Source organism: Pantherophis guttatus, chromosome 4, assembly GCF_059756535.1.
Source record: "Pantherophis guttatus breed Tessera chromosome 4, ASM5975653v1, whole genome shotgun sequence".
NCBI classification, from domain to species: Eukaryota; Metazoa; Chordata; class Lepidosauria; order Squamata; family Colubridae; genus Pantherophis; species Pantherophis guttatus.
The window spans coordinates 23,230,358-23,298,462 of record NC_142066.1 but is presented as its reverse complement, the minus strand read 5'-3'; the positions used below and the strand labels follow the sequence as shown (position 1 = coordinate 23,298,462).

Here is a 68,105-nt window from a genome sequence, read left to right as displayed (position 1 = left end):
CTGAATAATAGACGCTCCATATTAATAACATCCGCGGGAACATTTTCCAGAGAGGGGGAAATTCCCCACATGGGTCATCACTTTTTTCCCCCTCGCCTAAGTTTCCTGGAAAACTTCCCGATTTTTTTTAATGTTTTTTTTTAAGTCGGTTTTATTTTTAGAGTGTTTGGCTGTGCTTATGGGAAGGGGGTGGGGGGGAATCCGGAAAGTGGGGAAATGGAGAAGTGGGGGAAATCCGGAAAGTTTTGCATGCTGTCTGGAGAAAGGCGAGGTTCTTTTTCTATTCTTCCTGGCTTCCCCATTGGCTCTAATACTAGGAGAACAAGATGAGATAAAACAAGAAAAGACAAGGCAACCTGGCACCCGTGATGGGTTGCTACCGGTTCACCCCGATCGGGGAACCGGTAGCCGCTGGAGGCTCTGCTCACCCACCTGGAAATCTCTGCATATGTGCAGAAGTGTCACACCCAAGCACCCACAATGGAACCGGTAGCGACAGGTTTTGAAATCTGCCTCTGATATATGTATGTATGTATGTATACATCAGAGGTGGGTATCAGCAGGTTCTGACCAATTCTGGAGAACCAGTAGTGGAAATTTTGAGTAGTTCAGAGAACCAGTAAATACCACCTCTGACTGGCCCCACCCCCATCTATTCTCTGCCTTCTAAATCCCAGCTGTTGGGGGGTGGGATTGAGGATTTTGCAGTATTCTTCCCTTGCCACACCCACCAAGCCATGCCACGCCCATTAAGTCACGCCCACAGAACCAGTAGTAAAAAATTTTGAATCCCACCACTGGTATACATACATACATACATACATACATACATACATACATACATACATATATATATATATATATATATATATATATATATATATATATAAAACTTAAGAAGATATATATATATATACACACACACACACATACATATATACAAATATATGCATATATGTGTGTGTGTATATATATATATGTGTGTGTGTATGTCAAGGCTATGGTTTTCCCAGTTGCAATGTGTGGCTGTGAAAGTTGCACCATAAGGAAGGCTGAGCGTCAAAGAATTGAGGCCTTTGAACTATGGTGCTGGAGAAGACTCCCGCGAGTCCCTTGGACTGCAAGGCAATCAAACTGGTCAGTCCTAGAGGAGATCAACCCTGGCTGCTCTTTAGAAGGCCAGAGCCTGAAGATGAAACTCAAATCCTTTGGCCACCTAATGAGAAGGAAGGACTCACTGGAGGAGAGTCTAATGCTGGGAAAGATTGAGGGCAAAAAAAGGGGACGGCAGAGAATGAGGTGGCTGGATGGAGTCACTGAAGCAGTTTGTGTGAGCTTAAATGGACTCCAGATGATGGCAGAGGACAGGAAGGCCTGGAGGAACATTGTCCATGGGGTCACGATGGGTCGGACACGACTTCGCAATTAACAACAACAAAATATATGTATATGTGTATGTGTATCAGAGTTAAAAGTGACTTAGGAACGGTTCTTGTGCTCACCACCATTTCATATAATGATTTAAGCATTTGGCAACCAGCATGCATTGTACAATGGTTGCAGCATCCTAAGGTCACATGATCTCCATCCGCAACCTTCCCGGCCAGCTCTTGTTGAGCAAAGTAAATGGGGGAAGCCAGATTTGCTTAATAGCCGCAATGATTGCTTAATTGCTTAGGACAAAAAAAGATTGTAAAATCAGACACAGTGACTCACTTAGCAACCACTTAGTGAATGGAACTTCCTGGTCCCAATTGTGATTGTAAGGTGATGATTACTTGTATGTTGATTTGATTTGATTTATTACATTTGCTTTCTTCATCCAATAGTTCTTTTTTATAAAGCACAGTTATATGTGCTGCTTTGCAAAGAGATCTTTCCAGAGATTATAGCCCACATTCTCCAAGATGTGGTGACTTAAAAGACAAAATGTTAAGAATGCACCTCAAATATCAAAGCTGATTCACACTGACCATATATAAGCAATTGTGGGCCTGACTTTTTCCACGTTGTGGGAAACTCATCCTAGAGGAGAGGATGAGTTGAGTCAGCTGAAGAAAAGTTGAAATTATATAAAGTGACAGGGTTCACATATCACATTAGAAAATTAGAAGAATGGCTGTGGGGTTTGGGTTTGGCTAGTCTAAAGAAAAAAAGAATTGGGGTGACATGATAGCAGTATTCCAGTACTTGAGGGGCTGCCAAAAGAAGAGGGGGTCAAATTATTCTCAAAGCACAGGAAACGATGGCTGGAAACTAATCAAAGAGAGAAGCAACCTGGAATTAAGGAGAAACTTCGTAACAGTGAAGACAATTAACTAGTGGAACAGCTTGCCTCCAGAAATCATGAGCGCTCCAATCACTGGAGGTTTTTTAAAAAAGTCTAGACAGTTATCTGAAATATTATAGGTTCTCCTGCTTGAGCAGAGGGCTGGACTAGAAGACCTTCTAGGTCCCTTCCAGCTCATTCATTTATTCAGCCCTGCTTAAATATTGGTACAGGTAATTACAACAGGTACAATGACCAGTCTTAGAACTGATAATAAAGATGTGGAAATGGCAAAGAGCATCTGCCTTTTAGGATCAACCATCAATAGTAAATGAACAAAGCAGTCAAGAAACTAGTACACTGCAGACTAATACTTGGTAGAGCCTCCATGAAGCCCTTGAAAAAAAGGTATTCATATACAGGTAGTCCTCGACTTATAACTATTCATTTAGTGACCATTGGAAGTTACGATGGCACTGAAAAAAAGTGACCTTACGAACAAAATGTTAAAAAGTTGTGATATTTATGTAGTTACTTATCAAGCACATCTAAATTGTATTAAAGTAACGAAAATATATTTGCAATCCCCAAGGCATGTCACAACTTTTGAGCACGCCTAGTGTTCGGAAATTGAAAGTTGAAAAATTTGACAAGGTATCCCCATGGTCACGTGATCAAAATTCAGATGCTTGGCAACTGACTCATATTTATGACTGTTGCAGTGTCCCGAGATCATGTAATCACTTTTTGGTACCTTCAGTGGGGAAGCCAGATTCACTTAACAACCCTGTTATTAACTTAACAATGGTAGTGATTCATCTAACACCTGTATCAAGTAAGATCATAAAATGGGGCAGAACTCATTTAATAACTGTCTCCCTTAACAACAGAAATCTTGATTGTCAGAAGGTTGCAAAAGGTGGTCGCATGACCCCAGAACACTGCACTGTCATAAATACATGCCAGTTGCCAAGCATCCAAATTTTGAACTCATGACCATGGGGGTGCTGCAATGGTCCTGTGGAAACAGGTATATTACTTTTTTCAGCACCATTGTAACTTTGAACAGTCCCTAAATGAACTGTTGTAAGTCGAGAACTACCTGTATTTTCTTCCAGGATTTTTTGTTTCCCAAAAATACAGAAAGGGGATTTCCTAGTGATCTCCTTGATAATTTCTAACCTGGTCCAACCCTGTTTAGCTTTGCATGGCCAGCTAAAGTTGACTAGATGTCATCACTTAGCTGGGCACTATTTGGAAGAATGGGCCATTAAAACCAACCAGGCCAGGCACCTCTGATGGTGTAGTCCCATGACGTCAAACCTATGGCACACGTGCCAGAAGTGGCGCGCACAGCCATCACTTTGGTCACGCCAGCCGTCGTCTGTTGCTCTTCCAGGGTTGCGCCTGCCAGATGGTCTTTGCATATGTGGGAGCGCTGGAAACCGGAAGAGCAGCTCCCTGGTGTGCATGCGCGCATTGAGAACCTGAGCTTCCGGTTTCCAGTACGCATTGTCTTCACATGCGCATGGACACCAGAAACCGGAAGACCAAGTGACCGGTGCACATGTGCAGACCAGAAATCAGAAGCTTAGCTCAGGAACTGCTCTTCTGGTTTCCAGCACTCCCATGCTTGCGCGCCAGGAAGCTGCTGTTCTGGTTTCCGGTGCTTCACCCTGCCACCCGTATGTGCTCCTATTTTGGCCAACACTGGTGTAGTCCAGGGGTGGGCAACTGTGGCCCTTTTACAACCAGCTTGGCTGTCTCAGGAATTCTGGGAATTGAAGTCCACAGGTTGTAAAAGGGCTACAGTTGCCCACCCCTGATGTAATCCATGCTTAAGATCCCAGCGCACTGGCAGTTGCCTGAAACAAAGTTGAGTTGCAACCCAGGCTCAACAATCAAAGGGAAAAAAATCAAACCGGTGTAAGACATTATAGATGTTGTAAGTTTTTGTTTTATCTCCTGTAGTTACCTGCCTGCAATTAAAGATTTACCTGAGGGCTTCATTTTAGCTGGTTGGATCACTGGTGTCTATCACACACATCCGGGACAGGATCCAAGGCTACCAAATACATCAGAGTTGAATCAGTGGATAATGGGAGTGCGTGGTTTTATCAGCTGCTTAGCAGTCAGACATAGCAGGATATTGGGAGAAGGTGATGGATTTTTTCACATCCTGGAAGCAGCAGCAGGTATCAGAAAGAGGTTGACTATCTGTTGTGTGCCTGACAGTCACCAATGTCCTGATGAATAATATGTGATACTGACTCAGTCCAGCCTCCCAAGGACCCCACCATGATCCTGCATGGTATCTCAAGATACATCGTGAGTTGGAGGACTAGTCTTCTCACATGGGTCAACGAAAGGAGCATCCAGGACAACCCTGCTGTCAGTCACATGGAACTCTCTGATGTGCCTGGACAAGTCAAGGAGGAAACGCCTCTTGAAAATGGTAGGTGGGGCAGGGCAGTAGAGTTCAAGGAAGAGTGGTGTCAGTCCTCCCAGGTTAGGCCAGGTTTGGAAACAGACACTGCAAGGGCTACTTGCAACTCTACAGTTCTAGGACAGTGTTCAACCTCAACAATTTTAGATTGTGTCTATTTCAGCTCCCAGAATTCCCCAATCGGTATGCTGGGGCACACACAAACTTCTAAAGCAAGATTATAATGGAGCAAAATTGGGCTGCACGTCTTTTTCAGGCTTATTATCATTTATTATCATCATCGTTATGGTTTGTCAACCAGATGTTTAGACTGGATTTGGCATTTTTGTTGTTGTTATTATTATTATTTTCTTTTATTCATTAAACGTAAAACTCAGTCAACTGGAAATTTAAAAATGTGTCACAAATACCACTGACTGGTGCTAATGGTTGATATGGGTTGCTGCCAGCGTCCTAGGTATCAACCAACTATCTTCTTAAAATATACAATGTTCCAAGTAGCGCAGTTTTTTGCAGTTCCACTGGTGTTATTGCAGGAAGCTGCAATTTGCTGATGTATCTTATAAAATTCTTGGACATGGTACCAAGTGCCCTGATGACAATGGTTATCACTGTTACACTTTTCATCCATAACCGTGTAGTCTCGATGGCCAGGTCGCGATATTTTGTGATTTTTTCCAGTTCTTTTTCTTCGACTCTGGCATCTCCTGGTACAGCGATATTATTATCTCTTTTATTCATTAAACATGAAACTTAAGTCAACTGGACATTAAAATGTATCACAAATACCATTGACTGGTGCTAATGGTTGATACGGGTTGCTACCAGCATCCGAGGTATCAAATTATTATTATTATTATTATTATTATTATTATTATTATTATTATTATTATTTAATCTTTAGTGAGATTCACAGCCTTTGAGGCTGGTTAATAGCTCAGCAGCTCGAGTCCTAACCAAGGACCTAGGAACTGTTAAGGTATCGTCGGAGGATGTAAGCTGTTCGGAGTAAACTGGGTTTTTGTAGAGTCAAAATGTTCAAGTCCGGCAAATTTAGAATTTCTAAATAGTGGGGTAGCCCTTTGGGTATTGCTCCAAGGGCTCCAATTACTATCTGAACAAGACACGATTTCTTTTTCCACAGTCGCCGAACTTCAATTTGCAAGTCCCGGTACTTTGTGATTTTTTCTTTTCTTATTATTATTATTTACTTTATTCATTAAACATGAAACTCAGTCAACTGAACATTCAAAAATGCATTACAAATACCATTGACTGGTGCTAATGGTTGATACAGGTTGCTGCCAGCATCCTAGGTATCAACTTCTTCTTCTTCTTCTTCTTCTTCTTCTTCTTCTTCTTCTTCTTCTTATTATTATTATTATTATTATTATTATTATTATTAACTTTATTCATTAAACATGAAACTCAGTCAACTGAACATTCAAAAATGCATTACAAATACCATTGACTGGTGCTAATGGTTGATACGGGTTGCTGCCAGCATCCTAGGTATCAACCAATATTATTATTATTATTATTATTATTATTATTATTATTATTATTATTATTATCATCATCATCATCATCATCATCATCATCATCATCATGGTAATGTACAATAGAACAAAGGTGGCTTGCAAGATATTTGAGACAGGAGCCAGCACTAAGTGATGTGGTTGTTAAGCAAGACCACGATGAACTTACAACTTTGCCAGTGGTGGTATTCAGTCAGTTCTATCTGGATTGGGCGAACCTATAGCGGCAGCTGCGGGAGGCCCCGCCCACCTGCAGGGACGTAATCACGTTCCGTTTTTGACGCCCTGCACATGCGCAGAAGGCCCTGCGCATGCGCACTCACATTAGCAAACCAGTAGCGAAGGTAAATGAATACCACACCTGAACCTCGTTCTGACTGTGGTTGTTATGTGAATCATTTGCAGTCAATAAGTGAGACATCGTGTGATTGCAACTTGCGATTTTACTGATGGCTTCTCAATGGGCTTTGCTTTTGATGGACATTGATGCCCACATCTTGGGCAAATATGGTCATTAGTCACTTTTTTCTAATATAATGTCTATTGTTTTACCAATGTATGAAATACAAAGAACAAGAAAAATAGGTAATTAAGGGAAGGAAAAAGAAAGGGAGAAGAAAATATGAGGTACAAGGGAAGAAAAAAAGCCACTGACCGACTCTTTTTAGCACATTACAAGATAACATTACAACCTCAACTTTTTACTTTTACACATTAGTATATAACTAGCCATTTCTATAACAACAAATCTATCTAATCAGCCTAAAGTGCTTCCTTTTTCATTTCATCACAAGCACAAAATGCAGGGGTGATATCCAAATAAAAAACATAAATATATTCTCCTCTTTGGATAGAACAATCCATTTAACAATTTCTGCTTTACCTTCCTTGTTGTTGAAATAATACGTCTTTCTATGTACACTTAATAATCTTTATTTACTAAAGATTATTATAAACTATCACCGTTTGTATTAAGAAAATTCACTGTACTCTTTCAGATTCTTTAAAGGGAAAAATACTTTCCCCCCCCCATCCATTTTAAAGCACTAATCTTTTGTTTAAAAACATTTCTAAAATCACAATATTCTAATACATCTTTTTTTTTTTATTTCCTCTTAACCTAATCACTTTTTTCAGAGCTGTTGTAACATTAGTCACTAAACACATTGTCCTAAATCTAGAACAAAAAGATGGGGCTAGTTAAAAGATAGAGATGGAGGGCAGGATGGAACAGGTAGGGGAACTTCACCAGGAAGAAATCGACTGTAAGTTTGCAATTCAATCAACATTTGATGACCCCGTTATCAGCTGGATCTTAGTCAGCAAGATTGCACCCTGGGGTGCTTTATTCAGTTTGATATCTTATTTATTTTATTACAGTGAGGAAACCTAAGTCAATAAAAGATAGGGGATCGGGGATTGGCGGCGGGGACGGAAAAGAATGGTTTGGGTTGTACACAAGAGGCCCACATGCACAATTGCCCTTCCAAAGAGCAAACAATCTCACATCGCTTGATTGCGTCCAAAGTGTCCCTGGAAAGGCGCATGGAGGGCGTTTCATGCTAACTGGGCTGCCAAGCCAATAACCATGTGCCATGGTGGCAAGAGTTCTCTGACATTTGGGATCAAAGGGAATATTGCTCCCTGAATTGACTCTGGACTGCTTACACAAGCGTTGTTGCAGGCACACGTTGCAAAGAAGCGGCCAGGTTAAGCCTCTTATCTTACTCCGTTTGTACATTTGCAAAAAAAACTTGACATTTCTACTCGTGCAACTCCAGAGGGATCAAGTGAGGTACTAATACCACTCTATAAAGCCTTAGTAAGACCATACCTAGAATACTGCATCCAGTTTTGGTCACCACACTATAAAAAAAGATGTTGAGACTCTAGAAAAAGTGCAGAGAAGAGCAACCAGGAGGATTAGGGGACTGGAGGCATGGCTCCAGTTACAGGAACTGGGCATAGCTAATCTAGTGAAGAGAAGGACCAGGGGAGACATGATAGCAGTGTTCCAATATTTGAGGGGCTGCCACAGGGAGGGGGAGGTCAAGCTATTTTCCAAGCCAAACAAGGAATAATGGATGGAAACCGATCAAGGAGAGATTCAACCTAGAAATAAGGAGAAATTTTCTGACAGTGAGAACAATCAATCAATGGAACAGAAGTTGCCTTCAGAAGTTGTGGGAGCTTCATCACTGGAGGCTTTCAAGAAGAGATTGGACTGCCATTTGTCAGAAATGGTGTAGGATCTCCTGATTGGACTAGATGACCTACAAGATCCCTTCCAACTCTGTTAGTCTGTAAGAGAGGTGATGGAGTTCATCATCCTTCTTTTTAACAAAACTATGAAGGGACCCCAAATCAGGAGTCTGACGGCATTTTCTCTGAATCTTCTTAAAAGGCATGCTTTAGTCAGTAATGGTTCATGAATGAAGGCAAGTATACACGTCCCAGGATAGTGTTGCAGGATCCAATCTGAGTCGGTCATCGGGACTAGAGGTTTACCCAAAGTTGGTAAAACCAGAGTGTCAGGGTTCCAAGTAACATACCCCAAAACCACAGAGCTTTACTCTTTTTCTGGAGGCAACTGGACTTTCTTGGGGTTTTTTGGAAGACATTCTGCTTCTCATCCATGAACCTTCTTCAACTCTGACAGGATAGTGGCAGATAGGAGGAGACTACAGGAACCAGGAGTACTACTCAGGTGACACTGAGGACACAGATAAACCTCCAAGTGCTTCAATGACCCACTAAAATGATGCAAATGACCAGCTGTCTGCAAGTAATAGAAGTCCTTCAGTTGCCCATTATCCTATCAGAGCTGAAGAAGCTTCTTGGATGAGAAGCGAAACGTCTTCAAAGAAAAAACAAGAAAGTCCAGTTGCCTCCAGAAAAAGCACTTTTGGGACAACCATGACTTGGATGACTCAGAATCTCTACAGACCAGAGGTTTAATTCTTCCAAGCCCCTCCACAGTCTCTCATTTTGGGGAGAGAGAAGTTCCTCAAGGATGGGCTCCAGCACGAATCTGAAAGCTTGCAAGAATAAACCTTGGGTCCTGGTGATGGACTCAGATTGGATCCTGGGGTAGTGGTTCAGCTTATCAGATACATAGAGGGGCCGGACCACCATTTCTCAACCTTGGCAGCGGGAAGATGTCTGGACTTAAACTACCGGAATTCCCCAGCCAGCTATGCAGGTTGGGAAATTCTGGGAGTTGAAGTCGAGATATCTTCCAGCTGCCCAAGCTGGGAAACAGTGGGCTAGACTGATGTAAGATTTAAAATCTGGAGAAAGATGGGAGAAAAGGAAGGGGAAGGCAGGCTGGTTATGGAGAAGTGACAGGTCACAAGGATGTTATTGGTCAAGAATTTCAAGGTATTAAAACCTAGTGTGTGTATTGACACTTTCAGAGATAGCCTAAAATATTTTTATGTATGTGAGATCCGCTATTTCTCCCTTAATTGCGCTGGTCAAGTTTCTTTTTTTCCAAGATGGCTACTTTGAGATCCGTACCAGACTATTCTGGGTGGTTGAAACACTGTGATAATATGTTGTCCTTGCTTTGACTTCCGATGTTAAACCTGTCTCCATGGATTTTTTTGGCACAAAATATGCCTTGTTGGTTTGACGTAGAATCCAGAAGAGCAATACTAGCAGATTGTGGCATATATCCCATCAGAGGAAACATATAAAGGAACCTTTAATCTCATGTGTGAGATTGTTGGGTCCTGTGATGATACTGTTGGTGCAAATTTGGCACACGGATCCGATTCCCATGTTAGGGTTATTGTGGTTTTCTTTCATGTTCATTGTGAGAGAATGCGCTTCAATGGCTGTATGAAAGTATGGGCCTGCCATCCATTGCCTGAGGAAGTACAGTAACATTGCCTGCAATGGGCTGTACCTTATTAATCATACGATTGAGTGGTTTGAGCTATGGGTACCATAAAAGATGCTCTGTGGTTCTGCCTTTGTGGTCCATATGTAATAGGAGCTCCCTGGGAATCAAGAAAACAGTACTGATTTGCCTATTGATCTTGTTAGATGGACAAAGGTGATCCTTAATTTACAATCCAAAATTGGGACCAGAATTTCCATGCTAAGCATAGTGGTTCTTTAGTGAGTCGCAACCGATTTTACCGTCTTCTTTTTTTGGCCCACAATTAAGTGAATCACTGGTGTTGTTAATTATGGTCATTAAGCAAAACTTTCCCCTTTGACTTTGTGGTCATTAAGCAAAGCTTTTCCCTTTGACTTTGCTTGTTGGAAGCCAGCTGGAAAGGACTCAAGTGGCAATCCCATGATCCCAGATACTGCAACCTTCATAAATGCATGTATGTTACAACGAGCCCAAATATTGATCATACTGCATGTCTGCAGGAATATCGTGATGGTTATAAGTGGGAGGGATCGGTCCTTTTTTTCCAGCACTTTTATAAGTTTGAGGGGTCCTTGGTGCTCTCTCTGAGCTTGCTTGTTTTCTTACAGATGTTTCATTACCCAAACTAGATAACATCATCAGTGCTAGTAAGGAATGGGATTTACTCTTAGTTTACATTCTAATGTCTTGCCTGGTCAATGTTGTTGGGGTTTGGCTGATGTCTCTTTGGTAGATATTGAAGTATTGTTTACTTGACTGTTGGTCTGATGTTAACCTTGGAGTTAATCTATGCTGATCTGGATGCTGACTGCCCATGGAGAAGTGCTTGGGTCTTTTGGTTCCCTTTTTGGTTGGCTTAGTTATCTCTTTTGCCTAAGAGTTGGAAGGGACCTTGGAGGTCTTCTACTCAACCCCTTGCTCAAGCAGGAAACCCTATATCAGCAGTTCTCAACCTGGGGGTCGCGACCCCTTTGGGGGTCGAACGGCCATTTCACAGGGGTTGCCAAAGCCCTCTCTCGCCCCCCCCCCACATCTTCACTCACCCTCCCCTCTGCCTCTGTTGGATCGCCCGGGTCGCCGTTCGCTTACCCCGCCCACTCCCAATCTATTGCTGCCGCCGCGGGGCTTCAAAGAGCTAGCTGCAAAGAGGTAAATTCCTGGAGCAAGTTTTTTTCCCCCTAGCTATGCTGAAAAGAGAAAGCGAAAGCAGGGTCTTAGCTGCAACGTGACAAAATGAGGCAGAGAGATTTCTTTTTCCTCACCAAAAAAGGTAGGTACAAAACTGCAAACAATGGGAAATTTAGGGCAAGAGGAGGTTCAAGTTTTAAAACACAAAAGAAAAAAAGCTCTATTTAACTAGGGAATTGTAATAATTGAGATACTATTAATTGTATATTGTGTTGAAAGCAGAAACGGTTAAGTTGTGGTTTGGAGGAATATATGGGGGAAATTATTTGGTTTATTATTATTGGTAAATATAATTAATTGATTTGTAAGAAATTGGATTGCATGGAAATAATTGGAATATTCATGTTCATAATGATTAATATACAAAAAAAGATAGTTATATAACTAATTGATTTATATTAAAATGTTGAATTTGTATTAAACAACTGTATTACATAGTTAACCAATGTGAGGATGGATATGAAAATAGATGACAATGCGAAGGGGTATAATATAGAATAGAAGGGAAAAATTGAATTTGATTAAGATTAGAGATGAGGATGAAGGGTAATATTGGTTTTTTTTAAAAATAAATGAGGAATAAATATGGTAAAAAGGAAATAAAGGAATTGTAAATTTAATTGAAATGACTAAATACTGTGTTGGAAGAAATATCCTTCTGGGTTCTGCTCCAAGTGGGGAAAAAGACACTGGAAACATGGAGACTGTTTGGAAAGATGTTTTAATGGTGGACAGGATCACATGGCTTGATGGGGCCCATTGTGTTAGTTTCTGTTGCTATTGTGTTGCAAATGTCCTTTGACAAAGGATTGACTTTCTGCCTCTGGCCCATTAACAAAGGGTGGGGGGCAGGAAGGTGGGAGCTGCTTTGTCTGTAAAATATGCTTCTCCATTTCTCATCCAGGGAAATATAATATTCTGCCTTTTTAATATTTCCCAAAATATTTCATTCTTCTAGGAAAGGGGTGGGTGCTAACCTCCTACAACTGTTTAAATTTGTGGACCGGCCTGTTGCAATATTTTCAGGATCAGACTCAATAAAGATAATAGGAGTTAAAGCTTTAAATATATTTCTTTTTAATTATGATAGGCATTCTATATTCACTGAATATTCAAGGTAGAAGCGACGAGAATGGTGAGGGTGGCTCCTTATATATACAAGGGGTGGAGCTAGGAATGGGAGTGGTAAGTTATGAATACATTAAAGTCCAAAGAATAAGTTAACCTCTGATGTTCCATATATACATTATTTACACATTGGAGAATAAGGCATTTACATCTGACAAATCCCCCTCTAAATGCCGGTTCGTTACACAACACCAATTACATTCTGATTCAGGACAATATAATACATATAATTTAGAAGTTAAATATTTGTGTTGTTTAGAAGGTAAGGGTTTTGTTAATATGTCAGCTAATTGTTCAGAAGTATCGCAATGTATTGCTTTAATGAATCCGTCTTGAGACAGTTGTCTCACATGCTTAAACTTTATATCAATATGCCTGGACCTTTGTCCAATTGCATCGGATCTGGATATTTCAATGGCCGCTTTATTGTCTTCATGCATAATAAATGGTAAGGTGGGTTTCTTCCAAACATCAGTGATCAGATCATTGAACCATACAAGGTTATTTGCAGCTTTGGACAAACAAACATATTCCGCTTCTGTAGTAGAAGTGGCTACTAGTTCTTGTTTACCAGTATACCAGTAAACTGGACAATCATTCAATAGAAAAACATAACCAGAAGTACTCTTTCTGCATGATGTATCACCAGCCCAATCTGCATCAGCATAACAAGTAATTTTTGGTTCTCTGTCATTATTGGGTTCCAACATTAAACAAAAATCTAATGTACCCTTCAGATATCTTAGAATTCTTTTGACAGCTTCCCAATGATACAAGGTTGGTTTACTAACATATCTTGACAATAGATTGAGAGGTAATGCAATATCTGGCCTAGTCCAATTAGATATATAAAGGAGTGAACCTATAACTGATCTGTAAAATGTGTTGTCTTTAAACTCAGGGGAAGATTCATCAGTGTTTCTAAGAAAATCAGTTTGCATAGGGGTGTCACAGGTTTTAGCATTATTTAAGTTACATTTGTTTAGGAGTTCGATGATTTTATCTTTCTGTGTAAGTTTGAATCCCCTTTTAGTTTTGTTAATTTGCACACCAAGGTATTTATTCACTTTACCCAGAGATTTCAGTGAGAAGTGTTCATTTAACTTATTTACAAAGATTTCCCTGCTCTCTTTATGCTTTCCAATGTATAAAATATCGTCCACGTAAATTAATACAAATTCAATATGATCATTACTCTTTTTTACAAAGAAACAGTTATCAGCAGTGGTGGCGTTGAAATCCATGGCCTTAAGTACTTTTACCAAGCAATCGTACCATCTTTTGCCGGATTGCTTTAATCCGTACAGACTCTTATTTAATAACCAAATTTCGTTCTTATTAGTGTATTGACTGTGTGGTGCTCTTACATATATTTCCTTATCTAATTTTGCATGTAAGTATGCGGTCTGTATGTCATATTGGAATACGTCCAGATTGAGTGCAGATGCTACTACAAGGGCTGTTTTGACACTCTCTGTTCTCACTGTGGGTGAATATGTATCAGTATAGTCTTCTGGATATTTTTGTGCATAGCCTTGTGCAACTAGTCTAGCCTTGTATAAGGTATTGCCTCCTTCTAAGTTCTTAATTTTATAAATCCACCTGGTACCTATAATTGTTTTATCCTTAGGTGCGATCGCAGGTGTGAATACATTTAATCCTTGTAAACTTTCCATCTCTTTTTCCATAGCTAGTTCCCATTTTTCTCTTTCTTCATGTGGAAGTTTCAATACTTCTTCATATGTATTAGGTGTTATTTGTTCTCCATTCATATGCATTATGTAATCTTTGTATTTATTTGGTATTTGGTTTCTATTGTTTCTAATAGTTCTTTCAGGCTTGCTATGGTTATCATGCAAATATCTAGCTTCCTTTTTTGTTAATGTGTCTGTCTTTATTTTATGCTGACTATTAGTCCAAGTTTTGGTTTTGTTCTTACTTTTGTTAATATTTTGATTTTCTGTTGTTCCTTCCTCGCAAGATATCGTATCTTTACATTTATTAGGAAATATTTCATTAAGGTGCAATTTTGACCAATTGGCCTGTTCATGGAACACAGCTGTTCTGGATACTATAAATTTGTTATTACTATCAATAAATCTGTACCCTTTGGTTCCAGTTTCGTATCCCATGAATCTTAATCTCCTGGATACGTTTTCTCCCTTTCTCCTCAATTGTTTAGGTATGTGTACGTCTGCAGTGACTCCAAATATGTGCATGTGTGATAATTTGGGTTTTCTATTGTACATCACCTCATATGGTGTCTTATTCACAATACTGGACCAGGTTCTATTTTGAGTGTAATTCGAATAATGTAATGCCTCTGACCAAAATTGTTTGCCTAAACCAGCATCCTCTAATGTGCACCTAATCATGGTTTGTAGTGTGGAATTTTTCCTCTCTGCAACTCCATTTTGAAATGCAGAAAAAGGATTGGACGTGAAATGTAACATTCCTCTATCCTTTAACCATTGGGAGAATTCTTTAGACATGAACTCACATCCCCTATCTGTCATAATTTGCTTTATTCTGATATTATGTTGTGTTTCTATACGTTTGTAGAATTCCTTAAATTTCTGAAATGTTTCATCCTTGTGCTTTAATGTGTAAACAAAACCATATCGGCTGTAGTCATCCACTATTGTTAGGAAGTAACGTTTTCTATAGGTAATTGAGGGACTTAATGGACCAACTAAGTCCATATGTACCAAATCAAAAACATTGTTAGTTGATCTGTTAGATTTTTTTGGTCTGGGACTGGTTTTTAGTTTGGTGGACTTACATACTGAGCATTCCAAATAATTTTCACAATTTTTTATTTTGACACCTTCTGCGTGTTCAGTCATTTTTTGTACTACAGGAAAGCTTGCATGTCCTAACTTCCTGTGTAAGATGTGAGCACACTCATCATGAATTGGTTTACCTATTTTTGGTTTCTTTTCCTTGTATGTATTTTTGTGATCATGAGTTATTCTACACTCATCATTGTCACTGTTACTGACATTTTCATCATCTGCTTCAATACAATCTTCCATATTTGAATCAATGTTATGTAAACATCTTTCTTTAGTTATCAGATAGGGTAGACCTCCTTTTATCATTACAGTACCTACATTTGTTTTGTTCTTTTCTATAGTTGCTTTCCCCTTTGAGAAAACTATATTGATATCAGATTCTCTGCTTAATTTTATGGCACTTAGTATGTTGTGAGGTATTTCTGGGATTAATAATACCCCCTCTATTTTCCCTAGACCAGGCAAGGTCACATTTCCTTTGCCTAGTACTTGAACCTTATCTTGATTAGCTACCTTTATCACAAACTTATCTTCTATAAATGAAGATAATATACTTTTGTTGTTGGTGGTGTGATTTGTTGCACCAGAATCAATAAGCCAATTGTTATTCTCATCCTGCTGTGTTCTGGTGCTGTCTTGTTTATTTAGCCCATTCAGTGACCCAGATTTCCTCTCTTTTGAATTTTCTCTACCCCCTCTACCTTCTTTGTAATTTGGTGGGCTTCTATATTTGTGTCTATCTGTGGAAGATTGTCTGTAATTATATTTGCTCCTATATTCTGGTCTATGTCTCTCTCTTGAGACTTTGGGGCAGTCTCTTCTACTATGTTCCCTGGATCCACAATTGTAGCATCTAAAGGCCTCATTATGTTTATCTTGAAAGACTACTTTCCTAAAAGGTTTGTGGTCTGTTTGGTTACTGGATCGATTTTTTCTTGAATTGTCTTCTGCTATCAATTTGTTAGATAGACTTTCTATGGATAAATATCCCAAATTAATGGTATCTAAGTGTGACATAAAGCTATCCCATGATGGATCAAGTGAATTGATAATAACACTTTTCATTGTTTGATCTGAAATCACTTCCCCCCTCAATTGTAGCTCAGCTCTTATTTTGTTTAGATTTATCAAATGCTCACTTATAGAAACCCCTGGTTTTACTCTAGAGGAAAAGAAATCCTTAGACATTCTTGTGGTTGTAGCTACGCTATCGCTGTGAAATAGATTAAACATGCATTGAATTATTTCTGATACAGTTAGGTTTGGTTTGATGCTATGATACATTGCAGGAGACACGCTAGATATTATTATGAAAAATGCTCTATGATGTAAACAATCTATTTTTAAAGTCCAAGGTCTTCTTGGAGGGCTAGTTATAAAGAATAGTAAATTTTCTTTCATGAAAATAACCTGAAGCTGTTGATACCACTCTTGTAAATTAATGCCATCAATTCTAAGTTTTGGGAAGTCACTGGGTAAGTTACCTACATTATTCTGTCCATTACTTACAACCTGGGGCAGTCCGTGATCTCTCAAGTGCAGGAAATTACAGAACGGCATTGGGATGCTTGCAATGAGTCTGCGCGGTTCTCTGGCCAGTTCAAGTCCTTCTGGGTCGTCTACGTAGTTTCGCACATGCGCGTTGCTCATTTCTTCTTTGGTGGCGTCGTGGAAGGTTCTCTCCCTTTCAGCTCTCTCGATCCGCTCCTCCTCAGATGAGTCGGTCTCTGGCTCGGTTTTTGGGGTTCTGGTGGTGGTGACGGTTCTTTTCTTCTTTTTGTGTGCGTTGGTATTCGATTTTGTCTGTGGTGTAGGGCGAAATCGGCATGGCTCTCTGGGCTCGGGCGTCGTCGCTTTCGAAGTCAGGATGGGAGCGTGCAGGTCTTGAGTCGCCGGTTTGATTTCTTGCTTCTTCGTAGATGTCTTGGTAATTTTCAGTCTTGGCCCAAAAGCAGCAAAAAGCGTTTTCATTGCTGATTTTACTTGAGATTTTGTTAAATCGTCTTCACTTTCTGATTTTGGATCATCTGAAGAGTTTGAGACTTCTTTCTCACTTTCTTCGTCTGATAGTGTTTTTCGCGCCAGAAATTTTGAACTGAGCGTTTTGATTGGCTCTGCTCCATTCTCTTTTGAAGTTCGTTGAAACCAAGATGGCTGCCATTCAAAATTTCGCGCGGGATCACATCTTTTCTTTTTAACAACTATTTTCTCAGTAGTCATCTCACTTACGATTTTTTGATCTTTGGGTTTTTCTTTAATGACGTTTTTCTCTCTCGCTGCTCCACTGTTCTTCAGCATCTCCTGGAGGTCCGCGATGAGACTTTCATCATTCTTTTGGCTTTTTAGTATCTTTAATATCTCTGACCTGAGTTCGTTATTTTCTATTTCGATTTCTTTCTGGTCATTATTTTCACTCATTAGTTCTTCTTCTTCAGTGGTGTATTCTTCGGATTCTCTCGAAATCGCATTGGTGGATTCGTTGATCATCTCTTGATCAGTTTCTATTTCTTTGCTGTAGGCCCTGGTGTTGGGCCTATCTTTCTTGGACATTTTTAATTACTTATTGAGTCAATTAACCATCCTCTGCTACCAGCTTGTTGCAATATTTTCAGGATCAGACTCAATAAAGATAATAGGAGTTAAAGCTTTAAATATATTTCTTTTTAATTATGATAGGCATTCTATATTCACTGAATATTCAAGGTAGAAGCGACGAGAATGGTGAGGGTGGCTCCTTATATATACAAGGGGTGGAGCTAGGAATGGGAGTGGTAAGTTATGAATACATTAAAGTCCAAAGAATAAGTTAACCTCTGATGTTCCATATATACATTATTTACACATTGGAGAATAAGGCATTTACATCTGACACGGCCAAATACTCTGTTCAAAGAAAATACGTTGTATGTTTGTATGTGTGTTTCTAATTATTGCTATTTATTCCTATTTGTTCTCTTTTATTCTTTAAAGTTTAACAATTCATTCTTTATCTTAATATCTTTATATTTGTTTGGGGTTGGCTTTCTTCCCTTTCATCTTTTTTATTGTACAGCAATCTTTCTCCTCAAACCTACCACCTCTGTCTTTTCTTTCCTTCTTACTTTCTCTTCCCCCACCTTCTTCTTCTCCCTACTTCCTCTTCCTTTCTCCTTCTCCTCCTCTCTTCCTCCCTCTCTTCCCCTCACTCCTACTCTAATTTCCCTTCCCTTCCTTCATCCCTCTCTATTGCTGTATCCTTTTATGCATATGGACTACTCAGAGGGCTGAAAAAGTTATTTTTGACTGGTCCTTGCACTTTTGACCAGTCCTCGAACTTACGACTGTCCTACAATTTATGTTTTTGCCCTATGTTGTCACCATGGTGAAGAGAAGCAGTTGTGAAATGAGTGACACGGTTGTTAAGAATGGTACAATGGGCATAAATGATGACCAGTCATAACTGCGAAGACCGATCAAAAGTGCGAGGACCTGTCAGAAATCACATTTTTCAGCCCTCTGGGTAGTCCTTTTGTGCACAGGGACTACTCAGAGGGCTGAAAAAGTTATTTTTGACTGGTCCTCGCATTTTGACCAGTCCTCGAATTTACGACTGTCCTCACATTTTACATTTTTTGCCTTATCTTATACCATGGTGAAGAGAAGCAGTTGTGAAATGAGTGACATGGTTGTTAAGAATGCTGCACAGGCATAAATGTGAGGATGGTCATAAGTGTGAGGACCAGTCAAAAGTGCGAGGACCTGTCAGAAATGACTTTTTTCAGCCCTCTGAGTAGTCCCTATACACATAGCATGGCCACCCGGTCACATGACCAGCTAGCCATGCCCACCCAGTCACATGACCTCCAAGCCACGCCCACAAAATAAGCCACACCCACAGAACCGGTAGTAAAAAAAATTTAGAACCCACCCCTGGTTGGGGGTCACCACAACATGAGGAACTGTATTAAAGGGTCGCGGCATTAGGAAGGTTGAGAACCACTGGCCTAGATTAACATCAGGCCAACAGTCAAGTAAACAATACCCAATCAAGAAACTGTCAAAAAAGCTAACAGTAAAAAGCCCACCGAAGAACCTCTATGACAACCCCAACCAACACTTACAGGACAAGCCACTGGAACTGTGATGGCACACGTGACCAGAGTGGCAAACGGAGCCATGTCACCTGGCATGAGCAACGTTGCCCGTTCCTCTTCCGGGTTTCTGGCATGCATGTGCATGCGACGATCATCTGGCCTTTTTGCATGCAGCAATGCCGGAAACTAGAATGGCTGGTTTTCCGTTTTCCTGCGTGAGCATGTGCACCGGCCAGCTGATCGTCGCGTGCACATGCGTGCCAGAAACCCGGAAGAGTAGCTGGCTAAAACTGGAAGTTCATTTTTGGGCACACGCATGCGCCCAGGGCAGCTCCTCTTCCGGGTTGCAGCCCAGATGTGTACGCAGGGTGCGTGCACACACCCTTTTCGGCACTTGGTGCCAAAAAGGTTCGTCATCGCTGCACTAGAATATAAACAGAGAACAAACCCCACTCCTCACTACACTGATGATGTTACCTAGTTTGGGTAATGAAATGTCTGTAAGAAAACAACCAACTCAGAGAGACCAAGGACCCCCTCGTGTCAACCCTGAACTACAGATATTTTCCTTTGTTGTTACAAAGTTGGTTGCTTATCAAATGGTTGTAGCTTAAGGACTACCTGTACTATAGTCGCCCAAATCCAAAATGTAACTCTTCAATTAAGCATCTTTGTTAGAATAAATGCATTGAGCCTGATTATAGATATTAATGAGGGGGAAGATTCCTTCTTTGAGTTTACGGGTTGGTTTCCAAACATTTCACTACCAGGCTTGGGAACATCTTCAGCAGAGTTTAAGGGATATCGGTGTTCTTCTGTTTATAAGGGTTTCAGGTGTGGGTGTGTCAAATGAGGGTCTTGTGATGGGAAGGTTACATCAGGTCAGGGTCATTGGGAGGTGAAGTGCTGGTTCAGGGGGTAGGTTGCGTGGCTTGGTTGAGGGTCAGTGCTGTCTCTGGTTGGCTGTACAGCTGATTTGGATTCTGAGGGATTTGTAGGCTGGTTGTAGGTCAATGTCAGTGGTAAAATGCTACCAGTTCACACCGGTTAGGGCGAACTGGTAGTGATAAAAGCTACCAGTTCAGACGAACCGTATTTCCGACGATCAGCTGTGCCGCGCGATTTATATTCACTATAAAGCAGGAAATCCTGCTTTCTGGTGAATCTAAATCGCATGGCACAGCTGTTCTTCCCCCTTGCTCTTCTTTTTCCATGCGAAGCATGTGTTTGGCATGCACTGCGCATATGCATGCAGTGCGCACAGTGTGTTTAGCACACACCGTGTATGCACGGGCAGCCGACCGGTGGCAATCCACGGAGGATTTCACCACTAGTCAATGTGTCTGTTGATGGGAGTTGTTTGTGGAGTGCAATGAGTTCAATGAACTCATGAGCATGGCAGATCAGGTGATAGCATAGCCAATGATTTTTCTGTTGCTCCAACTGAACTGGTGCTGCTTGGTGTGGGTAGAGATTAAGGATTTGGGATGATGGCATTTGACCGCCAGTCAGCATTCATGGATCCTATTTTTTAATTGCCGTGATAGATATTAATCTGATATGTTCTAGATGGAAATTGGATGCCTGTAGATTTATATGAGAATTTGTAAGCTTCCGGTAGAACATGAAGTTCTTCCGTCCATTGAGGTAGGTGTGGGATAGGAATACAGGCAATTTTCAGGGTTCTCCCTTTTTTGGCAGGGCCAAAGAGTTTATTTTTCTTTTGAATAATCACAGGTATATGTCCACCCACATGATGATTAATGCTAAATGCTAAAACATTTAGATAGGGCTGGGAAAGTTTTATTCTTTTTCTTGAATTTACTGCTTTTTATAAAGCGCGAAAACTACAGTAATACTGATTAGAATTAAATTCAGTTTATTGATTTGGCCTTCCACACCAGTCCTAGTTTCTGTTGCCCCTTGGGGAAATTAATTGCTTACCCGTGATATAATGGATATAACAAGGAAATTGTTAAGAAGAGAAACAAAATCTACCAGCATCTTCAAAATCTTGCTGAAGGTAGAGAAAGAATATGGGAAAAAGAAAACCTGAATTTTATTTATATAAAATATTTGCCTCATATTTTACATTATTACTCCTAGAATTCCCAGCAAAGAGACCCCAACTTTTTAATTCAATTTAACTAGAGAGCATCAAAGATTTAAATCATTTGGTTCTGTAGCTTCTAAGCACATCATGTCAATTAATAAATCAAGAATGGCTTTTCAGTACACAGTACCAAACAGTATTTCAAAAAAGTAGGTAAGGTCAGACATTTAAAAATAAAATAAAATTCAATTTTCATTAAAATGTAATCTAATTTAATGTAAATTAATTATGTGCGGATGGTACGATTATTCCTGATCCATGTAGTTATTTTATTCTATCATATAAAAAAAAATTAAAAAATACAACTCATGGGCATTTTTTAGATAGGCTCCTTTGTGGGGCCATGTGCTCCCTCTTCTCTCTGGAACATAGTTATATAATTAGTTTCCATAAATCGCAAGGCAAAGAACATTTCAAACTGTTCTCTAAACAAGGGGCCTATTTAAAGATTAGAAGCATTCCTTCTTCATGATTTACAGGAACAATGTACACACATATATATATAGTATGATTTGCATTTCCCCAGTAATGTAATTAATGATCTGCCGGAATAACCCTTCTCCAGTTCCTCTCATGGAGAGCTAATTCAGGGAAATTGATTGAGAAGTACAGGGCCTCACTGTATTTTGCTCACAATCATTACAAACGTGTGACATGAGCAATACAGGTAGTCCTCGACTTACAACCACAATTGAGCCCAACATTTTTGAGGCATTTGTTGAGTGAGTTTTGCCCCATTTTTGTGACTTTTCTTGCCACAGTTGTTAAGTCAATCACTGCGGTTGTCAAGTTAGTAACACAGTTAAGTGAATCTGGATTTCTCATTGACTTTGCTTTTCAGAAGGTCCCAAAAGATGATCACATGACTCTAGGACACTGCAGCCGTCAAAAATATGAGCTAGTTGCCAAGCATCTGATTTTTTTTTTTTTTTTGGTATGCTAAATTTTATTATTTATTTTTTTTAATTTTTATTGAAAATTATTAAAAAATACAGAAAAAAAATATAATAATATGGATAGAATTGCAGAGAGTAATATAATACATATAGAGTTTTAACGTATCAATTTTCGCCTAGAGAAAGTACAAACTTCCATTAAGCTAACTCATCAAAAGAAAGAAAAGTTTAACCAGAAAAAAAAAAATTCTCAATTGTCATGCAATGCTCCTGTAAATATTTACCCACGTTCACATTAAGGTTAATATTTTCATTCTTCTTAAGATTTCTTTTTTTGCAGCCAAGCATACCATCTGTCCCAGCTCCTATATAACCCCGATTCTTGTCTATCTCGCAAAAGTCCAGTAAGCTTGTCTGCTTCTGCACAGTCCATGATCTTTGCAATTAACGTAGCCTCCGATGGGATATTTTTGGATTTCCATTCTTGTGCGAACGAGATCCTGGCTGCAATGATGATGTGGAGAGCGAGATACCAATTAGATTTGTTTAAGTTCTCTGGTTTCATGCCTAGTAAAAACGTTTCCGGGTTCAAATCTATTCTACATCCTATGATTTCTAAAATCCATTTTTGAATTCTAGCCCAATATTCTTTTGCTCGGGGACAGGTCCACCAACTATGAAAGTAAGTTCCCATAGCGGTGTTGCCAAGCATCTGAATTTTGATTGGATGCCACAATGGTCATAAGTGTGAAAAATTGTCATAAGTCACTTTTTTCAGTGCCAGTCTAACTCTAAATCACGGGTGTCAAACTCAAGGCCCGCAGCCAGATCTGGCCCGGATAAGAGTATAAGAAGTATAAGAATTTGTAGCAAAAATGTGTAATGTCTAATGAGTCATGAACATTCTGCATAGAGCCAATGAGAAATAGGGATAGATAATTCTCTGGGATTATCTGATAAACCTCAAATTGATCAGAGATTAGGACTAAGACTAAGGAGTCACACTAGATTTCCTCAGCCTAATTGGGGATGATGGGAGCTGTCATCTTTTATATTAAGAGATCACCACGGTATGGATAGCTGGTCTAGAGTCTCTTTCCCGTGATCATAGAAAACCCTTCTCTAAGTAAAACGTGGGGTTTTCCTTTCCAACTTTTCCTGCATGTTCTGATAAAATGTTTAAGATTAACAATTTTGTTCAGTAACAGAGTTGGAAGGGACTAGGGGTGGGTTCTATTTTTTTTTACTACCAGTTCTGAGGGCGTGACTTATTTTGGGGGTGTGGCTTGATGGTCATGTGACAATTCATTAAGATTTAGCAGAGGTACTGGTCTACCAGGCTTTTAACTGCTTGCAGAGCTGTACCGGTTTACCCATTTGTTCTTGGAGCATTCCAGTCTACTCATTTGTTTTTGGAGGCACCGGTCTACCCATTTGTTTTTCGAGCACACTGGTCTACCACTGCCTTTTAACACTGATCAGCTGTAGGGCGGCCCTTTGAAGCCCCGCGGCAAGAGTTGAAACAGTTTTTTTCCTTCTAGCCAATCAGCTGGGACTTAGAAGGCAGCGAATAGATTAGGGATGGGGCCAAATAAAAGGTAAGAATAACAGGGGGGGTGGCGGGAGGGCCCAGCTCCCGAACAAAGAGAACTGGTTCAGTGACGTCATATCGTCACCGCTACCAGCTCGGCCGAACCGGGCCGAACCGGGAGGAACCCACCACTGCCTTGGACATCTAGTCCAACCCCCTGCTCACACAGGAGACCTGTACTAGGGATTCAAACCGCCAACTTTTCTGATCAGCAAGCTCAGTGTCTTAGCCACTGAGCCACCTAGTCTCTCTTTTTTGTCTCTCTCTCCCTTTTTTTTTTTTGGTCTCTCGAGGACACATGACCCAAATAAACAGGGAAGTCAGAACTGGTGACAGCTTCTCTGCAAATTAGTGTCACACGCTTGTCAATTTATGAATGTTAAAACTAAACATCCCAATTATTTAATACCACAGAAGGGAGTAAAGCCTCTGGTATGTGGACAAAGATTAAGCACTATGTAGCACTAGCTGAAATACAAGATATCATGCTATTTCCAATCAATATTACTATGGTTGGGAAAGAGCTTGGAAAACCCTTTCCACCAGAGATAAGAATACAGTATCATTATCCATTACTACACAGAGTCAATATACTAGCCGTTATGAGGTCAACAGATCCAGGCAAACAACTTACTGTACATTGGGAACACATACCTGGGAAAGCAATCTTCAATTCTTGTTTCTTAGGGAAAAAAATAGAGGCAGCGTCTTTTTAAAAATTCCTTCTGTGTGAGATTTCATAATCCAAAAATAACAAAAAGTAGCAGTCCCCACCCTCCTAGTTTCGTACTCCGCCCAAGTCCACTGGAATTGAGCAGTCCATCAATTTGTTCAGTTAGGGATAAATACAAGATTCTCCATTCAGGAACAAATACAAAACGGGCAATACCTGGCTTAGTTAAGGCACTTGGAAAAAGGAACTGGATGATCTGAAAAACCAGATTAAGCATGAGCCGTATCATAGTAGCCAAAACAGTGGTGGGTTTCAAAATTTTTTACTACCGGTTCTGTGGGTGTGGCTTGGTGGGCGTGGCATGGCTTGGTGGGCGTGGCAGGGGAATGATATTGTAAAATCTCCATTTCCTCCCCACTCCAGGGGAAGGATAATGCAAAATCCCCATTCCCTCCAATCACCTGGGACTTGGGAGGCAAAGGATAGATGGGGGTGGAGCCAGTCAGAATTTTTACTACCGGTTGTCCGAACTACTCAAAATTTCCTCTACCGGTTCTCCAGAATTGGTCAGAACCTGCTGAAACCCACCTCTAAGCGAAAAGCTTTAATGTAATCTTGGCCTACCTCAAGAGAAATGCAGTATCAATATCACAGGAAGTGACAATCCAGCTCTTTGCTGGACTGGTCAGCCCACATCTATAATACAGGCAGTCCTCGATGTACAACAGTTCATTTAGTGACTGTTCAAAGTTACAACAGCACTGAAAAATGTGACTTAACGGCCATTTTTCACAGTTATGACCTTTGCAGCATCCCTATCATCATGTGATCAAAATTCAGATGCTTGTCAACTGGTTCATATTTATGACTGTTGTTGAAGCCTTTTTGCGACCTTCTGACAAGCAAAGTCCATGAGGAAGCCAGATTCACTTCACAACCAGGTTACGAAATTATCAACTGCAGTGATTCACTTAACAACCACAGTAAGAAAAGTCGTAAAATGGGGCAAAACTTACTTAACAACATAAATATTGGGCTACATTGCGGTTGTAAGTTGAGGAATACCTTCATTGTGTCCAGTTCTGGTTGCCCCAGTACCAAAGGACAGATAAGGAACTGGAAAACGTGCAAAGAAGAGCAAGAAGGATGCTAAAGGGCTTGCAGTTAAATCCTACCAATCTAATTAATTAATTGCAATTTAACCAACTGCAGTTAAATCCTATCAAATTAATTGCAATTTAACCAACTGCAGTTAAATCCTATCAAATTAATTGCAATTTAACCAACTGCAGTTAAATCCTACCCATCTAATTAATTAATTGCAATTTAACCAATGACAGTTAAATCCTACCAATCCTCCTTTAGCCCTAGAGTTTTCAATTCCCAGAATTCCCCAGTCATTTTCACCAAAAGTTGGGGGGAATTCAGGGTCCGCACATCTTAAAAGTGGCCACATTTGAAAAGCACTGGGCTAAAGAAGGCTTATCCTGGAAAAGAAAAGACACAACGGGTGGAAGCTTTCCTGGCTTACTTTTTTTTTTCCTGGACTAAGTCCCGCGTGGCTTTCCACGCGCGAAACGGAGCACGTGGCACGAGTGGATTGCCACCACTCTTTTCTCTTTAAATTGAACTTTAGAACTCTAGGGCAGAATCTTCACGGGGACCGTCAATCATGGTTGAGGGGGCGGAGCGTTCTCCAGAAAAGGTGGAGCGATTGGTAGGAGAAGCAATGGGGAACTTCCACCCGTCCAATGGGAGAGCAGACGTTCCCTCACATCAGCTCCAGGGTAGCTCCTAGGATCGTACTATGGAACAGCGGAAGAGCTAAGCCAATCAGCATCCGCGGTTCACTATCACGTGAGTTAGAACTCTTTAAACGCCGGGCCCACCTTGAGCGAGAGGAGAGGGGGGAGTAATAATCAATTAGGCAAGAAACGATGATTCGGGACAAACTGGGAGCAGCCTGCAAGAATCAACCAATAAGGAGGTGTAGAAGAGAGTCACGGGACAAGGGGGTGGGACTGCGAAAGAACGAGCACGACTCGCGTCCAATGGAAGAGAGCGGACGACACGCCGTCACAGCCCCTCCCGACCAATCAGAAGCGCAGCGCCCGCTATCGCCACCGGTTTCTGGTCACGTGACGGGGGACCGAGCCCTTTCCTTGCAGCCGATAGGATGAGGCCGTCGGGTCGTCATGTGAAAAGAGAAATCCGGGAGCGAGGGGGCGGGGACGTGCGCGCTACGGAAGCCGAGAGAGACTCAGGGCGGTTACAGGTGCAGCAGCCGCAGCGGCGATGGCTGCGGATGGTGAACGCTCCCCTCTCCTGCCAGCCGAGCCTGGCGATGGGAGCGGCCTCGGCTCCGGAGGCTTGGTGGGGCCGGCGGGTCTGGGGTCGGGACCCGCCTCAACTGCTCCGGGAAAACCCAACCCACCACAGGGTGAGACGCCTTTTCCTCGTTGATGTTTATGGGAGGGCCGCTGAGAAAGGAGAGGCGGTGGGCGGGGTCGAGGAGGGGGGGGGGAACGATAGACGAGAGTATCCTAGAGAGGAGAGGTCGTCAAGCCAGGAGGCGTGGCTTGTGCGTGGGGGGGGGTGGGCGTGGCTCGGTAGAGACTAGAATTAGAATTGGGTATCCAAATCCTAAAGGCAGCACTTCATCTCAAGCCCTTTTGGTAGGAGGATCCCCTACATTGGGTGGGGGTGGGGGGCTTGATGTCCCCTAATTCAGGGGTCTCCAACCTTGGCAACTTTTAAGACTTGGTGGACTTCAATTCCCAGAATTCCTCCTGGCTGAGGAATTCTGGGAGTTGAAGTCCACAACTCTTAAAAGTTGCCAAGGTTGGAGACCCCTGCCCTAGGCATAGGCAGTAAACATATTTTTTTGATATTACTAGTCTGATTCCAGCCAAATGCTTTTCTCAAGGGAAGAAGGCTCATCAGAATTGCTAAGAGCTATCAGTCCTAAAATGTACATCAAATCAAGAAATCAATTGCAGGCAAAAGCCAAAATTCCCACCCCACCTCCTTTTTAAAAAAAAATAAAAATAAAATAAAGATTCTCTTGTAATAACCAATCCTAACAAAATAGGAATAGGGATGTTCTTTATTAGCCAAGCGTGATTGGATGCACGAGGTATTTGTCTCCGGTGCACAAGCTCTCAATGTACATACGAACAACAAAGTGATAAGTCATAGATCATAAATCATAACATACAACCATTGATCATGAGATACAATGGTAAATCATAAGATACAAACAACAAGTGATAAATCATCAACCAATAGAAGAAGGCGGTAGGAAAGATGAGAAGACGAGAAGGATAATGGCAATACAGCCCTATTAAATGGGTAAATATCCTTAGGCATTAGGCAGTGCTGTGGGAATTAGGTGATTAGCAGAGTGATGGCATGGATGTGGGAAGGGGAACTACCTTTGTGACTAGTTGTTTTGGCGTGCAATGCCCTATAGTGGCATCCTGAGTGGAGAAATTCAAACAGTTTAAGATGTGAGGGGCCTGTAGATATTTGTAGATAAAAGTAGATACTGTAGATTGTAAATAAAAGTAGATGTCTGTATATAAAACTCTTAATTATGGCTCACCTCCTCTCTCTCTTATACTAGCAATAGCACTTAGACTTATATATTGCTTCATAGTGCTTTTACAGCCTTCTCTAAGCGGTTTACAGAGTCAGCATATTGGCCACACAACAATCTGGGTCCTCATTTTTACCGACCTCAGAAGGATGGAAGGCTGAGTCAATCTTGATTCATAATGTGAATCATGAAAGTGGCTTCAAATGTTTTCTCATTCCTCCTTCATTATTTGGACCGAAGCAGTTTTTCCGTCCTCATTGCTTTGGTACAAATCTCCCCTCTCTTCATCAAGGCCACCCTCTTTAGGACTTTGCAGGTAGAAGATGAACAAATTTAGAGGTGGGGATCAAAGGGTGATGGTGCTGGTGAAGAAATTTGAGGACAATGAAATGCAGGTAAGAGATCTGGAACAAGGATCGAGGGGGCAGCCTGTAAACTTAACAGCAGCACCATAGAATGGTAATTGAGTGCTCCCTTTTCACCATGATTCTTTCTGTTCCCTTCCAAGGATTTTCCTCTTTCAGCAGTCTCGATGGGACCCAAGCAGCCGTACTGCCTGCAGAAGATCCCCCACCCTATTCCCCGATGGCGTCGCCGGAGAGCGGCAGTGCCCCTATGATCACTTGCCGAGTCTGCCAGAGCCCCATCAATGTGGAGGGAAAGATGCATCAGCATGTGGTAAAGTGTAGCGTTTGCAATGAGGCCACGGTGAGCACTGTCAGAGGGACACGTGGGACGTGGGAGGCACAATGAAAAGATGTAAAGACAAGAAGCAGCTGGGTGGAATATAAAATGTGGAATATCTGCCTGCCATAGGAGACATATATATTGTGCAGGTCAGAAGGAGGGCTGAGAAGATATTTGCAGACCCCTCTCATCCTGGACATAAATTTTCAATTCCTTCCCTTGGGACGGCACTATAGGGCATTGTATGCCAATGCAACTAGTCACAGGGACAGTTTCTTCCTTCTGCCATCACTTCTGCTGAACACCTAATTCTCACAGCGGACAAAATACAGTGACTAAGGGTTTTGTTTGTTTGTTTTTTGCCTAATATATATCTACATCAATCCATATTATTTATTTATCCCCTTTATTATTTCTTACTTTTCCCTTTTATCGGTTGTACACTTTAGTATTGTTACATTCTGCTCTTTTGCAAGTACACTGAGTGCTTCTGCACCGGAGACAAATTCCTTGTGCACCTAACCACACTTGGCCAAATAAAGCACAAGTACATGTAAAGGAAGATGAGCTGACCCATGAACCAGATAGAAAGTCGGAGACAAGCAGTGCTTCTCAGGGTCATTTCCCCTGCTTGGTTACCTTCAGCTCAATTCCACAACAGCAAAACTCTGGCCTCCTGCCAGATGCTACAATCATACAATAAAGCTAGTCATAAGACAAAGGGAGGCTTATATTCCTATAGTTCTCGCCAGTTGTTACAAATATGTAGTTTTTTTTTTTAACATAGTGTGGATGATTTCCTTAAAAAACCCACCCTGGATTGCAAAAGAGTAAGTCACCACTGCAAATCTGCTGACATGGCTTGCCGATGGAGTACTTGTGTTAGCTTTCAGGCAGTCCCTTGAGAACTGTTGGCGCTCAAGTCAGCATAGTCAATACTGAGCAAGCTAGATCTGTGGCCTGACTGCACAAGGCCATTCATTAAAAGGATTCCTCTTTTTTTCTTTTCTTCATTTATGTTTCCTCCTAAAAGGATTATATTGGTTTTCTCCTTTAGCTGGGATAATACTTTATTGTAGCGTAGTGTTTTGTTGGGTTGATTTGGTTGTGGTGAAGATATTGTTCATCTGAACTCATTTGAACTAGACTCATATGAAAGTTTTTATGGTGCCTTTCTTTACATTAGAAGTTCGATTGGAACAGGGCTTTTTTTTTAATCCCTGAAATTTATCCTGTACATTATCTCAGTGAACAATATGTAGGTTCTTGTTTATTTTGGTTGAGAAAAAACAATTTGGGCCTTTTTTTTTCTTTGCCTTAATTAGAATAGAATTTTTTATTAGAATAGAATTTTTTATTGGCCAAGTGTGATTGGACACACAAGGAATTTGTCTCGGTGCATATTCCTCTCCCCTGTCATTATTAAAAGTTGAAGTCTTTCAGTGAAATCGACATAGGAAATTCGAAATGAATGTAACACATTTTTGCACACAACACAATTAATGTATGCCCCTGGATGGAATGTGCTTGTTACTCCTTTAAATAGTTAAAAACAAATACACCAATTATAGAGGAGGAATTTATCCATGATGAGAGGTTTATTTGAGGAAGAAGTGCTGGGTAGAGCCAACAATAGGAAACTGATGGTATCATTACAGGTAGTCCTTGACTTATGACCATGGTTGGAACTGGAATCTCTGTCACTAAGTGAGAATCTCTGTCACTAAGTGGGTTATGCAAGTCATGCCCAATTTTACAAGCTTTGTTACTGTGGTCATTAAGCAAGTTACCATGGTTAAGTGAATCGCTTAGTTTTTGAGTGAATCCAGCTTTTCCCATTGATTTTGCTTATAAGAAGCCAGCTGGGAAGGTCAGAAATGGCTATTATATGACCTTGGGATGCTGCATCTATTATAAATACATGCTAGTTGCCAACTGTCTAAATTTTGATCATGTGAGTTCTGGGACATTTCAGTGGTCATAAATGCAAGAACTGATCATAAGTCCCTTTGTTTCAGCACCACCGTAACTTGGAACAATCGCTAAATAAGTAATCATAAATCAAGGACCACTTGGGCAAGCTCAGGAGCTAAAACACTGCATCTGCTTGTCAAATTCCTGGACTATTGGATTGGACAAATTTTGAGGAGCTTTTTTATTCTTATGGGTAAAGAAGGATCTCTGGACTCCTTTCCACTATCCATGAAGTTGTTAAGGCATCTAGGAGTTATAACCCCTAAAGGGAACATTTAGGGCTTGAATGCATTTCTGTCTTTAGCCTTGCTGTTCTGTTCTATTCCGCACGCTTTCTAAACAGTTGTTCCTGTTAGATTTCATTGGAAATATTTAGAGATGATTCTTCTGCTGGTTGAAGTTGCAGTATTTTGTCTTAATCCTGCCAGCACTTAAACCTCTAAATAGAAATGATCCTTGGCTCCATTTATTGAGAAAGGTATGATTTTATCAAGTATATTGCAGTAATGCACGGCCAGAACCGAAAATCCCGCCACCAAAATCCCTAGCTTCAACTTTTTCCTCCCTTAATTGCCTCCCATTGCTTCCCCTCCCCCCCTTTCCCAAAATCACATTGAAGCAAGATGTTTTCAAAACAGCCACTTCATGCGTAGGTTGGAATGCAGCTGGGTTCTCCTCCCAGCTGGGTGACCCTGAAGCCGCATCTAAAGGAGATAACAGCAGTCAAAACTTTCATTTTCCCCCTTCAGGCAGCCTTCCTCCCATCCACCCTCCCCAGAGTTCATGGCAAACTGTCCCACTTGGGGAGTTGCTAAAAGTACCCCTGCCTTAAAGGTTACTATCAAGATATGTAGACAACATAGAACGCTTCAGGCACAAAATATTCTGTGGAAGAAAAGGCTTCCTCTAAAACTGGGAACTTGTACTAGAACTCATTTCCTGTTCAGGTTTCTTTTCTGTTACTGGTTTCTCAGTCTTCTGAAAATATAAACCTAAAAATTAGCTTTGTCAATTTGCAACATCTTCAGTTCCTGCAGCTGCAGATAGCACAAAACTTGAAAGTCTAAATAGTTGCTCGGGTCCCCTCAATAATTTAAAATCCAATTCAATAGTTTTGACTTGTTTGAGAAAATATTATCCTGAATTTCACTCTTGATGTTTTCTCTTTCGCCTCCCATATAAGCTTGTTCGGAAGCCTTTTTATCTTAGCTTCTCAGAATAAGGCATCATGGACAGACAGAAGCTTAAAAAAATAAATGAATTTCTTTTAGAGTTCAAGATACGACTTTAGATTTGCTAGGTGTTCAATGTGCAGTTATCAATTGTGCCTTATCTTTGCTCCCCCCCCCCCAGAGTTACCTTTGACATAAGGAACTTACCTGTTAAGATTGCAATGAAAATCAGACATGTTTGAGAAGGGCCCTACCCTTTCCACATTGTCATTCTTCCCTTCTGCTGCTTTTATGTTTTATATTGGAAGCCAATAAACCAATTTCGTTGTATACATGATGTACAATGACAATAAAGGCTTTGAACAAACGAAGCCCTCTGACTGAAAAAATACTTTTTTTTTCCTTGGTGAAAAATAGGTGTCTTCGAATGCCACATTTTTGTTACCCTGTTTCCAGAAATGTACACTTTATCTAAGGTTAGGTATATCTAGCCCAGCTTTTCTTATTTAGATTAGCAGTAGCTCAGCTTCTTGAGCATGATTCTAGCGCAACACTTAATACCTAACTTTTTAAGCTATGAAAAATAAAGATAACACAGAAAAATGTACATTTGTTACTTATTTGCGACTGAATTTTGATAGGATGTCCTATGCTTTCTTCAGGAAAAGAAATCACAAATTATTTTCTAAATTATTTTCCCAATTTTGCCAAAAGATTTAAACCTGTTGTTTTCTCCACCGCACCTGTTGGCTGCCTGTTTATTTTTTAAATACGTATTCAGTTTAAATATTTACAGATACATTGTGATGAAGGAAGGTGTCACTAGTAATCTTGGTTCAATGCCTGACAGATGGATTGGATTCTTTGCCCTCTTGTGACCTTTTCTCTTCTTAAACCAGGAAACATGTTCAACTTGTTTAACTTTCAAAAATGTTTTTTTTTTCCTTCTATAGCCGATTAAAAATGCCCCACCTGGTAAGAAGTATGTCAGATGCCCTTGCAACTGTCTTTTGATCTGCAAAGTGACCTCACAACGCATTGCCTGTCCACGGATATATTGGTAAGGGGTGAGGAAGGGAATTATCTAGTTACATTCTTCAGGTTGTTTTAATATTGAATCAAAAACAGAAGCAAGACGAGGAAAAAATAAAATCACAAAGGAAATAAGAGATATTTATGTGTATTTGTTAATTCAATATATTTGTATGCTTTCATAATCACAAATTACTTGTGGTGGCTCACATAAATATACATAAAGCTAGATAAATTAAGTACAGGTTCTCTGAATAATGAATTGACTTCTACACACTTAAATAACTTATGCCATTTTAAAACTACAGATCATTATTAAAATCAAGTAAATATATTTGTATCAACAACAGTATCAATTAGAATCAACGTTAATATCATCATGACATAAAATATAAGATAAAAGTCTTACCTAATCCCTAAGAAATGTATATCCTTACTTAACAAATCATGACTTAAATGTTAAAAGTTATACGGCCCTAATTTCAGATGTAGAGCAAGACTATAGCTAGAATTATAATCCAAAAATTGTGAGCTGCCCATTGAATTGGAAGGACCCTTGGAGGTCGTCTAGTCTAACCCCGCTGCTCAAGCAGGAGACCCTATACTGTTCTGGACAAATGGCTGCCCTCCAGAGCAGTGTTTTTCAACCTTCCTGGGCAACTTGAGGATGTAAGGACTTCAACTCCCAGAATTCCCTAGCCAGGGCTTCTGGGAGTTGAAGTCCACACATCTTCAAGTTGCCAAGGTTGAACAACATTGCTCCAAGGGCTGTAATTGGGTGCCTTTAGAATACAGAATAACGGAGTTGGAATGAATCTTGGAGGTCTTCCAGTCCAACTCCCTGCTCAGACAGGAAACCACTGAAATGAACATCCTGTAGAAATTGAATAAATAACGAATACTGTATTTTTCGGAGTGTAAGATGCATCCCCCCCCAAAAAAAAGAGGCTGAAAATTGGGTGCGTCTTATACTCTGAATGTAATCCCGCCCACCCTTTGGCCTCCGCATGTCCTCTTCCTGCCTGCAGATTGCCACCGACAATGGCTTGTGTTTTTGGGCTCCGCGCATTGCGTTTTCAGGCTCCAAATGCTCCGTTTGAGAGCCTTCAAGGCTGTGGGAATCACCAAAGCACATCGCCGCCTGAAAATGCGACTCATTTGGAGGTTGAAAACGCGACACACGTAGGCCAAAATGGCTACCCGGAACAGCTGCTGTCTTCTCTTACCCTTCCGTGCTTCACCTGCATTAATCACTGGAGCTCCCTCCGATTAACCGCTGTGCTTTAGAAGCTGTTTTTTAGCCCCAACTAGGCGCATGTGAGCGAATCGAGCGTGCGCGCGCTCAAAATCAGCGAACTAATGTGCTGAAGCTGACCAGGCTAAGGACGCTAGCCAGATGAATACCTGGTAGGCAGAATTTTTTTTTCCTATTTTCTTTCCCAAAAACTAAGATGTGTCTTATACTCCGGTGTCTTATTCTCCGAAAAATACGGTAAATAAAAAAATGGTTGCTGTACAAAATTGCAAGCCAGATTTATTTTCCAAATGCAAGGTAATTATGTACATTCTCCTACTGAAGGAATTGTACGTTACTTTCCAACTGCAAATGCAGACCATCCTAGCAGCTTCGCGCATACTTAAAAGATATTTTGGCAAATATTGTAAAAATACGAGGTTTAACAACATTCAATAGAAACTAGGCAGGTCGGGAAAAGAAGTAGAAGAATGTACACAATTACCTTGTATTTAGAAAAAAAAAATCTGGTTTACAGTTTTGTACGGCAACCATTTTTTATTTATTTGTATTTATTCAATTTCTATAGGCTGCTCATCTCAATAGTCTCCTGTTCGAGCAGGGAGTTGGACTAAAAGACCTCCAAGGTCCCTTTCAACTCTGTTATTCGGTATTAGAAAGGCATCCAGTTCAAAAAATGGGTCTATTTTCACACCGTTATAAATACAGCACTTTCCCAAAACTATTGGGCTTAATGATCTATGCCTCCAAGCGTGGAAGAAGAACACATCAAAGTTTTGCACTCATGAAGGAAGGGCTTATTTCTTCTTGAGTGCAAAACCCTGATGTGTTTGGAGAAAAGTGGTGTGTGTGTGAGAGAGAGATATTTAGAATCCTGAATATTTTGAATCCTGAAATCTTTTTAGAAAGGTGGGAAGGAATAAGCATATTGGGGAGGTGCTGTGATCCAACAATGTGCGTAGGATTCTGTTTTCTGAAGAAAGAACTAGAAAGCAAAGATACAAATTGGAGTAATCAAGCTAACAACGTGGCATTTGTAGAGGAAAAAAGGTGCCCAGAGAGAGAAGGAAAGGGGGATTCTCCCTCTGCCTTCGCAGTTTGGATTTTGTTTTGTTTTGTTTGTTCCTGGAAGAGGGTGTTTATGTTTAGATAATAAAAACAGCAGTTGCCCTGATCAAACCAGAAAGACTAATAGAAAAAACCCAGACGTTGGCATGTTGAAGGGCTTTCTTTGAATGTGGGAGGTTAGCTGTGCATGCCAGGTTTGGACCTGAATTTAAAAAAAAAAAATTACAGGAAAATGTTTAAATGCAAAGTCAACTTTATTCTCCATGATGGCAAAGGGGTGGAGTTTCACTGGCTTGAAAGTAGGTGTTCGGTGGGGCCAGGTGGACTGACAAGAAGAATAATCTAAACCTCTTTTCTCCCTCTGTTTTCTACCCAGTAAAAGGGTCATAAACTTAGGGCCCGTTCACCCTGGCCCTCCGAGTCCCGAGCCTCAGCCCACAGGTGTGCGTGTCAATTGCGGCCACTGCGAAAATAATTTCCTGGTAAGGGTGCTGTGGAGGAAGGGATTGGGGGAAAGAAATGAGGCCTATTTGTTCCAGGCTCAGGTTTGGGTGGTGTTTGGAGACCTGTTATCGGAAGAAAATTATAAACTTAAAAATTCTGATTTGGCTAAGACACTGAGCTTGTCGACGAAAGGTCAGCTGTTCAGCAGTTCGAATCCCTAGTGTTGTGTAACGGGGTGAGCTCCCGTTACTTGTCTCAACTTCTGCCAACCTAGCAGTTCGAAAGCACGTAAAAAATGCAAGTAGAAAAATAGAGACCACCTTTGGTGGGAAGGTAACAGTGCTCCGTGTGCCTTTGGCGTTTAGTCATGCTAACCACATGACCACGGAGACGTCTTTGGACAGCGCTGGCTCTTTGGCTTTGAAACGGAGATGAGCACTGCCCCCTAGAGTCAGGAACAACTAGCACATATGTCTTTACCTTTTACCTTTAAGGCAGTCTTGTTGGGAACTGGCCTTGGAAGTGCAAAGTGGATAGAAAAACACAATTCAATTGGCTGAGGTTGCTTGCATCCTTTGAAATTGACACAAATTGGACTCTCCCCTGCGAATATCTCCACATGAGTGGACTTCAGTAACAAATCAGCTAAAAGTAGTCAGTCCTCCCCTTATGATCGCAATTGAGCCCAAAACCCATATCGCTAAGTGAGAAACTTGCTATGTGAGTTTTGCCCCATTTTACTACTTTTCTTGTCTCGTTTGTTAAATGAATCCCTGCAGTCATTAAGTTAGTTACACGGTTGTTAAGTGAATCTGGCTTCCCCATGGACTTTACTTGTCAGAAGGTCCCAAAAGGGGATCACATGGCCCCGGGAAACTGCAGCCGTCACAAATAGGAACCAATTGTCAACCATCCAAATTTTGATCACTTGACCATGGGGACGGTCATAAGTGTGAAAAACAATCATAAGTCATTTTTTCCCATGGTGGTGTAACTTCCAACAGTCACTAAAGGAACTGTTGTAAATTGAGGATGGCTGCAATGGCGCAGTGGTTAGAATGCAGTACTGCAGTCTGCCGGCTGCCTGCAATTTGGCAGTTCAAATCTCACCAGGCTCAAGGTTGACTCAGCCTTCCGTCCTTCCAAGGTGGGTCAAATGAAGACCCAGATTGTTGGGGGCAATCGGCTGATTCTGTAAACTGCTTAGAGAGGGCTGTAAAGCACTGTGAAGAGGTATATAAGTCTTAAGTGCTATTGCTATTTAGAGGAGCAGCTGAGCGCGACTCCTTAAAAATGAGCCTATTTGCAGCAGCGAAAAATGACTCGGGTCAGGCTTCCCTTCTCTTCCTTCCTAAGCCTTTCTCTCTTTTTTTGTCTCTCCAGTGGACAGAATTCACCGATCGCACTTTAGCCCGATGCCCGCACTGCCGTAAAGTGTGAGTTACTCTGGGGAAGGAATTGAGCGAGGAGGAGAAGCATTCACATAAATGTTCTCCCAAGTTACCATTGAACATACCATGTGGGAGGGAACTTGCTGTTTGTGAGGTTCAGCTTCAAAGAGAGTGAGGAAGCTGAGTCCCCATCCTCCACCCCACCCCCCCTTGCTGGAGAAGAGGTCTTCTGCTTGTCCTTGATAGGCAAGGCCTCTTTCTCTGCCAGAGCTCCAAATTATGGGAGGCGAGAGGAACTTTGTGGGAGAGACTCTCTGGATGCTTGATGTACTTCCCTTGCCACTTTTTGTACTCCCAGCTCTTCCATCGGGCGCCGCTATCCGAGGAAAAGGTGCTTATGCTGTCTTCTGTTGGGCGTGCTGATGGCCGTGACAGCAACTGGGTTGGCGGTGAGTCTAGCGAGAGGCATCTAGCTAGGGTTGGGGGTGGCACGTGTTGGGGGTCTCAAAAGGATGAGATTAGGATGAGACCATTAAAGACGGCCATGTCTGGTTGATAATCTGGAAATCCCAGGGCTTTGGCATGAGAAGGTTAAAAAATTGGAAGAACATAAGAGAGCAAAACTCCATCGATCTTGCTGCCAAAAAGCCTACAGGTACGTGTCCAAAGTTAGTCTTGATTTGAGGCCACTTTCTCCCTTAACAGGGAGACAACTGAACATGGCACTCAGTATCTGAAATGAAAACTATTCAATAGTAGATATCTAGAAGCTTTTAAGCAGCACAGCTCTGCCCCCTTTAGGCTCATGCCTAAATTAGTGTCCGGTTTGAAATGACAGCTATTTATTTATTTAGCACAGGAGTGGGGAACAGTGACTCTTTTATGACAAGTTTTTTGCAATTCCCACATTCCCACTTTAAAACTCAAGGAATATTTCCTTCTCCTGGCCACCCTCCTTTTTCTAAAGGAACCCTTACGTACCAATTCATTATGCAAACATTTATCCAAAATAACAAAAACAATGTTAATATTAAAGAGGAAACCAATCTAAAGGTCCTGAATACAGGTAGTCCTCGACCTGTACGGCCACAACAGTTGAGCCCAAAATTTATGTTGCTACGTGAGAAATTTGTTAGGTGAGTTTCGTCCCATTTTACGACTTTTTTTGCCACGTTTGTTAAGCGGATCACTTCCGTTACAAAATAAGTAAAATGGTTGCTAGGTGAATCTGGCTTCCTCATTGATTTTGTTTGTCAGAAGTTCACACTGCACTGGGGAACACTGCGACCATCATAAAAATGAAGCAGTGCTTCGTGTTTATGACAGTTACAGTGTTCAGGGTCATATGATCCTTTCTGTAAATCACATGGATTTTCATTTGGGGATGCTGCCACGGTCATAAGTGTGAAAAATATAAGTCACTTTTTTCAGTGCAGTTGTAATTTTCAATGGTCACGAAAGGAACTGTTGTAAGTCGAGGACTACCTGAAGTACAGGTGGAGCATCTGTCCAAGGTCTCTCTTGAAAGGAAAAGAAGCAATAAAGTTTAGTAGGAACAGCTTCTCTCCCTATTCAGAATCCAGTTCCAGGAGGCTGAATCTTAAAGACAACTCCTCTCTATATAGGTCCATTCTGATTATTAAACAGAACAGAACAGAATAGAATTTTGTATTGCCTAAGTGCGACTGGACCCACAAGGAATTTGTCTTTGGTGCATACGCTCTCAGTGTACATAAAAGAAAAGATAAGTTCATCAAGAATCATAAGGTACAACACTTAACGATAGTCATAGGGTACAAATAAGGATAAAAAAAAAATAGGGTAAAAAAAAGGAGGGAGGGATTATGCATGTAAGATATCAAATTTACCATCACAACCTTCAGCAGTTGGGAGTCAAAATTGGAGACTTTTCGTGGTTCAGGCGGGAACACAAAAGGTTGCTGAACCCAAAGGTCTATTGAACACACAGATACACCCTTATCTTTCTCTTTCACATTAAATCTATGAAGCCGTTTTATTGTGAAGCTGATTTCTGACTCTTCTTTCATTCTCTAGTTTGGTACCTGGAAACAAGCCCAGCAGTACAGGGGTGTCTATGCTGCCTGGGCTGTGGTGATTTTCCTGTCTTTGGTTTTCCTTGGCCGAGGTATGTACTGGGCTTGTATGAGAGTCAGCCACCCTATCCAGAACTTCTCGTGAGCCACTTCAAGGTCTTCATCATTTCCCACTGCTGCTCCACCACCTCATACCCGGGGACCCAGAGCCCGTCTTTTCCCCTCCGCTTCCATTTGAAGTTGGGTCTGCCGTGCCACCTTCTTGCTGTGCCCGCTCCCGGCGTCGTCATCTGAGTAACTATGGGACAACCCTGATATCTACCAGTCTTCTTCCATCTCTGTTGCTCTGAGCCAGGATTGATGGCAAAAGAAAGTACAATTTGACTCCAAAGGAGCCGAAGATCCAGTTCTGCTGGGTTCTGCTATCCCTGGCAGGCGGGGGTGGGGTAGGCGAAGTTCCTATGGATCCTGCAAGTTAACAGAACACTAATCGTTCCCAAAAGAAAAAAACTTGAACGCAGCTGAGATGGTTTGGCATCAAACCACCGGCGGCTGTTGCGGTGACGTTTGGAGATGACCCAGCCCAAACAGCGGATACCCCTTGAGATTACACTACAATTCTTCAGCGGGGGCACTTCACAAAAATGGGTGTTTTCAGGACTCTGTTCTCAGCTCCCATCGGAGGTTGCTTAAAAAAATTTTTCCTGGTCGAGAGGGGAAGGCAAAAGAAATCGCTGCTGTATTGGTTTTTTTTTTTCCTTGTTTTTTTTTTCTCATCCTGTGGTCTGTAATGTGGGGGGTAGCTAAAAGCTGCAAGGTTTCGAGGGTCGAAGCAGTTTCCACAATCCTCAAAATGTGAATGGGGGCCCCGGGGAATGAGAGAAAGCCCGTTCCATAAAGGCTAGTACCACAGCCCCGGGATTGGTCCAGATGCTTGTTTAATGAATTTCAGCCCTTACCTCCCCCTTTCTGTGATCTACAGTGTGAGATCCAGAGGTCTTCCGCTAAAGAAGTTTAGCTTTGTTAACTGTGGGACTCATCTCTTATCGTTTTCTTAATCTTTGCACATTCCTCGAAGGAGCTACTTCCCCGTTTCTTCTCCAACAATCCAAACTCTGGATGGGGCGAGATGAGAGCAGCCTTGGGAACCATCATGTCTCTCTCTCTCTTTAAAGAGCCCTTTCTAACCATGGCTACGGTATTTGTTGTTTTTGTTCGAAAGGTTGAAGGGAGAACTGCTGGCCAACACCACCCGCAGTTGATTGAGAGCTGGGAGGGGAGATTTATCTCAACCTTGACTTGAGGCGCAGAACTATCTTCTTCCAGAGCCTACTAAATCAGATTTTCTTCTCTTCTTTTGTATTACTAGTTGATGACATAGACCGAAGGGGGAGGAAAATGGTGCATGCACTCTTGTCATAGAGAGGAAAGGACTCCCCGAGTCATGCAAGCAAAGACATTCCGCTTAGGGAAATATCTCAATCCTGGTGCGAACCTGGCTTGATTTTTCTCAGTGCTAGTCCTCTCCCCTCCTTCCTCCTTGGCCTCAAGATTTTAATTCTCCCATCTTCGTGGCATCGAGCTTATAACCTCAAGCCTGTTGCAGCTTGTATATAAGGAGTAAAATGTACATAGAACTATTTAAGATAACTTCTCCGTGTTGGCTGCCTGCTTGCCTGCCTTATGTGCTTGCACCGTATGTCTGTCTCTTTTTCAGCCATGATTGAACATGTCTGTTGTCCTTTTCCTTCTCTTCCACAGGCACAATTGGATGATTGTAAATAAATAAAACGTCACTATTGCATATCTGACTTGACTGGAGAGGAATCTGCGGTTTCTCAGAATGACTCACCTTAAGGGGAACAAGGTTTATTTCCTCCAATTAAGGGAATTCCTTCAATTAAGAGTTGATTTCAACTGAATGTCCTTCGGTTAAGGAAGGAAATTCATTAAGAGTTGATTAAATGTACTTCAGTTGGAGGAAATTCCTGAAGAGTTGTTTAAAATGGGCTTCCGAACAAATCTTTTACATATTAAAAAATTATTTGTGTAATTTAATCCAATCATTCTGTCAGCAAGGTTCATTGACATGAATCACATGTAGCTCTGATACCTTCTCCTTGATCCACCAAGTCTTCCACTAATCCTTGTTTCACCTTGGATGTACGTGCGAGAGTAATTATCTTGCAAAGGTTAATCCCATCCTTGCTGCAGATATGTCAGGTTAAAAACATGGGACTTGGACAACCAAGACGTGTCAGATGGGCTCCAATGGGGTTGATTTGTTTCACATCTTATATTGCTGATTTCTCGCTGAATTTTAGACATTCTTCCCAGGTGGGCTTGGGCAACAAAGGACCCTTCCCAGGTTGCCTCCCCTGGAAAGTGATCCCTAAGAATACACTTACTGAGCTTGGTTTCTTTTTAAGGTAAGGAGCAACTCATAGGCAAATCAGCTTAACTTGAAATGGGGAATATTTAGCACAGGCTGAGGTGCTTTGTGGAAATGTTTTGAGGCATTTTTTAGCAATACAATAACATACCGCTTCACGGTGCTTTAAAGCCCTCTCTTAAGCAGGAGTCAGCATATCGCCCCCAAGAATCTGGGTCCTTATTTTATCGACCTTTGAAGGATGGAAGGCTGAGTCAACCTTGAGCTTGTCAGGATCGGACTGCTGGCAGTTGGCGGAATTAGCATGAAATACTGCATTCTAACCACTACGTCACCAGAGTTTTTCCTATAGGTGGCTTCCAACTGTCCAGATACAGAAATGAGAACTTTAGCCAGTATTAAGCAAATGGGTAAGGAGGTGCAATGGCTTAGTGGTTAAAGATGCTGAGCTTGGCAACTGGATGGCCTGGGTTTAAGAGCAAAGTGCTGTGCGACGTAAACTCCCATCCTTGTCCCAGCTCCTGCCCACCTACCATGTTTCCCCCAAAATAAGACCCAACTGGAAAATAAGCCCTAGCTTGATTTTTTCCGGATGTTCATAATATATATCCTATCCCAAAAATAAGCTCCAGTTAAGATCGTTAACCAGACAGATGCATTTTAGTACCGTATTTCCCCCAAAATAAGACTAACTGGAAAATAATCCCTAAGACGTCTTGGAGCAAAAATTAATAGACCAGGTCTTATTTTTCGGAAAACATGGTAATGGTTCAAAAGCATGCAAATGCGAATAGATAAAACAGGTGCCACTTCAGTGAAAATGTATCAGCATTCAATGCTCCTCTGTATATAATCATGCTGGCTACATGACTATGGAAGCATCTTCAGACAATGCTGGTTTCCAAGCTAGGAAATGGACATGAGCATCACCCAATAGTTGGACACGACTGGACCGTGGAAAGCTTTATCTTTAAGCAAATAGATGCACACAAATGTACATGTAGGTTGAAGGGAAATAATGACCTGCCAGCTTTCCATTATTGGAAATAAAAAGACAGTTGTGAAGAATAGAATAGGTAACTACCAAAGTCAGTGTGAAAACCAACTCGGGCGGGAAATTCTTCCGTACTACTTTGACCATCAGGTGGGGATAAAGTTGAAAGCTAAAGGAAGTCATTGCTTAAGAGGCCACACTGAAATTGCTAAAGGATAGCATTCCAGATAGAAAATTAGACAAGGTTGGTTGATTTTTATTTTATAAACAGGAAGTTTAATGTTTTCTGGGATATCAAAATAAATCTCGGTGAATTACACCCAAAACAGCGAGGGGGGGGAGAGGAAAGGTGAGGAGGGAAGGCTACTCTTTAATGAGGGGCAATACTCAAAATAAGGAAGACACGGCTAACATCTGGAGAACAATAGCAGTGGAGTAACGCCCCCACTTAGCCTAGCTTCTTTTTCTTTTCTTTTTTTTTTGCTGCAAATGCTAGAAAACAAAAGACTTGTGTGTTCCTTGCTATCTCAGGAATCTGAGATAGCTTCCACCCACCTTGCTCTGGTCCCACCTTTTAAGCCAGAAGTGAGAAAATATGGCCTCTTTATGACTTATGGACTTCAACTCCCAGAATTTCTGAGGCAGCTATGATGGCTCAGGAATTCTGGGAGTTGAAGTCCACAGGTCTTAAAATGGCCATATTTTCCCACTTCTGGCTTAAAAGGTGGGACCAGAGCAAGGTGGGTGGAAGCTATCTTCCCCACCCGTTTTAAACCATCTTCCTCTGTAGAACTTGAGCAGGCAGAGGAACTAAAAACCAAGACTTTATTTCCTGTTAACCCCAAAGTAGCCACACACCTTTTGAAAGAAATATTTTTACATTGTGGAAACCTATTAGCAGCCTGGGATGAGACTGGAAAGGGATTCAGATCCTGACTTTGGAGCAATGTTTCTCAACCTTGGTGACCTTAAGACGTATGGACTTCAACCCCCAGAATTCCCCTATCAGCCACAAGCTTGTTGACATCCACAAGCTTGTTGAAGTCCATAAGCCCGAAAGCTGTCACAGTTGAAAAACACTGCTCTAAAATTAGGGTTGAGTAGTCATAGACATAATTTTAGCTCCAATTTTCTTTTCCCACTCAAGCTGTATAGGTTTGGGCCTTCATCTGCATGTGTTACATGGCGACATAGAGGGTGATGGGGCAGTGGTCACTCCCCAAGACTGAGGAGCGGATCTTGCTGTCACACAACCCTTCCAGAAGCCCTTTGGAGACCACAAAGTAGTCAAGCCGCCATCCCACATTCTTAGCCCGGGCGTTCATCATATATGTCCAGAAAGTATAGGCATTGGGGGTATCGGGGTAGAGATGTCGGAAAGTGTCGACAAAGCCAGCTTCCAGCAATTGGGTGAAACCAGCCCGCTCTTCTGGAGTGAAGCCAGCACTCTTCTTATTCCCCTTGGGGTTCTTCAGATCGATCTCCTGGTGGGCTACGTTGAGGTCTCCACACAGGATAAGGGGCTTGCGGGCAGCCAGGCCTTCCAGGTAAGAGCGGAAGGCTCCATCCCAACGTTGGCGGTATTCCAGGCGCACCAGTCCCCGACCGGCGTTGGGGACATAGGCGGTCACCAGAAAGTAGTTGGGGAACTCGGCTGTGATCACCCGGCCTTCTTTATCATGCTCTTCATCACCTGTAGCAACAATGCAGAAGAAAGACCGAAGGGCAATGTTGATTTTGTACAAGCACAATCAGAGCAAGAAAATGTTCCAGCCTTTCCCAGTCAGGCGTCGTCCACCTGAGAACTCCCCAGCTTTCCATTATAAGTAGTCCTGGACGTATGATCACAATTGAGCTACAAAGTTGCTGTTGTTAATGGAGACATTTGTTGGGTACATTTGTTAAGTGAATCACTGCAGTTGATAAGTTAGTAACCCGGTTGTTAAGTGAATCTGGCTTCTCCACTGACTTTGCTTGTCAGAAGGGGGATTCACATGACCTTGGGACACGGCAACAGTCGTAAGTATGAACCAGTTGCCAAGCGTCTGAAATTGGATCACAGGAAGAAAAAAGTGACTTACGACCGCTTTTTCACACACATCCCCATGGTCACGTGATCAAAATTCAGACGCTTGGCAACTGACTCACATTTATGATGGTGTCCCCGCATCCAAAGAATTTTATCCAGTTTGTGAAAGATCGTGGTGGCACGATCTTTTGTGCCACCACGAAACTTAGCATAGTTTGGGTCTGCTTTGCTGGACCAGATGAGGACATCTTACCAATATCGACGGAATTATAAATTCTTAATTTTACCAATAAATTCTACAGGAAAATATCAGGGTGTCTGTCCATGGCTCAAGGGAAAGTGGAGAAAGATGCTACCTAGGGAACAATCGGGATTGTTAAATTGGGAGGGGACAACCACCAGACGCCTAAGGGACAGAGAACAAAACTCAGAAGGATTCTGCCTAAGTTACCACTCTGTAAAAAGAGACGGTGGCAGATTTGCATGTTCAGATTTGGAAGATTCTGTTAATGTAGCCTTATAAGTTACATTAGCTCATCTACTAGGCCTGTTTCCTGCGCGGTCTTACCTGGGAAGTCTGATGGCAGTTCAACCTTTTGAGAACCTGTAGAACAGGTGGTGTCAAACTCGATTTCACTGAGGGCCGTATCAGGGCTGTGTTTGTCCTCGATGTGTGTTTGTATGGCCAGGTTGGGCATGGCCAGCTCCACATCCAATCACTCATCGAGGTTCCGTTTTCGGCCGCAATGGCCTCTTGCAGCCCTCTGTCAGCAAAAACGGAAACAGGGGAGACCACATGCGGCCCGCCCGGGCTCTGTTTTCGCTGATAGAGGCACTGCAGGCTGGTCCGCTGTTTCTGGGCCATCCCAGATCTAAGCACCCTGTGGGCCATATCTGGCCTGTGGGCCTTGAATTTGACACCCCTGCTGTAGAACGTGGCACAGATGTTCTTACAAAACAGTATCTACAATAGGCCCAGCCACCTGCGAAAGCCCTTTTATTGGAGAGCAATCTGAGGAGCTTGCTTTTTCACCAGTCTAAGAGGAACTAATTTCCTAAAATAAGGATGGAGAAGTCCTTACCTATGCCATAGGTGACATCCGTAGGCTTGTTCTTGGAGAGCATGGCCACGCCACTGTAGCCTTCCTTGTCGTTAGAGCAAGCCCAAAATTTATGGGGGTATTCAGGTAGTCCTTGAATGTCAGCTGGCAAATGCCTCTCTGCACATTTAGTTTCCTGTAAGCAGAGCACATCGGGGTCTTCTTCCTTCACCCACTGCAGGGAATAAAATGAAATGAAATACAATTAATATAAAATAATAAATTTTTGACATCTCTTGACAGCCGTTACCTCTTCGTTAAAAAATGAACTTTGCAGATTAAAAGAGGCTAACAGAATCTCCCAAAGAGGGTAAGGTTTGAACCTGCTAACCGATGTTACTAACTGGATGGAACATAAAAGGTAGTGAGCTAATAAAGTCACCGAAATTTTACACTTCTTACTACAGGCAATCCTCGATTTACAACAGTTCATTTAGTGACCATTTGAAGTTCAGTGAGGACAATTAACCAGTGGAACAGCTTCACTCCAGAAATCGTGGGTGCTCCATCACTGGATATTTTTAAGAAGAGTCTAGACAAGTCACTTATCTGAAATAGTATAGGTTCTCCTGCTTGAGCAGGTCCCTTCCAGCTGTATTCTATTCTAAGTTACATCAGCACAGGAAAAAAGTGACTTATGGCTGTTTTTCACACTTATTTCAGCATTCCTCTGGGTCATGTGATCAAAATTCAGACATTTGTCAACTGACTCATATGACAGTCATATTGTCCAAGGGCTATAGTGATTCCCCTCTGGGGACTTTCTGACAAGCAAAAGTCCATGGGAAAGCCAGATTCACTTAACAACCGTGGCAAGAAAAGCCGTAAAATGCGAGTAAAACTAACTTAACGAATGTCTCACTTAGCAACAGAAATTTGGGTCTCAATTGTGGCTGTAAGTCGAGGATTACTCGTATACCATTAACAGACTTATACTGAGAAATAATTTTTAGACTGGCCTTCTTTGCAAAGAAGGGAGTTAACTCCACAACTGTATGACCCTTTCTTTTGCCAGCGTCCTTGAGAAACTTACAATTAAATGAAGGCCACACAAATGAAACTTTGCAATGTCACAAGAGAAAGGGGGATGGGAGATCCTGTTGTGTTTTCAGAGAATTATCCAACCGGACAGTCTGAAATTCTTTTTACAAATATTTCTTCCTAACCTTTGGTTGATTTGGGAAGACTAAAAATCCTTTGCAACGTTCTATTCCCAAGACAGATATTAGAGAGATAAAAACCCATAATTCTCCTGTGTTTTGTCTAGTGAGGAGACATTAGTTGTGGACCTCACTGTAAAAGAGATGCATCCTCTCGCTTGTTCGAAGAGAAGGGGATATAAAAACAACACCACCTTGATAACTTCAACCAAGCTGGCTGCTGGTAGCTCCAAGGGGACTGCCTGTTCCCTTCTCCACTGCTGGTTACTACCCCACAGTATTTTTATTATTGTTTTTGGATGGCCTGTAACAATGCAGAGATTGTTTTCATTCGAGATCCACAATGAATTGCAACAAACAGACTTCCCCAGCACAAGGCCCCTCCAGATATGTGAAATTCAGTTCCCTAGGATCCTGAGCATTGCAACCGTCATAAATATGAATCAGTTGCGAAGCTTCTGAATTTTGATCACATGACCGTGGGAATACTGCAACAGTCGTGTGAAAATCAGTCATAAGTCACTTTTTTCAATGCATTCAAGTTGTAACTTTGAATGATCACTAAATGAACTGTTGTTAAGTCAAGGACTACCTGTATATTATTTAATTAAATAAAATAATAGAATTAGATAGCCTTAGGCAAAACCCAAAAGATCAACCTGCCAGACAGCTTCCATTTAGTATTGTTGCCAATATAGGTGGTCCTCGTTTAATGACTACTTTTTCAGTGGCCATTTGAACTTACACTGGTACTGAAAGAATGGTATTAGCAACCAGTCCTTGGAGTTCCAGCCATGTCCCATGATCACAATTTGTGACAAGCAAAGTCAATGGGGAAACCGAATTCCACAAGCAAAATCAATGGGGAAGCCGGCAGGAAGTCGCAATCACGTGAGGTCCTCGCTTAACAATGACAACCAGAACTACAGTTGCTAAACAATGTGAGCATGTGATTGTATTGCTTAACAACGGTGTTTCTAGCCCTAATAGCATTATTAAGTGAGGACCATCTGTAAAATTACAATGACTTGTCTTCATTAAGAGTCAATCCCAATTAGGCCGAATTTTTACAATACAAATCCTCCCAATCTATTTTCCTAGGGATGGTGACAGTGTTTGATGACAGTGTTTTCCCTCCCAACCCTTCTTTTCCTTCTAGAGTGGGCATCGGAATTTCATTTCAGTGTGTGCCACTGTGTACCCAGAAGAATGACAATAAAGGTTATCTTAACCGATGTGTGATGTCTAAATGCAAAAGCTTCTCTTTTTATGACATTCTCTGCCCAACTTTTGAGGGAGGGTAGAGGAAAAACCACTGCCGTCACACCCAACATGGAAAGAACCAGTAAGAAAAACAAAATGGTAGCCTCTTTCTCGTGGGTTACCTCCAGTCCCTTCTTCTTGAACCAAGCTCGGATACCGTCCACATTCCAGGAAGTAACCTTTAAAGTATATTTTTTGTCACTGGGTGAAGTGAGCTTATCAGGAGGATCTTGGTACAAGATTGAACTGTCAGCCTCTTTTTTCTCTTGTTTTTCATCATCCTTCATAGCCTTTTTAGGCTCTGGTTCTGAGGGAAAGAGAAACAAGACACAACATTAGAGGGAGGAGGAACAGGTGTTTGCTTTTTTGATGAAAATCAAACTCCACTGGAAACACTCCTCGACTTACAACCGTCCATTTAGTGACTGTTCAAAATTACAACAGCACTGAAAAAAGTGACTTTTTTCACACCTACAACAGTTGCAGCAGCATCCCCATAGTCACATGATCAAAATTCAGGCCACAGGTTCCTATTTATGACGGTCACAGACATGGTTAGTTCATTTGTAGAACGAGAGTCATCTTCTAACCCAAGATTGGGAAAGGGCAATGGTGACAACTAGAGGGAAAGGATTTTACCGGTAGTCCTCAATTTAGGACCACAACTGAACTCAAAATTTATGTTGCTAAACAAGACAGTTGTGAAGTGACAGTTTTTATCCTGTTTTACAACTTTTCTTGTCACAGTTATTAAGTAAATCACTGCAGTTGTTTAGTTAATATGGTTGTTAAGTGAATCTGGCATCCCCGTGTACTTTGCTTGTCAGACCATCGCAAAAGGGGAACACTCTGGGACATGCGCAACTGTCATAAAATACCAACCAAGCATTCAAATTTTGATCGTGTCACCATGGGTAAAAACCAGTCAGTGTTTTCAGTGCTGTTGTAACTTCTAATGGTCACTAAACAAATAGTTGTAAGTCAAGAACTAGATGTATTCTCTCCTGATCCGAGTTCTCCCATTCTCAATTCCTGCTTGACTTACACTGCAGTGTTTCTCACCCTTAACTTCTTTAAGATGTGTGGATTTCAACTCCCAGAATTCCTCTGCCTGCATGCTGTCTGGGGAATTCTGGGACTTGAAGTCCCCACATCATAAAGCAGATCAATTGCTCTAATGTGATCTGCTGGATCTGAGCCCTGAACAAATTTGAGTGATGTAGTCCTACCCCCTATGAAATGTAACAACTTTCTTGATCCACACCAAGAGGTTCCTTCCATTTTCTTCTCTCCCTTCCTCCACTTCAAGCATCAGACAGAAGATATAGGTAGTGGAGTGGAGGGAGTGGGGGTGCTCATCATACTGAGACCAAAAGCCCTGGTTTCACTGTAGCCAATTCTGACAAACCTATGTAGCCAATTCTCCAACCTATGAGTTGAGGAAAAGGGCTGAAGGAAACGAGAGGCCATTCAAGAAAGAGGAGGGATTTGGGAAGGTCAAAGAGCACCAAGAAGGATCTTGGGTCCAAAGGATGATGCAAAATGGGCATAAAACAAGGGGCACCTCCCTTTCCCAAACCAACCCCCGTTTTAATGCTAGGACTGAGCTCCATACCGGCTGCCTCCTCTGTCGGAAGGATCTGTTCTTCATTCTTCTTCTCTCGTTTTGGCATTGTAGGTCCCGAAATGTGTCTCAGACGAAGAAGCCGGCTACACTGTTTGGCCAACGCTAGGCTTCTCAACAGTAGCGTCTCCTGGAAAAAGATTAACACTGCCAAGTAGCGATAGCAATAGTGCTTATGTATCTCCCTATAGTGCTTTACAGCAGGGCTCTCCAACCTTGGCAACTTTAAGATTAACTTTATGATCTTATGGGGTTGTATTATTAGCTGTCCTGTGGGCCACGTGTTGGACATGCCTGCTTTAAAACATGATCCCAGGCTGTAGCATTTTTAATTTTCTAGGAATGCCTCTGAGTCCCAACAATAAAAAAATGAACTTAGAGGCTGGCCCCTTTTCATTGCAACATGCCTGAAGATAAAAGATGATGCTGGAGCCCCTTGCACAGGATTTTCTATTATTGTTATTGCAGTTTGCGAGATATCACACATTTTAATCATGATACTGCAGGCCCTATTGTTTGCATATGAAACTCAAAAATAAAAAAAAGAAACTGTATTTCTTATAGGAACATTATCTTCCTTCTCTCTTTTACTATGTAACAATTATGTTGCAAAAGATATTTACTGGATATTTTTTTTCCCCATGCTGGTTCTTAACTCTTAGCCAGTTGATTGCTTTGTCAAAAGAATCCTCATTTTATTTTCTCTGTACCACAAGCTCCTTTCCTAGGGCTATAAATTATTTGAAAGTTCAGCTTTGAAAAGTATTAATCTTCATTTATTTACTATGTTATATCCCTTCTTCTCTGAGTTTTGAAGACAGCTTTGCATGTAGCTTCTCCCTTTTGGTACTGTTTTATCAAAATAGTGAAATAAAAGAATAGTGTGGATACTAAATACTGATTATACAGAGAAGAAAAAAATTCCTACACCATAGTGGTTAAACAGTCTAAACCAGAAGTCTTCAAACTTGGCAGCTTTAAGACTTGTGGACTTCAACTCCCAGAATTCTCCAGCCAGCATTTGGAATGTTTGAAGCAGTCCAAAATAATAGCCTTTGATAAATTAGGGGTTTTTTTTTCAGTGTGTTTTACATTTCTTAAAGGTGACAGAGTGAAATAAAGTAACGCAGGCATAGAATCAATAGTACGTGAAGTATTACTACCACTTTATAAACCCTTAGTAAAACCACAGCTGGAATACTGCAAACCTGGATTCATGTACTCAACAGATGTTGAGACTTTGAAAAAAGCGCGGAGAGCGGCAATTAAGATAATTAAAGGCCTGGAGACTAAAACACATGAAGAACAGCTGCAGGGTTTGAGTTTGGCTAGTCTAGAGAAAAGGAGGATGTTTTCTAATGGTAGGTATTCCAGTATTTCAGGGGCCGCCACAAAGAAAAAGGGGTCAACTTATTTTTCCAAAGCACCAGAAGACAGGGGAATAAACAATGGTTGGAAGCAACTTGAAATTAAGGACAAACTTCCCAACAGTGAGGACAATTAACCAGTGGAACAGCTTGCCACCAGAAGTTGTGGGTGCTTTTTAAAAAACTTTTTAAAGACTTTTTAAGAAGACTATAACTTCTTGTCTCAAATGGTATAGAGTCTCCTGCTTGAGCAAGGGGTTGGACTGGAAGACCTCTACGGTCCCTTCCAACTCTATTCTGATTGATTGAACCTCTTTTCGTTGTATCCTCAATAGTTTTTTGTTTTTTTGCAATATCAAAAGCACTCCCTCCATAAAGGGTCCGTGGCTGGGGAACATGGGTAGAGAGTATCGCTTTGCATTCATAACTTGCTATGGGGCATTGTTTTCCAACATCCCCCGCCCACTCCCGCAAGAGAATGCAGACGTCCTTTGGAAGCTACTCCTGTTGAATTTCTACCTGCCACCCCACTCTTAAAAGCACGGGAAGGGAATTTTTTTAAAAAAAACAAATGCAAGAAACGGAAGGCCGGGACATAAACGAGCCCTGGCTCGTTTGCGCGTGAAATACAATTAGGAAAAAAAACCTTATTAAAAAAAAAAAAAAAGCAATACTAAGCAATATTTAAGCAATGTTCGGCTCTCACCACACCGGCGCGATGCTTCCTTTGCACCCACCGAAGACCGCCGGGAGAGAATCCGCAGGAATCCTTGAATGGAGAGAAAAAGGAGCACGTGGAGTGGAGAGGATCACGTGACAGAGGATGAGGCGGGGCTTTTTTTATTCATGCGCCAGGAACCGCCCCGCAGAGGCTATTGGTGGAACGGCTGGGTTCGGTTCAACAAGGAACACTTGGAAAGAAAGTAGATCACGTGCCGGGGGTGGAGGCGGGGTTTAACGACCGGGTGACGTCAGGCGTCTTCAGCACCACTCCAGGAACATTGTCTGCCAACCCCGAAGCACCCAACACCTTCGGTTCCCAATCGAATAACCCACAGAGGGGATCGCGGCGAAGTAAAAGGTTTTAAACCGTAATGTGGTCTCTTTTCTGAAAATCCTACATACGGATATTTAATAAGTGTTTTTTTTTCCCTAAAAAAAAAAATACTAAGGTTGGAATTGGCACTGTCTAATCAATAAAGGGGAATCCCAAAGGCAACTGGACTTCCTTGGTTTTTGCTTCCTTCTTTCCTTCCATTAAATCCTTCCATTCGTTCAGAACCGAGGAAGCTTCCTGGATGAGAAGCGAAACGTCTTCAATCAAAAACCAAGAAAGTCCAGTTGCCTCTTGGAAAAAAAAAGCACCTTTGGAACAACCATAACCTAGATAACTGAGACCCTCCATAGAAAATAAAGGATACTATATTTGTAGCTGAAGGTTGAAAGGAGGGCTCCTTGGTGTTTTTTTTATCTTGGATCGTTTTCTTGAAGACGTTTCATTGCCTAACTAGGTTGCATCATCAGTTCTACGAAGGAGTGGGGTTTACTCTCAATTTATATTCTACTTACAGGGTGAGTCACTAGAATAAAAATTGAGAGCAAACCCCCACCTCTTACTAACACTGATGATGTTACCTAGGTTGGTTAATGAAACGTGTACAACTACAAGAAATTAATCAAGCTCGGGAAGTACCAAAGACGCCGAACACTTTCTAATCCTCACGTGGAGGCTGTCAAATGAAAACCGCTCGTGTATGCTGTAAGGTGCATATTTTGTATCTCTAGAAACCTTCCTGTTTAACCCTTCCTTTGCTGCTGGGTTTTCCTTCCAAGATACTCTTGTTGCACGTGTGTTTTTCCTGCTTGCCCTGAGCTTTTCGAAATAAGCAACGTGGGGAAGGTGGACCTGGCAGCAGAGGAAAGAATCACAGGTAAGACGGTGAAGGATTCATTCTCACGAATCTTCTGTCCTTGTTAGCTAAGTTGCTGCCTGCCTGTGCCAAGGAAATCATGCCTGGTGATCAGCTGGATCAGGGATCACTGCAGATTCCGAGGTCCCCAAGGCTTCTGTTGGAAGAAATCAAATTTCACCTTTTTTTGGGGGGGGGGTTGTTCCAGGAAGAGATGCCTGTCGTGATCGGCTTTGAGGGCAGCGCCAACAAGATCGGAATTGGGATTGTAAAGGATGGGGAAGTGCTGAGCAATCCCCGGCGGACCTATGTAACCCCTCCCGGACAAGGTAGGAATCTTGTGCTATTTCCCATTAATGCTCTTCAGAACCCTGCTTACTAGTTGCACTTCAACTCCCAGAATTCCTAGCTAGGAAGGGATCCTGGGAGTTGAAATCATTGGAGGACTCCAGCCTACAAGGACTATGGGAGAATTGCTTGCTAAAAGAATTCAGCATTTTTCCTGGATTTAAAGAAGGGGGGGCGGAGATTAATTAATATGTTCCCATGGTCACATGACTTTTTCCCCATTTTGGTCCCACTCTTAGGTTTCCTTCCAGGTGACACGGCACGCCATCACCGTTCTTGTGTCCTTACTGTGTTGCGTGAAGCCCTGGAAGAGGCTGGATTGAAATCTCAGGACATTGACGCAGTGGCTTTCACCAAAGGTGAATCCTTTTCTTAAAGGGAAGGAGACACATGGGTTCTTTAAAGCAGGGAGGGTCTCCAACCTTGGAAACTTTTAAGAGTTGTGGTGGACTTCAACTCCCAGAATTCCCCAGCCTGCATGGTTTATGGAATATTCAGCAGGTAATGGGCATGGCTGGCTGGGGAATTCTGGGAGTTGAAGTCCATAAGTCTTAAAGTCACCAAAGTTGGAGACTTGTGCTTTAAGGTATTCTGATTAAGAGTCCTTGAAGAACATATAGCTGTACTCCATCTTCTGGTAACCTTCTTGTCCATGCTGGCTAGACTTGCAGAAAGCTGTATTTTAGCAATATCTGAAGAACCACCAAGTTCTCTACTCCTAGACAATCTTCCTAATCCAGGGGTGGGCAACTGTGGCCTTTTTACAACCTGTGGACTTCAACTCCCAGAATTCCTGAGACAGCCAAGCTGGCTCAGGAATTCTGGGAGTTGAAGTCCACAGGTTGTAAAAGGGCCACAGTTGCCCACCCCTGTCCTAATCAAAGCATGTTTTAAATGCCCCAGATTGATAGAATAAAACAGACACACACACACACACACAAACACACACACACACACACACACACACACACAGAATCCTCTCCTTACAGTTCATTCAGTGACTGTTCGAAGTTACAACAGCACTGGAAAAAGTGACTTATGACCATTTTTCACACTTATGACCGTTGCAGCATCCCCATGGTCATGTGATTTTACATTTGGATGCTTGACAACTGGTTCATATTTATGACAGTTGCAAAGTCCCTAGGTCATGTGATCCTGTTTTGTGACCTCTGACAAACAAAGTCAATGGGGAAGCCGGATTCATTTAACAACCGCATTACTAATTCAACAACTGCAGTGATTCACTTAGCAAATGTGGCAAGAAAATGGGGCAAAACTCACTCAACAAATTTCTCACTTGGCAACATAAATTTTGGGCTCAATTGTGATTGTAAGTCGAGAACTACCTGTGGTCTGTAAGGACAACCAAAACAATTAAATAAATGCAAAATAAAATTTGAGAGCCGTACATCAATGCTACATTGGACTTAATGCATATTTCCCCATCTTTCAGGTCCAGGGATGGGTGCTCCACTAGTAACTGTGGCTGTTGTGGCCAGAACAGTGGCCCAGTTGTGGGGGAAGCCTCTTCTGGGAGTGAATCATTGTGTCGGACATATTGAGATGGGGCGGCTTGTCACCGGTGCGAAGAACCCAACAGTGTTGTACGTCAGCGGTGGAAACACTCAGGTACTGTGGAAGAAAAGGGATTTCTGGATTTGCATATTGTGCTAAACCATGGTTTGATGTAAACCATAATATTCCAAGTTCATGCATATCGTTTTATCCCCAAGAGCAGCAGTTGAGTTCATGACCCACCAAAATAAAAACCAGGAAACCATATCATGACTTAGAGGGAAGCATTGACTCAGCTTCAGACTCAATTCACACACTGTGCTAAATAATCTACAGTTGGTTTGCTGTGGCCAGATTTCCAAGGCATATCAGAAACAAAGCAACTCGTGTTATAGTTTAGTGCAAGTAAGCACTTCTGAGCAGGCAGCATCATTAAGCTTCTTAGTGCTGAAGTTCAGCACTGTCAAAGAGCTTGGTGTGAGAAGACGGGACCGCCTACTATCACAAACAGCCTCCCATCGACCGGTACACTCTCATAGAGAGGGGCTCCTCCGGGTGCCGTCAGCCAAGCAGTGTCGACTGGTGGCCCCCAGGGGGAGGGCCTTCTCTGTGGGGGCACCCACTATCTGGAACGAGCTCCCCCCAGCAGGGCCGGATTTAGATGAAAAGAGGCCCTAGGCTATTCCACTTATGAGGCCCTTTCACCTATAGTGAAAGTGTAATTTTAATTTTGCTAACAATTTAAATGTAGGGAATGTAGGCCCCTCTTGATCTTGAGGCCCTAGGCTGAAGCCTAGTTAGCCTATAGGAAAATCCGGCCCTGCCCCCCAGAGATACGGAGGATCCCGGATCTGCGCACTTTCTGCCGTGCTCTTAAGACCCTCTTATTTCAGCAAGCCGGCCTGGCCTAATTTTTCTCCCCTTTCTTTTAAATTTTTAAACTGAAATTTTAATTTGTTTTTAAATTGTTGGGATTTTAAATTGTTGTGGGCTAAATTATTTAATTTGGTTTTAAATTGTTTCTAACTTTTGTATTTCTGTATTTTATCCTGTGCCTGTTCACCACCCTGAGTCCTTCGGGAGTAGGGCGGTATACAAATTTAATAAAACAAATAAACAAACAAACAAACAGAGATGACTCTGAAGCTATGGGATGGCTTTTGTCCAGTCAATAACATCTGGCCAGAGCTATCATTATTTTTCAAGGCTCATCAGTAAAGCAGAGAGTCAAAGTTGGACTTTCTTTGTAGTCATCTGTGTCTTCTGGAACTCCATTCCCCTTGAAGTCCAAATTCACTTGACGTTGTCTTTTCAGAAAGCCTTAAAACACTTGGCTTCTTCAGCAGGCCCTGGAACAAGGTAGCTTAGTACTCCACTTGTTGATCGACTTGCAAAATGCACCATACATTTTATGGATTCCCTAGAGTTAGACCTCACCAAACATGTTGCTATTTTGCTTGGTTTCTCTTGCCTTGTTATTGTTTCCAACCTAATGATTTCCATCTAAGAAGGTGGGAAAAAGAACTTCGGTTGGCCCATGTGGATCTCAGGAACATTGAGCGTAAGTAAAGGGTGTTATAACTGTGTCTGCCTCTTCCTCCCATCCAGGTCATTGCCTACTCTGAACATCGCTATCGTATATTTGGGGAAACTATAGACATTGCTGTGGGAAACTGCCTGGACCGTTTCGCTCGAGTGTTGAAGGTAAGAATAGCTGAACATAGATGAGAATGCAAGTTGGCTTCATTAGATCGTATGCAGAGGTGGGCTGTTGCCGGTTCAGACCGGTTCGGGCAAACCGGTAGTTGCGATCCACTGGTGGGCCCGCCCACCTGCCCCGGCGCTATTCCGTCCTATATCGCTGTGTTTTTAAAGCTGCGCACATGCGCGGAAGGCCGCACGCATGGATTCACATTTTTGGTGCTGGGTGAACCAGTTGTTACAACTGGCAGAAGCCCGCCACTGATCGTATGGGAATGTTATGGGCACATCAGAGACTCTTTGAGACTGAGGAGGGGCAGGGGTGTCAAACTCGATTTCATTGAGGGCCGCATCAGGGTTGTGCTTGACCTTGGGGGGCCAGGTAGGTGTGGCCAGGTGGGTGTGGCCAAGGTGGGCGAGCCAGCTCAACGTCACTTGTGTCAGGGGCACCTCTTGTGGCCCAGGCGGGGCTGGGGGATCCACTTTTGCTAGTAGCTTGTTTTGCTAGCACTCTGCCAGTGAAAACGAAGCTCGGTGGGCCTGATGTGGCTCCTCAGGGGTCCATTTTGGCTGTGCCGGCCTCCTGCAGCCCTCTGCCAGCGAAAAAGGCCATCATGCACGGCTCTCCTGAGCTCTTGTTTTTGCTGGTAGAAGCACCACAGGTTGGTCCTTCGCTGTTTCGAGGCTGGCCCTGTGGGCCAGATCTAAGCACCCCATAGTCTGGATCCAGACCGTGGGCCTTGAGTTTGACACCCTTGAACTATGGGGTCTATTTTCTCACTGATTATTTCATGATGGTACAGATGGAACTGGAGGAGGAACATAACCTGATACATGTCTATGGAAATTCTCAGTCATCCAGGTCACAGTTGTCTCAAAAGGTGTTTGTCCAAAAAAAGGCAACTGGACTTTTTTTTTTCCTTGAGGAAGATGTTTCGTTTCTCATCCAAGAAGCTACATCTGATGAAGCTTCTTATTAATTTATTAATTTATTTATTGGTTCGATTTATATGCCGCCCTTCTCTGGAGACTCAGGGCAATTTACAATGCATTAAGAAATAGCCTTCATACTTTTGTATATCCCTGCTTAGTAGGGCTTTTGGCTCGCCCTAAGCAGTGTTCTTTTTTTTATACAAAGTCAGCTTATTGCCCCCACAATCCGAGTCCTCATTTTACCTACCTCGAAAAGATGAAAGGCTAAGTCAACCTTGAGCCTGGTGAGATTTGAACTTGCAGTAATTGCAGGCAGCTGGTGCTAGTTAACAGCACTTTAGTCTGCTGTGCCACCAAGGCTCTTGGATGAGAAGCGAAACGTCTTCCTCAAAGAAAAAACAAAGTTCAGTCACCTTTCGGAGAAGCACTTTTGAGACATAACCTGGTAACTTTGGATGTGTTAGAACATATCCATCAACATCTCTAATGAAGTCTGTAGAGATTCTCAAGTTATCCAGGTCATGGTTATCCCAAAGGTGCTTTTTTCAGGAGGCAATTGGACTGTTTTATTTTTCTTTGAAAATGTTTTCCTTCTCATCCAAGAAGCTTCTTCAGCTCTGACAGGATAGTGGGGAATGGAAGGATTCCCAGAAGAAAAAAAATTGCAGACTACAGGAACCAGGAGCACAACTCAGGTGACCCTGAGGACATAGATAAACCTCCAAATGTTTCAATGACCCTTCTAAAAAGGATGCAAATAACCAGCTGCCTGCAAGGAGTATAAATCCTTCCATTCCCCACTATCCTGTGAGAACTGAAGAAGCTTCTTGAATGAGAAGTAAAACATCTTCGATAGAAAAAATAAGAAAATCCAGTTGCCCCCTGAAGAAAGCACATTTGGGACATCTCCAATCAAGATGTCCTGACTTAAAGATCAGAGGAACTGGACTCTTAATACCCAAAGTCTGCCAAGTCGGGTTATTCTAATAATTTGCAGTTTAATAATTTGCAGTTTAGTCTCTGAATATATACAGGAGAATAATTTCATGTATAAAAAGGTGTCAGCCAAAACAGTATTAAAGATAGTCTTTGGTTTAAAATCAATCGTTGCTTTCTTTTGCTACAGTCATTCTACTTCTATTTGCAGATCCTTATATCTTTTTCTTATTTTCTCCAAATTTTTTTTCTCTTCTTTTCTGCTGTCTCCAAGTACTGCAATGTCCACTATCTATGGACATTGTGTCTTTCCTATTGATGATTGCTAAGTCGGGTTATTGACGATTGTCAAGTATTATTAGTATTGTGGAAACCTGATTCGTTTATTCATTTCTTGTCTTAGATCTCAAATGATCCCAGTCCAGGCTACAACATTGAACAGATGGCCAAGAAGTAAGTCATAACAGGGGAAAAATCCCCCCCCCACAATCATTTTCTTAGTTCTGTTAAATGTATTTAATTTGTGGGTTCCATCTCCTCGGTTAAATAATTTTGACAAATACATAAAATCTCCAGGAAGGATCTCAGAGGGTGATAGGAAAAAATGAGCAAGATCCTTCTCTTTTCTATGTGTGTATTTAGTAGATTATGTCAATGTTATTATCCATTTAATCACGCCTGACTCTTGGCAATTCTATGAGCCAGGTCTTTCCACATCTTCCAGTCTTCCACTGTTTCTCTGAGTTGTTTTATCTTCTGGCTGGTGTCAGCTTTTTTTTTTTATAAAAAGTTTTTTATTTTTTATCAACATATTTAAATGTACAGTCTCTTATCCATCATTAATCATTGTTCATCTTATCTTTTTACTTTCATTTGTTAATTGTTCAGGTCTGCTCTTTTACCATGTCCTCTCCTTTATTTTACCACAACCTTTCTTCTTCCTCTTCTCTTCTCCCCCTTCTTCTATCTACTTTCCTCATTACTCCTCTCCTTCCCTTTTCTACTTCTTCTCTCCTTTCCCCGCTCCTCTCTTCTTCCTCCCTTTCTAACCCTCTCTCCTACTCTTCTTTCCCCTTCCTTCTTCCTCTCCTTTTCCCTCTCTTCTTTCCTTCTCTCTCCTTACCTCCCTACTCCCCTCCTTCCCTCTTTCTACTTCTCTATCCTTTTCCACTCCCTTGTTGTTTCCATTTTCAATTCAATCTAAAATGGTATTCGAGCAGCCCCTATTTGCTATTTACATACATCTTCATTTCAAATTCTTTTTTGCTTTATAATTACATCTGGCTGATGTCAGCTTTGATAGTGTCCAGCCGCCATGTTCTTTAGCTCTCCCCAACATAATTGCTTTCTCCAGCGACTTTCCCTACATGACAGGGCCAAAGTAAGTGAGATGCAATTTTGTGATTGTATTTTGTAGAAGTTTGTAGAAAGAAGCTTGCCTTCATTCGTGAGTAGACGTTTACCTTAAGTTTACCTTCTGAATTCTGTGCTTTCAATAAATGATGAATCATATATGATCATCATATATTTTACTAAGTCAAGCAAAAGTTACTGGTTGTTCTGCTGTATGCTGCAAAGATAAACCTGCAGACTGACGGCATTCAAAGAGTAGATAGTGGTCCTTCTCTCATCTTCTGAAATTTGGTGCATTGTTCTTGTTTCTGCTTGGTTTTTTTTTGTGTCCTGAGGACTATTTTGATTCTCCAGATCTGTGTTTCTCATCCTTAGCAACTTTAAGCTCTGTGGAGTTCATGGTGACTGGAGAATTCTGGGAGTTGAAGTCCACACAGCTTGAAGTTTGCTAAGATTGAGAAACAATGCTGTGGAGACACAGTATCTTAGATTATAGCTCCATACAGGAGAAGGAGATTCAATGCTTCCTCTTTTCCTCTACAGGGGTCAAAAGTTGGTTGAGCTTCCCTATACAGTGAAAGGCATGGACGTGTCGTTCTCTGGAATTCTGTCCCACATTGAGGTACAGTAACAGTAACAGAGTTGGAAGGGACCTTGGCAGGGGTGAAATCTAAAATTTGTTACTACCGGTTGTGTGGGCATGGCTTGGTGTGGGGGGGTAATGTGACTGGGTGGGCGTGGCCAACTTTTTTTTTTTTAACTTTTAAAAGCGTTTTTTCTACAATCTTAAGAGGTTGCAGGGAAAAAAATGCTTTTAGAAGCCTCTGACAATCAGGCAAGTCAGCTGGGATCGCCAGAGGCTTTTATAGGCATTTTTTTTCCTACAGCCTCTTCAGCTGAAGAGGTTGCAGAAAAAAATGCTTTTAGAAGCCTCTGACGATCAGGCAAGTCAGCTGGGATCGCCAGAGCCTTTTAAAGGCATTTTTCCCCCTACAATCTCTTCTGCCAAAGGGGTTGCAGAAAAAAATGCTTTGAAAAGCCTCTGATGATCCCAGCTGAGCCACGCAATCATCAGAGGCTTTTTTTTTTTTAACTTTTAAAAGCATTCTTTCGGCTGAAGAGGTTGTAGAAAAAATGCTTTTAAAAGTAAAAAACACAGCCTCTGATAATCGCGCAGTTCAGCTGGGCATGGGGGTGGGCAGGGATTTTTGCTACTGGTTCTCCGAACCACTCGCCGCCATCGCTATCGGATTGGGTGATCTGGTCCGAACCGGGAGCATTTTACCCCTGGACCTTGGAGGTCATCTAGTCCAACCCCATGCTCACACAAGACACCTGTACTAGGGATTCGAACCACCGAATTGTACGTAGGATACTAGCAGTTGGGAAACTTTATTTTTTTAAAATACTGTCTTTAAGAACACAACAAAGTCAACTCCTGGCCAATTCAGTTGGGTCTCAGAATTGCTAAGTAGGTTAACCCTTGGATGCAACACCATCAGGAAATGATAAGTTGTTCGGACAAAGCTGAAAAACTGTATCCTGGAAGAAAGCACAAATCCCTGTTTTGCCATGCATGGATGTGCCCGTGTCTTTGCTTTGTCTGTTTCCCCCAAAATAAGACATCCCCTGATAATAAGCCCAATCGGGCTTTTTAAGTGCATGGCAATAAGGCCAAGCGCTTTTTTCGAGGTCAAAAAAATATAAGACAGAGTCTTATTTTGGGGAAAACACGGTAGGAGCTGAGCTCAGCCAGAAAGAGCTTTAAATGGCAATATAGCAATAGCACAGATTTATATACCGCTTTACAGTAACCTCTCTAAGCAGTTGACAGGGTCAGTATATTGCCCCCAACAATCTGGGTCCTCATTTTACCCATGTTGGAAGGATCGAAGGCTGAGTCAACCTTGAGCCTGGTGAGACTTGAACTGCTGAATTGCAGGCAACAGAAGTAGCCTGCAGTACTGCATTCTAACCACTGCATCACTTCGGTTCACGTTGGTTTGTTCTTTCTCCATGGCTACCTATTATGTTGCCCATTGTGGTGTTTTTGGTGAGTGTGCAAAAACCATAATTCTACTTTCTTTCCATTGTCTTCATCAGTTACGGCGAGCTGCCTAAGATCACCATCTGAGATAGGCAGCCCTATCAGCTCTTTAAACAAAATAAACATTACTTCTTATAAAACAATTAATTAACCTGTAACTAATATGCCCACCCTCCTTTATAATGAACCACTCTGGCCCTTAAAGACAAATAACCTTCATTCTGTACCATTTTCAACACCCCCAAATTATTTTAAGAGCCGTGGGGGTGCAGTGGTTAGAATGCATATTGCAAGCTAACTTTGCCGACTGTGAAGAGTTTGATCCTGACCAGCTCAAGGTTGACTTAGCCTTCCATTCTTCCGAGGTCGGTAAAATGATGATCCAGATTGTTGGGGGAAATAGACTGACTCTGTAAATGGCTTAGAGAAGGCTGTGAAGCACTGTGAAGTGATATACAAGTCTAAGTGCTATTGATATTTCCTCAGTTCTGATTCCAAAAAAGATATCCCTCATATACAATTCTTATTCTGAAAAGAGGGATATTCCCTTATTTTGTTAACAAAATACTAGTAAATTATATTTTGTCAGCAAATATTAATATTGCTAGGAAAAAAAACCAAATGAAAAAACCCAAATGGAAAAAAAAAAACCATGTTAATGTCATCAGTACAGGTAGTCCTTGTTTAGTGACGGCCTTGTTTAGTGACTATCCACACAACAGTGATGAAAAAGTAGCTTTATGACCAATCCTCAATCCAATAGAATAGAATAGAATAGAATAGAATAGAATAGAATAGAATAGAATAGAATAGAATAGAATAGAATAGAATTCTTTATTGGCTAAGTGTGATTGGACACACAAGGAATTTGTCTTTGGTGTGTATACTCTCAGTGTACATAAAGAGAATAAAAATACATTCATCAAGAATAAAAAGATACAACACTTAGTGATAGTCAAGGATACTAATAAGCTATCAAATCATACTAGGAAACAAATAAAAACAATATAAATTGAAAGATACAAGTAAATAAAAAAATCTGAAATAAGATTATTTCACCTGCATAGTGTACACTTAATAGCCAAGTTGCTGGTCCCAATCGTGGTTGAATGAATGGAGATTCTCAATCATCCAGGTCCAGGCCAAAGGTGCTTTCAGGTTTTCTTTGAAGATATTTTGCTTCTTGGATGAGTAGTGAAACATCTTCAAAGAAAAATCAGGAAGTCCAGTTGCCTCTTGAAAAAAGCACCTTTGGGTCAACCGTGGTTGTTAAATGAGGACTATTTGAAATAGATACCAAGGATTGATGCTCTTCTCTTGCAGGATGTGGCTCACAGAATGCTGTCTGCAGGAGAATGCACTCCAGAGGATCTCTGCTTCTCTCTACAGGTAAGGAACTAATTCAGATCTGGATCAAAGATTTTGTAGAGCAGGGGTCTCTAACTTTGGCAACATTTAAGGCTTGTGGACTTCCAGAATTCCTCAGCCAGCATGTATGCAGTTTATTGCTCGGTGACAGCAATCTTGGTTGCTGTTGTAACCCCAGAACAATGTTAGAAAGAGGATAGAAGGACAGAAGGAAAAACCACCATCAAGGCAATGATTGGATAAGAGGCGATTGAGCCAGGGCTGAGAAAGTAACTTGAGAAAACAGCTCAGACAAGCCTTTCCTTATTTCATACAAAATAAGGTGGAAAGAGTCATTGTGTTATTAGTTGTTATACTAAAAGTAGTAATGCTCTACAAGGCATTGGTTTCTTAATCTGGTCAACCTTGTAGGGCTGACAGAAAAGATCTACTTCTTTGACATCAGAATGTAAAGATTTATTTATATTGTATGCGTGGATAGAGGATGGACACCTATAGTTGAAAACCGAACAGAAAGCTTCTGAACTGATCCCACAATTTCTCCTTCCCCACCAGGAGACCCTCTTTGCAATGCTGGTGGAAATCACCGAACGGGCCATGGCGCACACCGGCTCCAGCGAGGCCTTAATTGTGGGCGGCGTTGGCTGTAGGTGATTCGGATCGATGCTGAGGAGAACTAATGTCCCTGGAGGCTAGATGGGGAAGTTGAGAAATACATGGTCACTCAATTTATAACCATTTGTTTAAGGACCATTAGAAGTTACAACGGCACTGAAGAAGGTGATTTATGCCCGTTTTTCACATGGCCGTTGAAACATGGTCACATGATCAACATTCGGATGCTTGGCAACTGGCTCATATCTATGACGGTTGCAGTGCCCACAAGATTAAAATAGTCAAGATGGAGAAAACTTATGAAGGATGGTTGCAGGAATTGGGTATGTCTAGTCTAGTGAAAAGAAGGACTAGGGGTGACATGATAGCAGCTCATCAATATTTGAGGGCCTGTCACAAAGAAGAGGGGGTCCACCTATTCTCCAAAGCAGGGGTCTCCAATACCTTGGCAACTTTATGACTTGTGGACTTCAACTCCCAGAATTCTTCAGCCAGCATGCACTGGCTGAGGAATTCTGGGAGTTAAAGTCCACAGGTCATAAAATTGCCAAGGTTGGAGACCCCTGCTCCAAAGCATCTGAAGGCAGGACAGAACAGAATAACAGAGTTGGAAGGGACCTTGTAGGTCATCTAGTCCAACCCCCTGCCCAAGCAGGAGACCCTACACCATTTCTGACAGATGGCAGTCCAGTCTCTTCTTGAAAGCTTCCAGGGATGACGCTCCCACAACTTCTGAAGGACATGAAGCAACAGATATTAAAACAAGTCAAGATGGAGAAACGTTGGTCTACTAGATGTGGTGCTTATTGCCTTTCAACTGGGTTTTATTTTTTTCAATCATAGAGACTGCTTCTTTCTTTGCAGGTAACGAGCGACTTCAAGAGATGATGGGGATCATGTGCAGAGAGAGAGGGGCTCAGCTCTTTGCAACCGATGAAAGGTGAGAACTCTCCCACCCTCCATCTTCTTCCAAATATCCTCTAGACTTAGCTTCCAGGCATCTGTTAGAGCATGGGAATCTCTAACTTGCCACCTTATGTTGCAGTCATGTGATGTATCATGATGTTTTTTCCCTTTGCGGAGCTGGGGGTTGGTTGTGGCCTTCACGGGATTCGTGGGCCCTGAGTTTTCACACCCTTAGGTTAGAGGCTGGGTGTCACCATTTGCTTTGGAGACTAAATGGTGTTTATTAACAGCAAAAGCAGCTAGACAACTTTATTAGCAGCAAACACACCTAGACAAATCTCTGTAAGACCACACTTAGAATACTGCCTCCAGTTTTGGCCACCCTATTATAAAAAAGATATTGAGACTCTGGAAAGAGTGCAGAAAAGAGCAACAAAGATGGTTAGGGGACTGGAGCCTAAAACATACGAAGAACGGTTGCAGGAATTGGGTATGTCTAGTTTAATGAGAAGAAGGAATAGGTGTGACATGATAGTGGTATTCCAATATTTGAGGGGCTGCCACAAAAAAGAGGGAATCAATCTCTTTTCAAAGCACCAAAAGGCAAAACAAGGAGAGATGCAGCCTAGAACTAAAGAGAAATTTCTTGACAGTTAAAACAATAAAGCCAGTGGAACAGCTTGCCTTCAGAAGTTGTGGATGCTTCATCACTGGAGGCTTTTAAGAAGAGACTGGACAGCCATTTTCTGGAATGGTACACGGTCTCCTGCTTGAGAATGGGGTTGGGCAGGAAGACCTCCAATGTCCCTTTCCATTATGTTATAACTTGCAGGATATAAGCAGCCTAACAAAACCAGGGTTGCTTCAATTCAGTTATTTGCCCTAGTCCAGTGATGGCTAACCTTTTTGCCGTCACATGCCAAAAGCGGGGGGAGCGTGGTGGGTCTTGGATGTGTGTGCCCACATCCATAATTCAATGTGCTCCGCCCTCCCGCGCATGCGCAAGTGACCCCCCCACACACTTCCCCCTGCTTTTGGCATGTGATGGCCCTGTAAGCCTGGTTGGCCCGTTTTCCCCCCTCCCCAGGCTCCAGAGGCTTTCTAGGAGCCTGGGGAGGGCAAAAATAGCTTTCCCCATCCTCCTGGAGGCTTTCCGGAGGCCAGAAACAGCCAGTTTCCTGACTTTCGGTGGGACCGGAAGGCGTGAAAATCAGTTGGCCGGTGCGCGCATGTGTGTTGGAACTGAGCTAGGGCAACACTCGCGTGCCCACCAATATGGCTATGCGTGCCACCTGTGGCACCCGTGCCATAGTTTCACCATCACGGCCCTAGTCTCTCCTAGACTCAACTAAGCTGCAAGTAGCAAATTTGGGAAGCGATACAATCACACCATGGTGTTGTGGAGCTTCCTTGAGTTTATAGCCTTAGCAAGAGAACAAAAGAGAGCCTGCACTCAGAAAGGCTGTCCTTTTTAAAATATTCTCCGATTCCTCACGACCGTTTTGTACCCAGGTTCTGCATTGACAATGGTGCCATGATCGCACAAGCTGGTTGGGAAATGTTTCGGTCTGGCCAAATCACAACACTTGAAGATTCGTGGATAACGCAAAGGTGATTGTCCTTGTTTGGAATACAGGGGGAAAGAATTGTGAACTTAAGGTGAAATGGGACACATAAGTACTGAGGCATTTAATTTATTTAGTTCCTTGTGAAATCAGAAACCTTTGAAGCTATGGCTTTACTCGGTCTTTGTAACGCCATCTTTTTAAAACTTCCTGCCATTGTGCACCTCTAAATACAGGTGGTCCTTGAGTTACGGCCAACCATTGAACCCAGAATTTATGTTGCTAAGTGAGAAGTTTGTTCAGCAAGTTTTACAGACTTTCCTTGCCACATCTGTTAAGTGAGTCACTTCAGTTGTTGAATTAGTAACATAGTTGTTAAGTGAATCCTGCTTCCCCATTGACTTTGCTTGTCAGAGGTCGCAAAACAGGATCACATAACCCAGGGACTTTGCAACCGTCATAAACATGAACCAGCTTTACAAGGTAAATCATGTGACTATGTAGGGATGCTGCAATGGTCATAAGTGTGAAAAAATTGCCATTTTTTTTTCAGTGCCATAACTTCGAACATTTATTAAATGAACTATTATAAGTGGAGGACTACCTGTATAGATCCAAAAAATGCAATGACTCTATAAACAAACAGCTCCCTACATTTTTGCAATTAAGAGCTTGGGAGCCCAGATTTGGTGGCAAATCAACCTGATTATTGGTGCAGTTTTGTAACTCTTCCCATCCCCTCCATTTTTAAAGGCCTGTTAAAGCTACATTTGATGTGTGTTTACTCTGAGGTAAATTGCATCCTCAGAGGAATGGATACCCACTGAAACCCAATTAGTTGTGTTCTTTCATTCTTTCCAGGTATCGTACAGATGAAGTGGAGGTAACGTGGCGAGACTAAAGGTTTCTCTTTGCCAGAAAATCTTCCCTGGTTTGGAAGCCATGAAGTGGAAGCAACTGGAAGGCTCAAGAGATAAGCATTTTTAAAAAAAACAGACACACAATCACTTTTTTGGCCTAAAATAAATGATTTGATTTTGTAGGAAGGACTCTACAGTGTGTCTGTACTGGGTCTATTGGGATGAAAAGTGGCTTTTGAGAAAAAGGGGCACTTTTGAGCAACACAACACATCCATGAGGTGAGACAGGTCACTAGTTTTGCTTGTGGGTCTTCATATTTGCTGGTTTCAATTTTTTTTTTCTGCGAAAACCACCTTGTCTTCCTTTTGCTGTGTGGATAGAATCTTCCATCTCAGCCATAATTGTATGGGTCATGAGCTCAACAGAGTGGTGACGCTGAAATATTTGGGTTTCTTTTAATTTATCAGGGAGCAAAGGGTTAAGCGGCAAAGTGGGTGCCCCTTTTTAGCAAGATTTCAGTCATTTTTAAGGGGTACAGTGGATGCCGAAGCAGCTGAAAAGCTCTGTCCCTAGGGCCCCTCAAAATGAATTCCCAAATGATCTGAAACTCGGACCCGTTTGGGAATCTGCAAATGAGCTACATGCTGCCCTTAAAATAGGGGTTGGGTAACTATGGTCCTTTACGACCTGTGGACTTCAACTCCCAGAATTCCTGAGCCAGCATGGCCGATTTAATGTCCATAGAGATTTTCAGTCATCCAGGTCATGGTTGTCCCAAAGGTGCTTTTTCAAAAGGCAAATAGACTTTCTGGTTTTTCTTTTGAAGATGTTTCGCTTCCATCCA

At 41.9% G+C, this 68,105-nt stretch overlaps 3 protein-coding genes and 1 long non-coding RNA gene across 4 annotated transcripts; 2 read left to right on the top strand and 2 right to left on the bottom strand.

Annotated features, from left to right (window-relative positions):
- Window positions 1-22,706: 22,706 nt before the first annotated feature.
- Window positions 22,707-26,251, bottom strand: LOC132711617 (uncharacterized). Its single transcript, XR_009622426.2, has 3 exons — window positions 26,128-26,251; window positions 24,578-24,605; window positions 22,707-22,836 (listed from the first exon to the last, which is right to left on the bottom strand). It is a non-coding gene; the product is annotated as an uncharacterized LOC132711617 (long non-coding RNA).
- A 439-nt stretch (window positions 26,252-26,690) lies between these two features.
- On the top strand, window positions 26,691-41,082 carry PIP4P1 (phosphatidylinositol-4,5-bisphosphate 4-phosphatase 1). Its single transcript, XM_034411504.3, has 7 exons — window positions 26,691-27,036; window positions 28,703-28,902; window positions 32,981-33,087; window positions 35,759-35,864; window positions 37,210-37,262; window positions 37,576-37,666; window positions 39,273-41,082. Exons 1-7 carry the CDS (start codon window positions 26,892-26,894, stop codon window positions 39,414-39,416), a joined length of 846 nt encoding a protein of 281 aa, XP_034267395.1. The 5' UTR covers window positions 26,691-26,891; the 3' UTR covers window positions 39,417-41,082.
- A 1,828-nt stretch (window positions 41,083-42,910) lies between these two features.
- On the bottom strand, window positions 42,911-52,053 carry APEX1 (apurinic/apyrimidinic endodeoxyribonuclease 1). Its single transcript, XM_034411503.2, has 5 exons — window positions 51,907-52,053; window positions 49,825-49,963; window positions 48,332-48,516; window positions 45,769-45,961; window positions 42,911-44,350 (listed from the first exon to the last, which is right to left on the bottom strand). The coding sequence occupies exons 2-5, from the start codon at window positions 49,880-49,882 to the stop codon at window positions 43,836-43,838; spliced, it is 951 nt and encodes a 316-aa protein (XP_034267394.1). The 5' UTR covers window positions 49,883-49,963; window positions 51,907-52,053; the 3' UTR covers window positions 42,911-43,835.
- Window positions 52,054-52,979: 926 nt separating this feature from the next.
- Window positions 52,980-67,442, top strand: OSGEP (O-sialoglycoprotein endopeptidase). Its single transcript, XM_034411502.3, has 12 exons — window positions 52,980-53,131; window positions 53,319-53,439; window positions 53,698-53,817; window positions 54,915-55,090; window positions 56,585-56,680; window positions 58,950-58,999; window positions 60,443-60,521; window positions 63,270-63,335; window positions 63,870-63,960; window positions 64,794-64,869; window positions 66,348-66,446; window positions 67,262-67,442. Exons 2-12 carry the CDS (start codon window positions 53,325-53,327, stop codon window positions 67,299-67,301), a joined length of 1,008 nt encoding a protein of 335 aa, XP_034267393.2. The 5' UTR covers window positions 52,980-53,131; window positions 53,319-53,324; the 3' UTR covers window positions 67,302-67,442.
- The last annotated feature ends 663 nt before the right edge of the window (window positions 67,443-68,105 follow it).

Bases quoted from the DNA above. Each gene is read 5' to 3' on its own strand.
- PIP4P1 (XM_034411504.3), top strand. From the start codon at position 26,892: ATGGCTGCGGATGGTGAACGCTCCCCTCTCCTGCCAGCCGAGCCTGGC. The intron at 27,037-28,702 runs GTGAGACGCCTT...TTCCCTTCCAAG, and splicing joins AAAACCCAACCCACCACAGG to GATTTTCCTCTTTCAGCAGT. The intron at 37,667-39,272 runs GTGAGTCTAGCG...TTCATTCTCTAG, and splicing joins TGACAGCAACTGGGTTGGCG to TTTGGTACCTGGAAACAAGC.
- APEX1 (XM_034411503.2), bottom strand. From the start codon at position 49,882: ATGCCAAAACGAGAGAAGAAGAATGAAGAACAGATCCTTCCGACAGAG. The intron at 45,962-48,331 runs GTAACCCACGAG...TATTCCCTGCAG, and splicing joins TCAAGAAGAAGGGACTGGAG to TGGGTGAAGGAAGAAGACCC. The intron at 44,351-45,768 runs GTAAGGACTTCT...TTGTTGCTACAG, and splicing joins GGATGTCACCTATGGCATAG to GTGATGAAGAGCATGATAAA.
- OSGEP (XM_034411502.3), top strand. From the start codon at position 53,325: ATGCCTGTCGTGATCGGCTTTGAGGGCAGCGCCAACAAGATCGGAATT. The intron at 55,091-56,584 runs GTACTGTGGAAG...CCTCCCATCCAG, and splicing joins TCAGCGGTGGAAACACTCAG to GTCATTGCCTACTCTGAACA. The intron at 60,522-63,269 runs GTACAGTAACAG...CTTCTCTTGCAG, and splicing joins GAATTCTGTCCCACATTGAG to GATGTGGCTCACAGAATGCT.